General features: G+C 34.8%; 2 protein-coding genes across 2 annotated transcripts; both read left to right on the top strand.

Moving 5' to 3' along the window:
- Nucleotides 1–14,182: 14,182 nt before the first annotated feature.
- LOC149794625 (uncharacterized) lies at nucleotides 14,183–28,688 on the top strand. The gene is made up of 2 exons (XM_089964233.1): nucleotides 14,183–19,347; nucleotides 21,127–28,688. The coding sequence occupies exons 1-2, from the start codon at nucleotides 14,625–14,627 to the stop codon at nucleotides 21,699–21,701; spliced, it is 5,298 nt and encodes a 1,765-aa protein (XP_089820359.1). The 5' UTR covers nucleotides 14,183–14,624; the 3' UTR covers nucleotides 21,702–28,688.
- Nucleotides 28,689–49,828: 21,140 nt separating this feature from the next.
- Nucleotides 49,829–52,681, top strand: LOC149794624 (uncharacterized). The gene has a single exon (XM_089964232.1). It carries the CDS (start codon nucleotides 49,972–49,974, stop codon nucleotides 51,934–51,936), a length of 1,965 nt encoding a protein of 654 aa, XP_089820358.1. The 5' UTR covers nucleotides 49,829–49,971; the 3' UTR covers nucleotides 51,937–52,681.
- Nucleotides 52,682–72,089: the final 19,408 nt, after the last annotated feature.

Here is a 72,089-nt window from a genome sequence, read left to right as displayed (position 1 = left end):
TCTAGGATTTATCATGGGAGTTGTGCAGTCCTTAGATCTAAGATTTACTGTAAATATTTCACGCGTTCTGAACCTGCTAGAATGTCGTTTGGCAATCCAGGGATTTTCACATGGGGGATATTTAAATACTTTTGCTATTTTAAATATATATTTATTATATAATGAAGTATTAAAATATCAATGCTATTATTTCTGCAAGTTAAAAATGGAGAAAACAAACGACAGCATAAAATTATGTGATAAATGAAATCATGAAAAAATTATGTGTGATTTTGAATCAATAGAGAAGCGTAAATTCGAAGTTAGATATACACTACCAGTGGAGTACAAATTCATCAAGCTCATTCAACAAGCTATGTTCGAATCCTTGATTGCAGTCAAAGAAACAGAAGTTGATATATTCATATCACTTTCACGTGGGATCGAAATAATTATATCAGTATTGTCTCACGAATACGAAACAAAAAAATCATGATCACATGTATGAGACAATTAAGAAAAATTATGTCAGAGAATGAAAGTACTTTCAGTAACTGTAGTGATGAATGCTATGGTGTCTGTTGTGGCTAGTGATTGTCAAAGTGAAAGTCAATTTTTATTCAGATTATTTTTTTAAATTCTGATTCAGAATAAATTTGTTATTCTTGACTTTCTTATAAAAATGCGAGATTATAGTGAAACTTAGTCAAAATTCGTCAGGTTTTTTTACTGATTTTATTTGATTGTTCAGTACAAAATTCAGTTAAATTCCAGATTTTCGCATGGTCAAACCCCACGCAGTTCTCTAAATGATTATAGGATTATCGATTAATATTCACAAAACAAAGTCCATAGTAATGTTGTTTTTTTATACTGAATTGTGTCTGACTTTAGATGGTTTTTTCTTTTAGCAGAAAAGGTGATTTTTATCGATAAATCCGAAAATCATTTCAAGAATTGCATGAGGCTTGACCCATGAAGTTAACGAAAAATCAGTTTAAAAAATAATTATGTTATAATATACTTATAAGATACGCTTTTGTCATGGATTAATATTTTTTGGTTCTTCTGTTTTTAATATGATGAGAAATTTATTCAGAATTAGACAATATTTTTTAAGCCGATTAAATTCAATAATAATAACAATAATAATAATAATGAGGACTTTGTATAGAGCCTAATCTTTAGAAGCTCTAAGCGCTGTACAACTTTAGACAACACCTATAAGATAAGAAACATAATAATATTATTACGAAAACAAACAACATGAAATTAGAAAAACATTTAAAAAAATAAAAAACATGCTGGGAATATTTCAGGTAGGAAACATTATTAGGTCTTTAAGTTTGTTCTTGCAGTCGAAATATGTGAGTTTTGAGAGCATTCTTGAATGGGATCACTGTGCCTTTGTGTCTAAGTTCAGTGGGCAATTCATTCCACGTTTCTGGGCCCTGGTATGAAAACGAACGCTGTCCAAATGACTTTGTTTTCATAGTGGAAATAATGAGTATACGATTGTCAGAAGAGGAGCGTAAGTATCTTGCTGGTGTCTACACATGGGTGAGGTCGGATAGGTATGTTGGACTAGAGTCCGACAGTGAAACGTAGCACAGAGGACAAATTTTGTGTTTGATTCTGGATCGAATGGATAGCCAGTGAAGGGTACAGAGCAGCGGGGAGGTGTGCTCTGATCGTGGTACTCTAAGTATGATCCAAGCAGCTGTGTTTTGAACTTTTGAAGTTTCTGGAACAGATATTGAGATGAACCAGACAGAACTGAGTTACAATAGTCCAGTCTTGAAAGTACTAATGAATACACAAGTGTTTTAGTGGCATCAACTGAAAGATATTTGTGAATTGAGATGATGCGTCTCAGCTCAAGATATGCAGCCTTGCATATGTTCATGACATGTTGGTGCAATGTGAGAGTACTGTCCAGAGTAACACCTAGATTTCGTACTGATTGTGTGAATTTAATGTTGGCGTTGCTGATATTTATTGTTTTAGGTAAAGGATGTGAATGAGAAAGTCTTTGTGTTGTGATCAGAATGGCTTCAGTTTTATCATCATTTATCTGCAGCTTGTTACAAGTCATCCATGATTTCACATCAGAAATGCACCTCTCTACACCTTGGATGGTAGCATCAACTTCAGTGCATAATTCTGAATCTGATCTCTATCACTCGTAATCATAATAATATGTTCTCGCTGGAGTTCATTTAATTGTTCCTGCGTTAGCAAAAAAAAATTTCATTACCCTATTCATCAATAATTATATTAACACTGAATTGTTCTGCCTTGACATTTGGGTCTGTGTCGATGTTGTTGTGATGGCATTTTTAAGTACGTCTTTCTCGTGCATAAAAACACTCACATTTTGTTAAATTACATAATATCTCTTGATTAAATGATTATTTTGTAAAACACTCTACACGATAATAAATCGTTATCATATTACATATAAATTTATACTCAGATTTTTATTTCTTAACTCAAGCAAGAGTCCTGATTGATCAGTTATTTTGAAATGTATCCTTGATAATAGCGGATTATGACATCGTAGATAGACCGGATTGATCGGTTCTTGCACATCAACACTCTGGGATGGACTTGAAGAATAAAATATATAAAATATATCCTTGCTGAGCTTGATTTCATTTTTCAAGCGACGTTTGATAACTACAATCGACTGCATCACATATAAGATTAACCGCTATCGTTGAAGTTATATTTACAAGTCCCGGTGAAATTTGCCTACCGCCACCGTACGAATCATTTTTATGTCTGAGAATAGATATCTGTGAATAGCTGCTGGTGGGGCTATTTTTCTCCATGACTCAACGATTTTAAGAAAGTATTCATCGATCAGATCTCTAACTGATTATTTTAGTTCACCAGTTTCAAATTCTGATAATATAAAATTTGGTAATTGTTCTTCCCTGATCTCGTAAAATCTTAGAAACAACTGTTTAAAGGTTGTTCTACGGGGTTTTGCATGGTAATTTATCACCGGGGCGATACATATTCCAAATGATAGTTTTATTCATATACCCAAAATCTGATATAACCTGATTCAGATGTTGTATCGTTTCAATGATATACTCTTTTATGTCATCATTGTTGTGTTGTTTAACGATGGAAAGTAATTTTTTAGTTGGCTAATTGATTGTCTAAACACGGAGTTAATGGGATCGGAAAATGATTTGAGAAATTTTTCATGGGTATATAATTGTTCTGTTAATTTAGGAATCCTTTCGCCGTCAGGATGCCTAAAATAGGAACCTTTTCTCCACTGATAATTTCTTCGATATTCTTTTTCCTTTATAATAATACAAAATTCATTAGTAGAAAATCATCTTGTTTTGGTTCTGGCGGCCCTTGATATTTAGGTGGAATATCAGGCCATCCTAACAAGTTTCTGATCGATGAAGAATAAATATCAACGATGTAATCTGTAGAATTTATTTCTATCGCAGCTGATAACGCCGGTTCGTGGACTGTGATTGCTATTTTTTCATCTCTTTTTGTTATAGATTTTATTCTGCGCTGAAATTCATCATTGATTTGTTCAATTTAATAATTGACTGTTGGTATCCCAACCACTTGCCAATATGCAGTTCCATCGTCCAGATTTATATGCCTAAATGCAAGAGAATTATTTGCCTGTAATCCACCGATTGATTTTGATCTGCTATTTGGCCAAATATGATATACTCGTAAGTGTGCAAGAGCTATTACTTTCACTGGAATTGCACTTGGAAAGTTCTTTGCTGAATTTGATTGAAGCTTTTTAATCTGACTAGGAGTCAGAGGAGTCAGTAACATGATGACATGACATTTATAATATCATGAGCGATTTAATAACATGTTTTCTAATGGAGCATCAATAACTCTCATTCTTCCGACAACACCTTCAAATAACATTGATTTATGACTTAGTATAACAGCGAGAGTGTTCAATAGTCACCAGCGGGTAGTCGAGCTACACGAGCTTGGAAGCGTATATCAACGACAAATTGCCTGAATAAATCTAAATGTTAGAACGAAAAGTAATAGATCGGATACAGTGTTGTGAAATCCCGCTGAGATATCTGCAAATCAGTGTCAACATTTCAATCACTCCCCATAAATGTCATCAATCGATGATATACACGTGCAACATGATTGTGTTCAAAATTTAACAACACTTCTACAGAAGGTTGTTGATGTCCGTTTATCCTCAAAGCAACTTTAGAAACTCCAAGTGAGTAAAAAACTATTGGATTTCTTTCCTGCGAATCTACTCTGGCATTTTCTTGATATGCGATGAATATATGTCGCGGTGCCGCTACTCCCTAGTGTGATGCTATCTGCCATTTGAATAACCCAGCAGCACTACTTTTAATACTATTTGTGGTCATTGTCAACCATGATAATAAAGAGTTCATAAAAGAAAGTAATTTTTGTTCTTCAGGAAGCGATGGAGTCATTACTGGCATCCACAGCGACAGTTTTGTTAGTGGTACTTTACCAACACTAACGGCAGCATCACGCCATATTGCATCATTGTCAGTGGCTTTCCTAACAAGTTCCACGGTGTGTTTAGCGCCAAGTATATCCTTTCTAACATTTCTGCAAACTTGAAAAATATGAGACCGTGGAATTGCACATGAAAACTCTTCATCAGCGTTCGACACTAATCGACCTTAGGCAAATCCTAAGTTGAAATTTTCATTCATTGATGTAACTTCAGTCCCAGCTGTATTTAGTGTCACGTTTTTGTTTTCTGGATGATCAGTTGCATCATTTTAAAACAGCATTGTTGGACCGGACGATCTCTTATAATCGTCACTGCATCTTGCAAGGCCAAGTATTGTTGTGGCATGTATATAGCGCCGTTAAATAACGCCATAATGCCATTGTGAACAAAACCAACACGATCACCAATTCTGTAAGCATCATAATCTACTTTTAAAAGTCTACATTCGACCTCGATAAATGCCTCAGCGGGCAAAAAATATATACTTGTATCCTGAACTTGTAATTCGATTCTTTCACGTGCGTTAGGTACGCGTGCATCATAAGAATAATACCGATAATCACGCACAGACTCATCTTTGAGAATATGTGTGTCCATGTCAAATGGTGGATCAGATACATGTTTGAACATTTTATTATAATTGTTATCGTCTAACACGAAGACCAATTCCTGCTATCAGACTTGCAGTTATATTCTTTTCTTTTTCTTTTTCCGCAAGTGGCACACCAGCCAGCTCTTCTAATTTTTTATTTGCGGCTTGATTTATTATTTTACTGACATTTGTAGGCATAACTTCGGTGCTGGGTAACTTTAATGATTGTGGTTTTCGTCGTATTAATCGTGCTAGTCTATCCTTGATTGCTGAGAATGCTTTACCAGCGACATCACCAACAGCGCTGATAATTTTTTCACGAACAAAATCAATAGATTTCATTCCTAGTTGTTTTGCAATTGGTATTGCTTTTGGGGCTATCCTTCGAAATAGACCCTGAACAACATTGCCGAGCCCATCACCGTAAGTTGCTTTATAAATAGGTAATCGCGAATTATCACCCTGACCATAATAGGTCCAGGTTGAGTATTATGTACGATCATCTAATTTATTATTTATTTATTTAATCACTGTGATAATCATCAACAATTTCATTGATAAGAGACCGATAAACATCGATGTCCATGATACCGCCTGTAAATAATATTCGACATATATCAGCTGCTTCACTAATAATTTCTGGGAAATTATTTCCAGCACGTTTCGATTTCCCTCCAATCAAATTTCTTAGCTAAGTCAGAAAGAACGTTGCTGTGACAGAGGTTATCAGGGTTTTGCACTGCCAGTGACAAGACCTTTTCCGGAATTTTTGTTTAGTTAGTTGTAATGCTGGCTGTGGTTGTTGTAACCGTGCAAGATAGTTATCTATTTCATGGAAAAATGCAAGATATATCGTATCAACTAAGTAGTGTAAACGAAATATCCATTTGTACCAGTTATCACGACTTACAACATCATTAATATATTCGGGTTTCAAAACCCTTTCCCTTCGATCAAAACTTTGCACGGCAAACTCAGATCATTTATCTGTTTTTAGTTTCTTTTATGAAGGTAATACTATTTTCGGTAAATTCATCATTTACATCAATTTTGGCCCTTGCTTGTTCTGGTTATGTTTCCGGTTCTGATTCTGGTATATGATCTTTTATATCACATATTTCAACTCTAGCTTGGTCAATACCTTCAAGTATTTCTCGCATTGGTTGAGCAGCAGCTATTTCACCTGGAAGTTCTCGCAGAATCTTTATATATATATATATATATATATATATATATATATATATATATATATATATATATATATATATATATATATATATATATATATATATAAGTACAACTCTTTCATAATGAACCAATCACAGCTTAACACAAAAGCGCGAAACAATTGGAATGTTTCCATTAGAAAGTTTTCTTTTATGGAAAGATGGTTAAATTCATACCCTCAGCAGCAGAGGAGGTGAACAGACTTTTTGCTGGAGCGTCATTTTTGGAAAAGTAAGGCTTCCTACGAAAATGAAAATACAAGGTAAATAACGCCAAACCAAAGCCTCTAACTAACCGAGAGTTTCTCTAATTGTTTTATTTTATTTTAGGTTACTTTATTGTTGTCGTTAGTGTTTTTTAAAAAGTATGCGTGCGCGTTTACCCACCGGGCGTTTCAATGAGGTCGCACCTCCACTGCTGATGTAATGTGTGAGTGCAATTAAATCAGTAATATATCTAATCGAATCTTACCCAGCTAGATTAGCTCGAGAGCAATTAGAGGCAATAAAAAATATATCCCTGTTCGTGATGCTGTCAAACAGCAACTACAAGCGCGTCAGGAGTCTCAGGTGGAATTTGCAGAGGGTGCAGGACAATTATTTAAACCGGTTACGAGGGCTACCGAAGGAGTTACAGAGGCTACCAAAGGTCTTCTTCCTACGTTGGAGCAAACCGCTAAAGCAACTGGAAAAATAGCAGAAAGAACTATATATATATATATATATATATATATATATATATATATATATATATATATATATATATATATATATATATAGCTGAAATTATGTCTGTTGTGTCTTCTTCCTACGTTGGAGCAAACCGCTAAAGCAACTGGAAAAATAGCAGAAAGAACTATATATATATATATATATATATATATATATATATATATATATATATATATATATATATATATATATATATATATATATAGCTGAAATTATGTCTGTTGTGACTAGATAACTCTTACTCCTGTCTATCTCCAGCATAATTATCTCTCTTAAATGCAATGGAGTACCAGGTTTTGTCCTTGTAAAATGGACAATATAACATTGTTCTCTATGACAGTGTGTGACATGCGTGCTGAGCTAGGATAAAAAGTATACTTATTTCACAAAACATTAGCATTGAGGTATATGGAAAAACAATTGGTACCGTGATACCGTATTTATGCATGATGTCCATTCGGTACTTTTTATAGTTTCGTCAGCAAGTTCGGTAGATCGTACTTGGAATCGTGTAGACCAACAAGTTGTTCTCCACTTTTTTTTTTCTTCTATTTTTTTTTTTTTTTTTTACTGGCGGCTTCAGTCAAACGTGAGAAAAAAGGTGGAGAACAACTTGTTGGTCTAGGAATCGTGATGTTTGATGTACACGCACGTTTACCAGTTGAAAGGTTAACAAAATATCAAAACTGATATTATGTATTTATTTATTTATCCCAATACAATTTTTATTTGCGGAGCTAATTAACATACGGTGCCAAAATTAGCAAATTATTAATTTGAATTTATTTCAGAAATGGCGGCAATCGGACTTTCACAAAATAAATCGTTCTTTTTAAAATTGACAATCATTACTTTTGTAAATTTACTTAATTATGTTCTTAGTGGCGTGTCCATAATTGATTAACTAGCAAAATGAAAACAGTGAACTACATTTTTTACGTTAAGCAGGAATGAAACTCCGTTTCGGTCAAATTCCCATATCAGCCATAGCCTACTCTTTGTCGGAAGTGACGTTATAAGATGGCGCCAATGTTTGTTATATTTCTTTCATTACTGGAAACTCTAATGCATTGATGCACAATTTACAAACTATGAGTGATAATAACAAATGCAATTAACACAATAAACCTTAAGGTTCTACTGACTTGCTCACTAGACCTGACAATTTGCAAAAAAAGGTAATTTTCTTTGCATTTATAGTAACATGCAGAATACTATTATCCCCTACTGGTTGGAGACCAATTATTCCTTCTTTTTTTTAAATCATCCACTACCAACATGAACTTGCTCCTTGGCAGTAGAAGACATAAAAGCAGGGCCTTTAACAATATTTTTCCTCGTGTTAAATGTGAAATCGGCAACAAGAACGATTACGTGGGGACCACAGGTGCTCGTTATAGTCCTACATGTAAGACAGCACATGTTGATTTTGTTTAGGTGCTATGTCTTACTATCCAAATAACGGCCTTGTATAGCGTGTTCCGATGTCGGTGACATCGGAATGAGTAATCAAAGTTTCAGGAACATCTCACACACTTGGCAGCCTATATCGACACAATTCCATTAATTTATGTGTAATTAATATACTTACTGTGCTGTCTTTATCCTGGCGGAATAATAATAATAATAATAATGAGGACTTTGCATAGCGCCTAATGTTTAGAAGCTCTAAGTGCTTTACAACATGAATGAAAATATGATACTAACAAATGGACGCATTTTCACGTTCTGTTGACATACATTTGAATTTATTGCAGTGCGGCAGTATTCGAGACATACCGAAGTAAGTTCAAGTAGGTACATGTTGGGATACGTTTCTTGAACAAAACGAACTGTTGCTTACAGTTCCAATAGGCATACTATATTTTTATTCGTTTTGTTAAAAAGTAGTATTTCAGCTTAACCTGATTTTGGCATTCCTGGCTTTCATCGCATATCCAGCCAATTGAAATGTAGGCCAACAAAACTTGAAAACAGGTCCATTTCTTTTGTGAGAATTTGAATTTATTAGAGAAAAGACATCAGAGTAAGTAAAGTAAGCAATGCTTGGTTTCGTTCAAGAAATACATTTACCCACATGAAGCTACTTGAACATACTTCGGCATACCTCGACTACCATCGCATTTCAACAAATTCATATGTATATCAACAGAACATGGAAATTCGTCCATTCACTAGTGTCAGATTTTGATTCCACCAGGATAAAAACATTAAGTATATTAATTACATAGTTAGTGGAAGAGTGTTGATATGGGCTGCCAAGTGTGTGATATATTCCTCAAACTTTGACTACTCGTTCCAGAGTCAACTGGCATCGGAACATGCTGTTTCTTACATTGTAGGACTTTATTAACCCCCAGAGGAGCATAATAGGCCAAACTCCAGATTTCATCTTAGTTCATAAAAATGGTATATCTGTGATGACCAAAGCTTGCGAAATTAAATATAATCCTTTTTGTGGTTTTTGCTCATTATTCGCTACAATAAAATGTACTAAACCATAGGAGTCTGACGTTTTATCAATAAAGTACCATGAAATATCTGACAACACAAAATCACCTTATCAGTACTTTAAATTAACACTAGGAGTGCAACTATCCACTTGATTCGACTTTTGTCATTTGTCTTTTATTGCTTCATATTCACAAGAAGATCGAAAAGGCTATACATATCCATTCAAAAGACAGTAACATACCAATGCATACAACTCAGACGACCAACACATGAACTTAATCCAGCGAATTAACCTTTATTTTCACCATTATGGTCACATGACTCCATCAGTCGGAAGTAGCCTTACATTATAGGACTATGCAGCCGTATTAAAATTTATTTGTCAGAAGCTAACTGGAGTTGTGAAACTATCTATTTTTTATTTATCCTTTCCAACTTCAATTTCTTTCTGTTAGACTGGCATTTCTGTTACTGATAAGACTGAACAAAAATACAAGAACATGCTCTGAAATTTGTGTTCGATCACACAAGCAGCTAAACTGCTCCAGTGGCCTGGTGGTTAGAGCATCCATCTTGGATGGGGGAGGTCATGGGGTCGATCCCCGGCCGAGTAATACCAAAGACTTACAAAAATGGCACTAACAGCTGCCTTGCTTGGCGCTCAGCATTAAGAAGTTAGTGTTAGGACTGGTTGGCCTGGTGTCAGGATAATTTGACTGGGTGGGACATCATGCTACATGTCTGCTGCATGATGTGCCAGTGCTAGACATCACTATAAACTGTCACACTGCAGACATCATAGCAATATGACTGAAAAATTGTTAAAGCTATGTTAAAAATCCAAATCACACACATACACACACACCTAAGACCAAGTCAGGTAACCAATACCTGTTGACCATTATGTGTGCATTAATAAGGTTTCCAGAGGCAATTCCTCTGAGAAATATTAAAACTTTGATGAAGGCTTTTACTCAGTTTGGCCTTTCCAAATCTATCCAATTGGGTCAAGGATAAAATTTTAGGTCTGGAACTTTCCAGTCTATTATGATTGAATTTGGCATTCAGTAGTTCAAGTCAAAGGTGAAAGGTCGACAAGGTTGAGTTTGGTAATAATTGGGTCATTCTTCAAATTTTTCTTCAGTTTAGAAGAAATGAATGATAATATTAGTGCTCCTGAGATCTAAATAAATTATAGGAGTACCAGTACATTGAAAGAGATAGCCAGGTTAAGCATGCAATTAATTTAGTTATATCTGTCCCACTTACTGAAGATTTAAGTGAAGGAATATCATCAGATTCTACTGATATTGGAATGACAAATCTTCAAAATTCAAAAATCATGAAAGATCTGGACCAGAAATGTTCACATTTGCAAGAGCAAGAAAGATATGAATTTCAACTTTACCAATATAAAGTAATGCCATTTGGGATGGAAGGGTTGCCAAATATATTTCAACATCTCATGAATATGATTACCTCTGGTCTAGAAAATTGTGATGCTTACATCGATGATGTCATCATGTACAACGGCACCTGGAAAGAACATTTAGCAAAAATTCGGAAATTATTTGACAGACTCACAGATGCATGTTTGACAATTTATCTAAAAGTGAGTTCTGCCGTATTAGTGTATCTTTTCTCGGACATATCATAGGACATGGACAAGTTAAACCAATGAATAGATGCTAAGGTCAAGGTTATCTCTGAATTTGCCATGCCTGTGGGACAGTAGCTAAGTGTAAGAAAATGTGTGATGCTTAGCTTAGTGCTTGGAATAAGACATTCTTTGGATTGACAAAATTCACGCTCTGATGGACAGACAAGAGCTATGTCTGTGTTATAAAGAATGTAGAAATTAAACTCTGTGACAACCAATAGTTCTTCTAATTTGCATAGTTTATAGTGAGGGGACTGCAACTTTACTGGTGGGACTCCTATTTTTACCAAAATTGGAGTCCTGGACTCCCTAGTTTTAAAATCCTAGTGATACCTCTGGTATGTTTACATGATCTGGATTTTGACCACCATAACATGAGATTCTTATAGTAATACACTTTCTAAATAAGGCTTGCTATACCATATTTGGATGTTCTATGATACATTATTCAGTGCACACCATATTTACTTACAATCTGTTTGTTTTCAAAGAAGTGTGCAATGTAATATTATGGCAGACAAAAAAAGAGGCTGAAAACATGTTAAATGAACTTAAGTGGACAAGCCAATAGAAGAATGTTCTGTTAGAAGAATAGAAACTCTATTTTACTCATGCTTCTACAATAAAATTATGCAGTGCTAGTATTAAATAATAAGATTTCTTAAATGTGTTCATGTAGTGCAGTGTTATAGCCCATAATATGTTGAAAGAGTTTGCAATAATCCGAAAGTAGTGTTTTAGTCCAAAAATGTCAATGAGCACTTTGTAATTCCAAGAATAATTTAAATAAATAATTCCTGTCAAAATATGCCTGGACACAACTATGAACTCTGGTCATAGATTCCCAAAGACATATTAACAGGAATGAAGACTTTGTTTACAAATTCCAAAATAGCATCAAAAAGTTTTCTTCCAGAAAATACTAAACTTGTTAAACAAAGTTAGGCCTTGAAAACAATTCCAAGTAAACATCTTTGCAAAAGAATGACAAAAGTCAGGTAGACAGATAAATGTCAAGCAAGATAACAATTTTAGAAGGAAAATTTGCTCACAGTAATTTGGAAGTATGCACGCTTGCATATTTATGCATTTTGTAGGTTATGATGGTAATTCTTAATCGAGAATTGTATAGTCAGTGCATCCTTTTTATAAAAGTACTTTTGACAGCAATTTCATTTGAATGAATGCAAATATTGAACAAATGGTCAGTGCAAATAACCATTAAATCTAAAATTCATGGATCATTTACTTTTTCTACATTTCATTTCTACTGGTATGTGAATGTTTTATTATCTTTATTTTTTCTTCCTGCTGATGTACTGAATTATTGATTTCAACATATATCAATTGACGGCAACCAACTGCTGCTTGTTCAAGCATTTATATAATATATCATGCTTTGTCATTCTTTCATATCAAAAACATTTTCAAACACATTTTACGGATAATAATCCAAGCATATAATAGCTGAGCTTTGTCATTTATAAGAATATATATGTTAGAAATGATGGATTGGCAGGAGTATTCTGCATCCTTTGTGGCTCATTTTTTGTATGGTCTTTAAAGTCATGGTTTGAAACAACTTTGAAATTGATGAAAATTGGTACCTTACAGAACAAAAGTCAAAAGTTAAGGAAGGTAGCTGTAGTTTTACACATTAAAGTGTTACGAGTCTGTGCTCTTAAAAAAATAACAGAAAAGAGTTAAGACAACAAGCTTTGTAAATTTTACAAATAATTTATTTCCCTTGACTACAGAAGTGAAAAATTGGAAAGAAAGAACTGAGTTTTATAAATTGAATCCAAAAATAATCCAAGAATTAAAACACAAGTCCTATCAGTGAAAAGTCTTAAGTGAATCACAGTTCAAATCTCAATGAAAATCCAAATTGTAATCCAATGATATCTAATAGTAGCATTGTACTGATGTGTCAACAGTCTCTTGTTGAATCACAGAAAATATTATTCCAGTTTTTGAATTCCATATAAAATCCAATAAATGTCTTTTCCAAGAATTATCAGAGCACTTATTTATTTCCATGGAAAATAATCACTTGAACTTTAATAATTGAATAAACTAAAAACTCAGCCCAAACTAGTCACAACAGAAACAACTTGACATCTCTAGTGCTAAGGCACAACTGATAGAATTCTTATCATAACATCAGTTATAAGACTGGGGCCCTGAGTGGCTGAGTGGTCTAAAGCGCTCTCCATCACGGATCACTGCCATCTCCCCTCTGTCTGTGTGGGTTCGAGTCTCGGGCTAGGCCAATGTGAATATGTGAGAAAGCATGCCAGTAGCTTCTCGTGGGTCGGTGGTTCTTTCCAGGTTTTTACTGGGTTCTTCCTCCACCATTAATACTGGCCACCATGTATAGCCTTATACGTGTGCTGAAAATGGCGTTAAACCCTATAACAGCAACAGTAGTTATAAGACTAACTAAAATGCAAAACAGATTCCAGGATAGGGGTCAAGAGTTCATCCTTTTGGAAAAAATAGAACGTTTGTTACATAAAAAAATATCGGGTATGAAATTGACTCAACTTTATGGTTCTTATTCTGAGAAGGATAGTAAATTATTTTTTATAAGTTGTTTAATAAAACTCACTGATTTTGGAACAAGGTCAGCAACTAGATATAATGTTTCTATTATTAATTGTTTACATTGAAAATATTTTATTTTTTTAAAATCAGGTTAAACAGAACTGAACTCTATTCTGGACAATATCAAATCCAGTAAACAATATTACATTACAATAGCATATAATGGAATACAGTTTTTTTTAAAAACCTAACAAACACTTAAATTAAATATACATAACAAAAGATAAACAACCTAAATGTTAGTAGCAATGAATTTTTTAAATTTTTTTTAAGTACATGTACAGTACTAGTATTTGCCAGAGACACATTGGAAGTGCATGGATATGCCATGTATGTTTTACTTGTCATTATGTTGAATTTAATCAAACTAACATTTTTGTTTTCTATCCATTTCAGACTATTAAGCTATGTGAGGTCAAAGCTATACTTTGGATATATTTGTGATCAGCATAATGGATTATTGCATCTGAAATTTAAGTTGAAGTGAATATAGATGTTTTTTCAAAGGGAACTTTCTGAGGCTGTTGAATATTACATTGCACTGTGATCCAGATATAGGTCACATTGCCTTGAGATGCACTATGAACCAGATTTAGGTCACATTGCCTTGTGATTGTGAGACTACTTTCATTGGATAGAAGTGTACTCTTTAAGGTGATCAAATACGTAATTATACATTTTCCAAATATAATGTTAAAGAGAACATAGAGGTTTGCTGAAGCAGGAGAATATGCCTTAAGTTAGCAAGCATTTGTCCTTGAAAGGCACCTGGGTACAACTTCTGCAAATTGTAGTAAGTAATGTTAATCAGATTCCTGTAGAATTCAGTAGTAATATTCCAAATCTCAGGTTAACATGGATTCTGAAGTACATTATCAGCTTGCTGGCCAAACAGGACTACAGTCTCGGTTACAAACATCGTCCCAGTCATTGATGTCGGATACAATTTCTCCAAAGCAAATCCAGGCATCTCCCACATTACAGGATGCCGGGGTCTCTCCACAGATGAAGAATATTTTGTTTGACTCACAATTGCAAGATTTCAGGACCTTGGTCAGTGGTCTTTCAAATGAGTCACATATGTTGGGGTCAAATGTCCATTCTGAAATCGAGAAGCAACACAAGGGCATGCCTGTGAATGGGACGAATCAGCAACTTCCAGTAACAAGTGGTGCTCTAAAAAGCACATTAAATAGCGAAGATCCCAGAAATGTGGTCAGCGTCACTGATCCCAGCCATCTTCTGGACACTTTAGAAGATGATTTTGGTGATTTATTGAATTCCATGGAGGTAACATACAGTAGTCTTCAGTCAACACCCAAGAAAAATTATGAAGATCAGTTATTTTCTCCAGTGAAGATGGACTCTGGTGTAAGCCTTGACTGCTATGCCTCCTCAGGAGTGAGCACTCAGCATGTGACTACATGTGATTCTGACAGTACACGATTTGTCCCAACTTTAAATGTGAGTAGAAGTAGTCAGACTGTGACACTACCTACAGTGGTGACATCCCATCAGGCATCTTGTTCCTCAATGGAACTTGGAACAATGACATTGTCAACTGCCCAGTCAACTCCAGTTGCATGTCTAAGTGGAAACCAGTTTGTTTACCCCGTGTCCAGTATAACAGTTAAAGATAAAGGTACACTTTTCATGGATAACCAAACAGTTTTCTTGCTGGACAGCCAGTCAGCAAATGCATCAGGCAGCCAGAGTGCAAATCCTATGTTCAGTGTGCCAATTGGAAGCAATCAGTATACACCTCTCATGACCTTCCAGTCAGGGACTCAGGGAAATAATTATAACACAGAACAGGTGACTGAGACTCCAACACTCATGGTTGACCCTATCAGCACAAAGTACTCAGATACAAACCGTATAAAAGAATCACAAGGTGAAATGAAAAATGCATCACAAGTAACTTTGGAAGAAACTGTATATGCTCTTTCTGAAGCTGACCATTGCCAGTGTGATTCAGAAGAAAAAGGAGAAGAGGTGCCAATGGAACAGATCTTCATTCGAGATGGGCAGATGTTTCGCCTTCCAGATGTTGGGACCATTAAAGTTGGCAAATGGGAATTCTGTGGATTTCGCAAACAAGAAAAATGGTACCTTGGATTGGCAGAGGTCATACACAAGGTTGGCCCTATTGTCAAGAAATTATTTGAAGAAGCAGTTTTAAATGCTCGAGAACTAGATGTCCTTGAACTGGATGCCAATGAGTTTGACCTTCTCCTTCAACGGAGTAAAATATGTAGACAGTGGCAGCTGAGAGGCATGATGGAATTGAAATGTTTTCATAGCATTTTTGTCAAACTTTACAATGAAGATAAGGATCCTATGATAAAGGCCATTGCAGAAGGTCCTTATTACAAAAAGACCGATGGATCCCAGGTGAGATGCACTAATTGTGGTTTGAAAATCACAGATCCAAGCAATGGAGAACGGCTTGAATTGCTGTTGAGGAACGATGTAGAAGCTCCTCTATTTAATGAGCATTATACAAAGCCAAGTACCAAATTCCAATCTTCAGTTGGCTTTATTAATATCATAGGACTAAATATTGAGCTTAATGCGTTCAAACTGAAAAGCAATGATTACATCTCTCTTAAAGAAATTGTGTTTAAAAAGATATTCAGCTTGACAACTATGCAAAAACGATTGCTGCATCTACAGGTACGTCCAATTCGTGCTCCTTCTGAGATTGAGTATTATTTCCAGTTACATGGCATTGAAGTTCAGCGGACGCTTTGGGTAGACATTGTGTCTGTACGATGCATGTGCTGCCTTACAGGCATGAAGGAGCTAGACGTTGTCACTCGAGCAATCTCCTGTGGACAGTTCAAGTATAAGGAGATGCTTACACTTATAACAGAAGACACGACAATAGATGATACAGTCTTTACATTAGATGAAGAATCTTTAGAGATCTGCAGATTTAATGAGAAATTAACTTTGTTTGAGACCACAAATTTACAACCGATACACACTGATACATGTACAAGATCACAAAGGACTGGGAGAAAGAAGAAAAATGGAATCTACAGCAATAACAGTCCAGCTATAATGGAGACCTCTGGCTCAGGACAGGCACTGAGCAAGTCGGATGATGGCAAAGCAGTGTATGTTAAAATTGCTATGATGGATAAGAGAGGAAAACCTCGGGCAGTATCACATATTAAGGAGAATATGAAATCAGCCCCTGAAACAGCAATGATTCCACAAGGCAAATTTATAGTAGAAGATTTGGATACATTCTTATATAAACGTTGCGCTGTTACCAAGCCTAGGAATTGTAAAGGTGGGGTTAAAAATGCTGAGAAATCCAAAGTTGTCCCAACTGGGGATGCAAGAAACAAAACTAATTCTGACTCTTGTAACAATGAGGACTTGATTAGCAAAATGAAAGTTGCTGCAGTATCAAGTTCTGTTATGGAAAAAGATTTGCCAAGTATGTTACAGGAAAAAACTCAGACATCCCACTTGGTTAGTGCAAAATCTTCAAACACAGTTTTTCCAAATACAAAGAATTCTTCAACAGTTGGAAATTTTGCAGCTCCTTTTGTCATGTCAGATAATCAGCAGAAATCATCAACAAGTGCAAATCTTGAAGATAAACAAGAAAACCCAACTCAGAATAATGCAGAAGTTTCAAAAGTAGAAGAAAGTAAATCACAGAAAGAATACAGCATGGCTTCAGTGGGCAAGGTACCTCCAGGCAGCATTGCTCCAGGGATGTACATAGTGAAGGACATGGACTCTTTTCTAAAGTCCTTGCAGAAAGAAAAATCAAGTAAAGTCAGCAAGACAGCAAAGACTTTTGGAACCAGTAAAACAGCAAAGTCTAACGAGTCTAAACATTGCCAGAATGTTGAAACTTATGGAACAGAACCTTCAGAACCATCTGTACAGAAGGATCATATCAATGTGGACACGAGAGTTGAAACAAGGAAAGAAATTTGTCCATTTGGTGAAAGTGAGGGATCTTTTGTAAGTAACACATTAGTTGACTGTTGGGAAAAGTTCAAAGTATCTGATACAAACACTTCTCAAATCAAAAACAGAAATAAAAGCATAGAAGATATGGACAATTCATATCATGTTCAAGCAACAGCAGGTGAAACTTTATTGGCCAAGCATTCTTCAGTAGCAACTGTGAAAGATGCCTCCCCAAAGATTTCCAAGCAGAAAGAGGAGATGCTGACCAAGGGTCTTTCTAGTTCAACCTCTGCTGGGTTTAATATAATAGCCATAGATAAAGATACCTTCAACTCCAACACACAAAAGACAGCATCTAGTTTTAGTCCTTTTACAGAGCTTGGTTTGGACAAACCTTTGTCTGACAATGAAAAGATGCAGTCACCAGAGCAGCTGTTTAGTGTCACTGATCAAGTGCTTCAGTCTGTACCATCTTTGGAGACAGTGACTCATACAAGAGCACATACAGCTGAGAATCCTTCTCTAACACCACCACCAAACAGTTTAAAAACTGATTCAAGCACTTCTAAAAGGAAATCAAAAAGCCCTACCAAACTGAAGGTTCGAATGAATTTTTCCAAAGCTCCAGGTACACCAATGGAGCCTAGATGCCAGAGGAATCTGTCTTTCATTTTTGACAAGAGTAACAAAGAAAAATGCTCTGTAGAAAAATCTGATTCTGCTGCATCAAACAAAAGAGAAGTAGAAACATCTTTGGAAGGGAGTGGATCTCTGCAGAAAAGAAATATTGCTATTAATTCCACTGTTCATGGAGGGGATGAAAGTGTCAGAATCCAGGATAGTTCAAAAGAACACCTGCATACTAATCCCAATTTACAAGAGGAAGCTGTGGTAAAATTGAATGAAAGTGAAATCTCTGATGTATCTTGCGCATCCTACTTATCAAATAAATCGTGTTCTGTTTCAGGGCTTTGTGGGGGGCAAAATGAACATGGTGAGGTGATGGAGCCTCAAGAATGTGCTGAGGTCAGTATTGATAAAGACAAAAACATATATTGTAGTGAATCTAGTCTCAGCAAGTCATATACGTCAGAATTATTTGAAAGAGATGTCACTCCTGTCAAAATTACCAGCTCATCCAGCAGGATTTCAAATGACACTGAGGTAGAAGTGTTAGAATTAGGAATTGAAGAAGGAAGGGCAAGCAGTGCCAAATCCCAGATTTCTGAATATCCGATTATTCCTCCATCTCACAATACAGAAGCAGCAAGTGCATCATCTCCTCGCCTTCAGAAACTGTCTACCAAGATTGTTTCAATGCAGCAAGCAAGTGCACCCGGAGATTCCTTACAGATGTTGGCTGCAATAGCTGAGGCAATGAATGATGACTGTGATGTAGATGGTGCAAATATATTGGGTGCGTCTGGTGACAATAAAAATAAGCAACGAAAATTTCCAATCGACATTTCATCCCTAGATACAGAGCAGAGAAAAATTTTTGCAATAAAACTTAAAGAGAAGATGGAGGAAATGTTGACCAATATTAAGAAGTACATAGAAGTGCGAAAGTGTGAAGGAAGTAATGAGATGTTTAAGGTCCGGATGAGGTTCAAGCCTGGCGCAGAGAAAGTTTTTCCTGGTAAGCTATAGGTAGTTTCATATAATTGCTGGCCATTTAATCTTTCAGTTAGCCAGTGTTTATTTAAGCCCTCATGATCAGATATGCAAAATCATGTCATACAGTTAACTGTAGTCTGATGCAGACCCATTAGGCAACTGTTGTGTTTTTCATTGCCAATCCTAGCACTCCCCCCAAACTATTATATATATATATATATATATATATATATATATATATATATATATATATATATATATATATATATATATATATATAAAACCCATTGCAATAGGAAACATTTTTTGCCTGTTATATAGCACCCCACTGGCTGTCTTTCAAAAGTATATACTTGGCACAAATAAATCTAGCTAAAGATTATCTTGAATTACATGTCACATTCAGAAATTATGCAATGTGAATGAGATTTATAATCTTTTTTGTAAAATTCATAATTATGTATCATTTAAAATGACAGTGCTTTGACTACATTGAGAGCAAACAAATTTATTATTATTATTTTTATTATTATTATTTAATAAAGAAAGTTATGTCTGTCGGGACACGGCTAGCTGGTCTGTCACAGTGGCTCATTACAATGAAATTAAGAGTGCCAGTATTGGTCAATGGATAGATGGCTGTGGGGTCCAAACCTATTGCTCACACCTCTCCCCAACATGCATAGTTTAAATGTCAACCTGTAGGAATAAATTAATTTACTTCTTTTTTGGAAAGAATGTTGACAAGTGCTGGCCTCTTGACTGCTGGAAAGTTATCCAGCTACAGCATTCCTCCAAATCAAATAATGCAAATATCCAGGCACAAAAACATGCAGTCAGTTAATAATTACAGCTAAACGTGAATGCAAATCAGCACTGGCAGATCTCTTCAATTCTCAGCAACACCTCTACATCTAGCACAGTTCTGCATCCAGTTTTCAGAAATATGCTACAGTATGGGATTATGTGTTGATCCTGCTTACTTTCCAAAATGCTATATGTGTTTTCGGAAATTTAACATAGCTTTAATAGTTTTAGTCATATCATGACAATGTCTGCAGTGTGGCAGTTTATAATGGTGTCTAGCACTGGGGCATCATGCCGCAGACATTTAACATCCTGCCCTACCGAGTGAGTCATAATGATAGGCTGACCAGTCCTAAAACTAACTCTTAATGCTGATTACCAAGCGAGGCAGCTGCTAGTACCATTTTTGTAAGTCTTTTCTGTGACTTGGTCAGGGTTTGTACATATGACCTCTGCATCTGAGGTGGATTCTCTAACCAAAAAGATCACTGGAGCAGTTCTTTACTTGTCTGTAAAAAAGAAAATTTATTGCAGTTTCCAGAAAACATCTCATTTCTTTTTTTTACCTACCGGTAATGTTTTAACTTTAGTTCTGATGTCATGTAGTCTGATTTTGAAGTAAGTTCAGGACATAGTTTTCTTAGGTTGTGTTCTTACAATGCTAATATGCCTGCTTAGTGAAATAGTCAACTATTAAAATAAGCATTTAAGCATTTGTGCTGGTGTAAGATGAGACTGAATGTTGTAAAGTAGTGCTGACCTCCTACATGCAGCAGGTGGTAACTTCATGGGACATAAATCAAATTTTAGCACCTACTTAGTAAAGTGTATCTCAGTCCTGACTTCACCTCTGAGACCTGGGTATCACACAGTATAGTGGGCTATAAATTAGTTCTGTAGTTTCTAAGCAGACAGTAGAAAATGGTCAATACACTTTGTATGTGTTGTAGATAGATATTTAGAATTTAATTCTAAATTTATTTTTTATTTCTAGCTCTGGTGAAGCCAGGAGCCAAGGAGAAGAGGCAACAGTTTGTCTTGGTACTGTCCCGGATTCTGGCTCGAAAGTTCTGGAGCAGCCAGTTGGCTTCTCAGGAATTGAAAACATCAACCCAGTCAGACATGGCAGCTGATACAAGTACATGGCCAGAAAGTAAGGAGGCTTCAAAAAATATGAATGAAAATAAAGAGCAAAGATTTAAAGGTAGTGTTGGAGGTGCAAGTGATTCTGAAAAATGTGCAGGTAATGAAGTGACTATTCCAGCAAGTGAAAATAAATTGAGTGTCTCAAAAATTGAAGAAGAAATAGATTCAATAGGAGAGAGGTTTAATAATGAGTATAGTCAGGAATTGTCACCAGGCTTGGAGCAAATTATTATAAGTCCCAAGGTTTGTGATAGGACTCGTATCATATTTGGAAGAGACAAAGTTGTGGAGAGCAGTACCAAGGAATTAAATGTAGAAGGTCAAACACTTGTGGGAAAACAAGCAAGGAGAGCGCTTAGATCCAGAAAAAGGCCAGCAGAGGAGAACTGGTATCTCTCCAATTCTAAGATGACCAGAAAATGAAGTATAGATATAGTTGAACATTTGGTTAATGTTTTGAAAAGACTTTCTGTCTTATTAGAAAATTTCTTGTGTGTGTGTATGTGCATGCATTCCTTCTGGAAGTTTATTTGTGTTCATTATAATCTCTGTGATATAGGCTAAGGAAAGGTTATTTCATGATAAAAATGTACAAATTGTTTCTTTCTCTTTTTTTTAATGTTTTCATTGAAAGATCTTAATACTCACTGGAGTGGCCGAGTGGTCTAAAGCGCTATCCATTACGGATCACTGCCATCTCACCTCTATCTGCATGGGTTCGAGTCCAGGATTCGGCCAATGTGGGTATGTGAGAAAGCTTACCAGTAGCTTCTCGTGGGTCGATGGTTCTTCCCGGTGTTTTCCCGGGTTCTTCCTCTACCATTTATACTGGCCACCATTCATAGCCTATCATGTGCTGAAAAATGGCGTTAAAACCCACAACCACAACATACTCACTGGAAATGTTCTTAAGATTATGAAATGACTTAAGGTTTTGAACTGTAGAAGCATTCAAAGCAGGGATATTTTACATTTTTATCTGTCAGGCTGTGTGAAAGTGGATATATTTTCAGATGTAATACACTTTATGATCAAAATCTGTCAGTCAGCATACAGATGGCATGAATTTGGAATCTTAATATTTTGTATGCTACTGCTTTTTCATTGTAAATTATGTCGTAATTTTGAAATGATTTTACCTCAAATTCTAGGAAGTTACTGTATTATAGGGCCTTTGATCTGCAGTTCAAAAAACTTTTTGTTTGATGATTCATTATGTCACATGGTCAGAAGGGATCCAAAATGGAAAATAAATTTGTATTTCTCTTTTCTTTAATAATGTCACAAATTAAAATTACTGATGCCGAAAAATGTGGTAGAAAATTGCAGAAAATTGAATTTATATTATGGAAATATTTGCAGTTTAGTGAGTTGATGTACATAAAATGTGCATGCACACAATTAAATTTTTGTAAACATTTATGTCATCTTATTGATGTCTATAAGACAAAATAATGCATTTTGAAGAAATGCTTTGCTTAACCAATTTGTAATGGTCAGATGCAGAGTAAATCATGTAAAAAAGAATGTAATCATAGTTTGTAATTAAAAAATCTTGTTCCTTGGAATTAAATCTGACAGAATTCCTGAAATTTTCTCCTAAAATCAATCGTTAATGTAGAGCAGTGGTTTCCAAACTTTCTCAAGCCAGCAAAAATCCTCAGTGCTCCTTACCATCCCCCGTAACAAGCATTATTCAGCATTAGTACCCTGCTCAGTAATCCCACATTGGGAACCACTGATGTAGTGTTGTTCAGTTAGCCCTACTGCATTATCTCCCTTAGGCAAGGCTGAATGAATATCTTATGGGGAGGAGTAGTGGAGGAATGTTCATTGTAAATAAAAGCTACATTTTTATGCTGTGTACCTGTTCAGTACTCATGAAAAATGGATTTTTTTTTACAGATGTCTGTAGGATGGAATGTGTACAAATTTTGGATTGGACAATTAACCCTTTGCAAAGCAGTCAAAATTAGCAATTGATGATACTGTACATTATAAATTATTATTGAAATATTTGATCATGCAGTTAATCAGCATATATTAATATGGTAACACTGAAACATAATTATGTTGCAATGATTTTTGAGATATTCTAGAAGATGAACAAGGAAAGAGAACAGAAAAAGTTCTTCAACAGAGGACATACAAAATGTCACCATTGCAGGCTAAGAAAGGGGAGAGATAGCAAAGTGCCAAATGGAAAAGGACAAATGTGAAACAAATGTAAAAAGTGAGAATATGAAAAATTCTGTTTAATTTAATAGAATTTACCTTTTACCATTTTGGTATGATTCAGTTTAATATTAACGATTTTTGTTTAACATTTTAAAAAAATCTAAGTGTTTTAATAACTTATTTTTACTGACTTAAATGATTCTTTAGATGATAAACTTTTAATCTGTGACCGTGCTGTCATCTATATAGATGGGTACGTTTTTGAATATTTGACCTTTTATTGAAGTTTTTTCTTTCTTCAGAAGATATTTGATGATCCTTTTTCCATCATCCATTCCAAGTTGATATGTACTTCTCAAAATCACTCAACCAATTTGCATTTTAATATAGAGAGCACTGGAGCATTGACCCCTTTCAAAACTGAACTGTTTGTCAATTTGTTATCTAATATATCCAGTCTTATTGAAAATGGAAAAACTTTTGAACATCTCTGCAAATCTGCGCAACAGAATTTGATCAAATTTGGCAGAAAGTGCACAGGCAAGAAGATCTTTCAAATGTTTTCAAATGATGTATCCATTGTCCATTTACAGTTGGTATTGACAACCATAACTGTAATCAGTTTGTGCATTATTTCAGTGACATCAAGGACTTTCAGATTTGTTCATTGGATGCTGATCTGTCATGCAGTATGGCCACTGTTGCAAAAAATAGAAGAACCTTTAAAAAACTTTAATTGCTTAACAGACTTTGACCAAATTTGACAAAGCATTGTGGTCTGAAGATCTTTAAGGTTTGTTCAAAAATTTTATTTAAAAAAAAAAATCCCGTCAAAACCCACTGAAGAGAAATTGACCAAATTTAGCAGAAAGTATCAGGTCATGAAAGTATAAAGTTTGTTGTCCATTCACCATTTACGGCTTCATCTTAAAAGACAGCTGTCCATTTTGCGCATGATTTTAAAGAGAGTATTTAGGCATCAGAGATTATTAAATTTTGAATGCCAGTCACCCAGTATGGTCACTATTACTTAAAATAGAAAACTAAATAAGACACATTATCTTGGCATAAAGGTCTTTTAAAATGTTTCGAAATGATGCATCTGTTGTCCATTCACATTCATTATTTATAACTTAGGGCCATTCCAGTGAAGCATAAATGGGGCTCAGGAAGCCACTTTTAATGTAGGATATTCACCCATAGATGCAATATATAATTTTTTTATCATTTTAATGTGAACTCTTTGCATGTATGTTTAAATGGAACAGTGCTTATCAACTTTACCATTTTGCACAAAGTTTTATATGGAACATTTTGACATCAAGGTCCTTGAGATTTGTTGAGTGGATGCCAACTGTCATCCAGTTTGGCCACTGTTACCAAAAACAAAAACATTTCAACAGCTTATTAAAACAAAAAATCTACAATAGAAATTGACAATACATTCTAGCATGGAGAGCTTTCCAATTTGTTCAGCTGATTCCAATCGACCATCAAATATGGCCACAGTTAATGTGATATATTAATACTTTTAGATGTGGTCCTCAGTTAGTAGAGCATCAGACATGCTTTTTATCACACGTCACAATGGTGCTGATGGGAATTGCACATGCCATCTTGAAAATATTGCTACTTCTACTGAATATATTATTTTATGACATGGAATTTTGACTAAAATAACAACTTACATAGTAACTGTTGGTTCAGTATTTATTGATGCTAATTAAACCTCCAACAAGATGGAAACCATGGTCACCATCTTGGAATTTTTAATTTTTGCCTCTTCTGAGTATATGCTCATATTGATATCGCATTTTCACTTCAAGACATGAGATCGGTTTGGTCCTAAATGGAAATGCTGCCAGTCAAGTGTACACACCTGATGGACACAGTGATCTGGAATATGTAATTATGACTTTTCGAAGGACGATCATGTTGACCAGGGATTTCACTGCAACACTAATCAGTGTATGTACTCAGTCCTAATTGAAAATGATAATTATATGACCTCTCAAAATTGCTGCCACAGTGGCCTTTGTGAAATATCAAGTTACAGATACTTGTCCTGAAGGGATCAACATACTGACATAAAAAGACACTTCTTTCTTATAATATGTAGTCATCAGTGTATTGATATTGTTGATCCAGTTTCTAATGGCAGCCTTGATTCTGAATGTAAAAGGTACTCAACATGGCATTAAAAAAAAAATTGTCACTGCTGCTTTTGAATAAATGATCCTTGTAAGGTAAAAGATTTTGAATGAAAAATTGTAGATAATACTAGGAACAAGCCAGTGCTTTTTTGAAGGAGTTTAAAAACCAGACCTATTTGATCATGAGGTCATGTCAGTTGTCGCTGTTGCATTTTTCTTTGTTGCTGAGCACAGTTTCTTTGAACATATAGAAATGAATATAGACCAGATTTTGTATTTAGTTGCCTTCCAGCAAACAAACTGATAGCACTCCGATATAGAGTTTATGGTAAAAAGTTGTGATCCCGGTTTTTTTTCTATATTGGCTTGTGTGCTTGATAAAACAAACAAGTTTTAATCAGTTTTTATAAAACTCGTGTTTGTGGATGTATCAGAAGACCTTGAAAGATGATAGTTCAGTAAGTTGGTTTTTTCCCCCAAAAATCTTAATTCTAGATTTAACCAGTTTTATCATGTGGGTGTAATTTGAGTGTCTTAGACAACTTCATTGATGACTGACTGATCTTTTATTTTCAACGTGTACAACCATTTGGCCATGTACATCAAATGTTCATTATCTTCTTTCTGTGATGTTAGGCTCATGGTCAGAGGTCATAACAATGAAATTGGCTACTGCCCATACTGGTACATGTATTTTTTTTGTTTTAGTGAGCCACAGCAGCTGACAGCTCATAGAGCCTCAGATTCTTAATTCAGGGTTCATTAGCCGAGTACCAGCTTGGTCAGCTTAGGTCAGCCTGAGTCCGCTGTTTTGGTGTGTCCTTCAGAAAGGCACTTAGCTTATTACCTCAACATAATATAGCCAGTGAGGTGTCAAAGTTCAGAAACTTGTATCTTGTGAGCATCAGCTCAAAACTTGAACATTTTGTTACCAAATTTGGCATGTTTGAATTTCTCAAGAATGTCACAGCAGGTTTCAACCTTTTGTAGTTATAAAGATTAAAAGGACAGAATAGATGGACTTAATATGGATTCCTGTCAGTAGAACATCAGTCCCTTCAAGACACTTTAATTAAATGACAAAATAATTTACATAGTCTGTTCTTAATGCTTTAAATAGTGTTTTATATTCCATCCACCAGCTGGAAAGAAACAGAAAGTTATTACTTCTGTCTGCAGTGAATATCTTTTCCCTTTTCCCATAGTATCCTCCCCTTGCAACATTTTTAAGAATACTACAATATCTAATAATAGCTGTTGTTTTTATAACACATAGATATTGATTTTGGTTCGTTGTTACCTAATTTGGTAGATTTCTGTCCATAATTTATGTCCTCTATATAAAAAATAAATAGCTCATTTACTCTGAGTTCAAGGACATGACTTGTGAAGAATTTTTAAAAAAAATACATTTGACAGATTTTTGCAGGTATTGTCAAAGTTTGTGTATGAATTGTTTTGATACAGCAATGAAAAAAATTGCCACCCAGCTCAAGTGAAATTTGTATTATGTCTCAGATACTTCAGATCTTATTGGATGTGATTTGCACCCATCTTCACTAGCAAGTGTTTCAAATTCTTATTGGGTATGATTTGCACCTGTCTTCACTAGTCAAGCGTTTCAGATCTTATTGGGTGTAGTTTGCACCGATCTTCTGTTTCAAATCTTATTGGGTATGATTTGCTCCTTCCTTCACTAGCCAAGTGTTTCAAGTTCTTATTGTTTCTGATTTGCACCTGTCTTCACTAGCCAAGTGTTTTGTGTCAATAATCAGCTGTGTACAAATCATGGTATTCAAAGAGCAAATACCTGTCCATATTGCCAAGCCCGTCAAAGTCATTTTCTTCACCTAATTGATTACAAATTAAATCCATTTAAAAACTTCAGTCAGCAGTTTTTCGTGCATTTGTTCAAAATAACACAATATTCCTGACAATCAAAAGGAAGTGGTGACTAATTTATCCAAAAACTTTATATCTATCAAGCGATTTTATTGGTTACAACACATCATACCATAAATAATGTAGCCACAAAATTATTTGATGATGCTTCAGCAAAGGAATTTGTTCTGTGGATGCCCAGGGTTTACCGGGTACATGAAGGTGATAAGCACCATAGCAAAGGCTAGCGGATATGGAATGCACCCTGTCTTTGAGGGTATTTATACAGTGGAGTCAATGAAATTGAATTGTTGTCTAAGGGAATTACAAGCTAGCTATTGATATTCTTGCTCAGCAAAACCCAGTGTATTGTCCTATTTTGTCCTTTATAAATGGGTTTCAGTGTATTCAACAGGGAGCAATTAAGAAATAAATTTACAATTTGATGCAAAAGAACTGGAGAATGTTGTACACCCTTCCAACAAGGGATGTTTTATTTCACATTTTTACATGACATTTATTTGGATTCATTTTTATCATTTTAATGTTTTAGTTTCCATACTTTTTCCCTACATGCAGTAAGGAGCCGTTCTGTTTTACACATTTTAGCAGCAAATTTTATCCTAGCGAAACGATTATGTCATTTATTAATCAATTTGGTCCATCTAATATTCAATACCATCAACTCGTCTCGTCTCGTAAATGGTACTGAAGATGTGTAAAAAGGAAATGATAAGTTTCATTTAAATGTGTAAATAAGAAAGAGTTGAGTATTCGGAGTCAGTCTTACTATTGTTGTTGGAATGGTAATTTTTTGTTAAATTATGACTATGGCACTTCAGTGATAAATCTGTTTGGTGTTTGAATTATTTTAAGAAATATCATTATGAAAAAGTGTTTCTGCTATAGATTTCAAATTGGTATTCCATTTTGGAGTATTTGCACTTAGCGTGATTAAAATGCACATCTTTGACAATTCTGTAATAGGGCATGCAATTTGCAAATTTTCTGAAGCTTAGAAATCATTGCTATCACTTGATCAATGTTAATATAAGCAGAAAGACAAATTGTGTACATTTGTATATATTAAGATACCTTATGTAGATATTTCAGGTCATGAAGTTTTCTGCTTTTTTACGATACATTAATATTATATTCTTTTATTCTTGTTTCAATAACACAACAGTATGTAAACATATTTTGTGTTTTTGTTATTGCTTACTGCTTGTGTCATCTTCCTTTAAAACGGGGTCCATAGAACTTGAAAGTCCTGCTTGGCCAGCTTGCTCTCTCTCTCTCTCTCTCTCTCTCTCTCTCTCTGAAATTCTAATTGCTCTTATTCGACAATTTTTCTAAAAATTTAATATGGCACCCATGTATTTGTGACATGTTCTATACTGTAAAAACACCCAAAGGAGATAAAACAAGCTGTGACAAACAAGAAAACTTGTATGTACTGGAAAGTGTGTCATCCATTTTGAGATTTGCTGCTGCTTTTAAGTAGTGTTATCCCTCCATCATTAACTAGTTTCCATTGAAAGTAATTGTAATAACATCATTTTTTTCTTTCAGAAACTGTACTGTATAATTTCACTCAACATTATTTGATCCCATTCTCCTGTTTTTAAAAATTATTTATTGACAACAAAGTGAGATACTACCTCAAAATAAGTGTGTGTGTGTGTGTGTGTATGTGTGTATATATATATATATATATATATATATATATATATATATATATATATATATATATATATGTATGTATGTGCTGTATCAGTGATATACCACGAGATGTATATATTTTTCATTAAAAGGAAATGAGGCTTGCCATGTTTCCTTTTAATGAAACATTTATACAATAGTGGCATATCATTGATACAGCGTACATACCATACATATATTTTATTTATGTCAGGTACAAATACACATATTTGCCCTTTGAATGGAGTTACCATATGCTCTGGGCAAATGTGTATTGACCGATTGAATGAATTCACATCTCTGCAAGTGTGTCCGCTATAAAATGTAGTTCTACAACTTTCACATATGCAAATTGATAAGTTGATTAGTTTCTTTTTGAGTTTCTATTTTTATTCACATTTATTAAATCAATATAAGACACACTCATGATTTAAACATGAAATATGGTTTTTATGAAGAAAGTAGTGTACTACAAACACAGCTACTTGTACACTGAACCTGAACTGTAAGGCATTCATGTATTGGCATATGGAAATTAGCGTGGAATAGAAACTAAGTGAAATGATGAACCAGCAAGAGATAATTAAAATATTTTAATATATTGACAGTTCATCTAAGTGATTATTCTGCTTTAATTAATATTTCTAAAGACTATAAAATTCTCTCTCTCTCTTTCTCTCTCCCCCCTTTGGATGGTTTGACTAAACTTTATCATCATTCGTAGATCCAAAGACATCATTGTATGACACAAGTGAAAATCCCCATTGCTCATATTTTTATGGATTTTCGCCCATATATAGCTACAATAATCCAAAGGCGGGGGGGCAACCATTTTGATATTGTTATATGTAATAATTAATAATCAATTTTTATAACATTTGTATAGGTTTAAGAAACAACAAAAACAACAACAAAGCATTAAATACACTACAATATGTGTGCCTGGTAACCAACAAATTTAACATAATAGGCCTATTGTCGACTGGCTATTGCAGCTATGTATCATTGAAATTATGAACACTAGATACTTCCCAATAAAGCATAAACGTGCTGTTACAATGAACCAGCTTACTGTAGGTTACTTGGTACAAGTTTAGTTTTAATGTTTTCATCCTCTCTCACTCCAGATGTTTGCTTATTTTGTCCCTAACACACAAGAGGGAAATGGAAAAAAGAAAGAATTCCGATGAAATTGTGTACCATGTTAGTTTCATTTAGTAAACAGACTATTAATACTTTTTATTGTTATTTTGATATGTCATTTATAATTAATAGATGAGTAGAAACTCAATATTGATCTATCGGCCTGCAGTTGAGAGTATGTATGTATGTATGTATATATATATATATATATATATATATATATATATATATATATATATATATATATATATATATATATAATTTTGTTGTTGTTGTTGTAGGGTTTAACCCATTTTTCAGCACATGATAGGCTATACATGGCGGCCAGTATTAATGGTGGAGGAAGAACCCGGGAAAACCCTGGAAAGAACCACCGACCCTCGAGAAGCTACTGGCAAGCTTTCTCACACATCTACATTGGCCAAATCCGAGACTCGAACCTACGCAGACAGGGGTGAGATGGCAGTGATCCGTAACGGAGAGCGCTTTAGACCACTCAGCCACTCGGGGCCCATATATATATTATTGCACCATGGGCGGATTACAATTTGATATACCAATAGTATTGGTATATCAATTTGCTTTATACCAACACTTTATATACATGTATATTACTGGCATTTTAGGTATTAAGGTAGGATGGTGAAGTTTTATTTGAACAAGTTTCCAAATAAGCCTTTTAGGTTGATACTAAAAGTTAGTTGTTGCTCTGAAGTTATCCTTGGCTGACATTCTCTGCTGCAAACTACATTGTGTGATGGACAGATATAATATCTTGTAAAAGACACCCTGCGGCAACTGCATAACTATAGGACTTGTGACATGTCCAGGAGATATGATTTCACACCTCATTTGTCTTGTTTTGAGGATATAGTATTTACACTATTGGAAAACATTGTCACCAAACAAGTTTAATTGGTGACTCAATTATCTAGGCCTAATGATGACCAAATTTCACCCTGGTTTTGATGTTTATTTGGCAGTATCAAAGATGAGTTGGTATGGTATTTGAAAACTAAACCAGTGTCTGGCTGCTCACAGTACCTTTAACCTACTGGACATTGTGTGTGTGTGTGTGTCTGTGTGTGTGTCTTTATCAATATATTCACCAGGATTTGTAAGAGACCATATCTTGTGTCACTACTTTGTAACCATGGGACATTAACAGGTTCTTGTCATTAGGATGTAAGATCAGCTGTCAATAAAGAATTTACAGTTGGCTTTTTCTTGCATTAGTTGGCTTTTGCTGTTAAGAAACAAAACTCTTATGACAATTGAAGAATAAGTGCACGCTAGGAGGCATAGTGTCAGCTGTAAATGTAGTATTTTCAGTGTGTAGAATTTTTACTTTCTATGCAAAAGAGAATGCAGTAAAATTACACGATTTCTTTATGTATTCCATCTTACACCAATAGTGAGTTAATGCATATAGCATACCTTGATAAAATATGAAGAGTTTGTTCTGTAACATTGTGGAAAGACATGGTAATCCACTACACTCCTTTATCACCTGTTCTAAAGGTTTCTCATTTCTCATGAATATGCATGAGTCTGCTTAACCAATCACTGAGCATAAGTAAAATTTTCTTTCGATTGTGACCAGACATGACCTTTCTTGTTGTTTAAATGAGCCAATCAGATTTTATATTTCAAGCACAGTTACATATTGCTCAATAAATCAGACAATTTCACTTATTGTTACATTGTGTTGTTGATGTATTTTTTGTTTATACATACTCATGAAAAAAGACTAAATCTTGGTCCAGGCAGCCATGTGTGGTAAAGGAGTGTAAAAGATTCATGCCTGTGGCTTGAAACAGTGGTACTTAATAGGTTATGATATTTCATAATTAGGATGTACCAGTAGTTTAAATTGCATTACTGACACTGGAAAATGTATAGTTAACTTTAGAATTTATTGTACAAAATATTGTGTTTCACAGTTGGATTGATGTCAGACTACTGTACAAGTATTTGTGCATGACTGATTGGTTGATTTTAGATTTTGTTGTACAAAATATTTGTTTCACAGATGGGTTGATGTCAGACTATTGTACAAATATTTGTGACTGAGGGGTTGACTTTAGACTTGTACAAGTATTTGTGTATGACTGATGGGTTGACTTCAGACTTAATGAAACATATATTTTTTCCACAAATGGGTTGATCTCAGACTATTGTACCAGTATTTGTGTATGGCTGATGGTTTGACTTTAGACTTGTACAAGTATTTGTGTACGATTGATGGGTTGACTTTTTACTTCATTTTACAAGTATTTTATATGACTGATGATTTGATTTCAAACTTTATTGTACAAGTATCTGTGTATGACTGATGGGTTGACTTTAGACTTCGTTGTACAAGTATCTGTGTATGATTAGTGGGTTGACTTCAGACTTTATTCTACACGTATTTGTTTATGGCTGATTGGTTGACTTCTATCAGTGTTGCTACATTTCAAATTTGGATACATTGTTGGTTGTGATATATAATGACCTTTAGTCTGATTGAAATGATCTGGTCAGTTTTTGACCGAACACAAGTGGTCACCGTCAATTCTGAATATATGATGCTGTGATATATAGTGAATTTCCTTACAAAATACTTGCTCTGATTCTGACTGATATTTCTTTATACAATATATATAAAATACTGTGCTCCATGATAATCTGTGATGCAAAACATTAGTATAGGAAACAGTTTACTTTCTTCTCTGCTATGTGAGTTAATGGACTTGACCTAATTGTACATTCCAGTGAAAGGTAAATTGCTATTTTGAATGTTAAGCTAACCTGATAATAACAGCATGAAAAAGTAGTGCACATATCATATGGAAGTTGTAAAACATATTCTGCTAAATGGATACTGCTTCGGTGGCCTAGTGGTTAGAGCGTCCACCTCAGATGCTGGGGATCGTGGGTTAAGAGGTTAACCCCAGTGCTAGACATCACTATAAACTGCTACACTGCAGACATCATAGCAATATGACTGACAAATTGTTAAAGCTACATAAACAAAAATCAAAATCACACACACACACACACACTGCTAAATGGAGATGGAAAGAAAATCACAGACCTAATTATCAGATCAGCATCAAGAATTTGGTTGATTGAGGGGCCTAAGGTACTCACTTTTGTAGATCACCGACATCTCAACTATGTCAATGTAGGATCAAGTCATGGCTCAGTCAACATGGGTGTATAAGAGAGCTTGCTAGTAGTTTCTGGAGTTCGGTGCTTGTCATGGGGTTTTCCCCATGTTTGTCCTTCACTAAATATACTCGCTGCCATGTTTAGCCTATCATGTACTGTATAATGGTGTAAGACCAAACAAATCCTAACCAGACAATGATATAAACAACATGGCAAAATTTAATCAAGTATATAATGTTTAAAGCTTATGCCCATTTTTGTGTTGTTTGCTCGATTCTTTGATGATTGGTTGATACATGAGAGAAAATAACCATGAAATGTTTGCTGTCTGTGATTTTCCTTTTTTTAAAAATATGTATAAACTTCTTTTGGCTATAACTACTGTACCTATCTAATGACTGGGAAAGGTTTTCTCTATTGACACTGAGCTTCATACTTGTTTCTTAAAAACATTTACAAATAGCATGTGCATTAGGAATAATTTGAAATCATATGGTAAGGGTATGAATTCTCTGAAACAAGACTAGCATTGATAAGTTGGTTCTTTCCCATGATTCCCTGCCCAATGTATACATGACTACTAATAAGATGCCAATGAAGAAAATGACTCCATCATGGTATCTTTCTCATGTATTATTTTGACTGTGGTCTTAATAGAAGAGTGAGCACTAACACGTTTTGTAAAATTTAACAAATAACTTAAAAATTAAATTTTTTAAGAAATTACAGTATTGTAAATTAAATCCCAAATTGTACTAACAGTCTTCCAATTAATCACAGTAATATAATCCAAGATGTCTTTGTCTGAATTCACTGTAATTCAAATTAATTTTTCTGTCCAAGAATATTATTTTAAGAGTTTGTATTTCCAGTGAATAAATAATTTCAATAAATTCTACCCAAATGAAATACTGAACACAACAGACTGATTTCTTCTTTAGATATTATTGCAGGAATGAATCATTTCTCAGGTTACCAAGATTATAAACCCCCTCTACCGGATCTGTGTCACAATTAACATTTTCTCGAAATACTATGTATGTTTAGTGGAATTTTCCATTCTAGAACACTGGGTTATTTGCAAGATCAAAGTTTTTACTAAAATTATAGAACATGGTAAACATAATATCCTTGACATGGTAAACATAATGTCCTTGACATGGTAAACATAATGTCCTTGACACGGTAAACATAATGTCCTTGACCCTGTAAACATAATGTCATTGACTCAGACCAGCATAATGATCTTAATATTTAACAAACACTCTTGTAAAAAAAAAATGACCAAAATACAATATTTTTAAGGAGAAAAAAAACTAAAAAGCAAACAAATTAAATGTAAATAACATCTCTCTCATAAATATGAAAGATTTAAACACGAAAACTTCCTTCTAACTATTGGTGAAATATACATGTGATTACAAAGTACACAGGGGCCCCGAGTGGCTGAGTGGTCTAAAGCGCTCTCCGTTTCGGATCACTGCCATCTCACCTCTGTCTGCGGCGGTTCAGCCAATGTGGGTACGTGAGAAAGCTTGCCAGTAGCATCTCGTGGGTCGATGGATCTTTCCGGGGTTTTCCCGGGTTCTTCCTCCACCATTAATACTGGCTGCCATATATAGCCTATCCTGTGCTGAAAAATGGCGTTAAACCCAACAACAAAGTACACAAGTTGAAGTTTTATGAATGATCTAATTAATATACATGAAGCAATATAATAATTCTATACACATGAAGGTGCATTTGCAATTACATTATTTTTCCTCTTTATGTGCCTTATATCAATATCATATTCCTGCAAGATCAAACTCTACCTTAATAATCTCTGATTTTTGTTCTTCATCCAGTGAAAGTAAGGGGGATGTGATCACTGAATACAAGAATTGGAGAGTGAGCTGAACTAATGTACACTTCAAATGTTTTAAAGTTAGTATCAAAAACAATATATTGAATAAAGTTGGAAATTATTTTATTTTTCAGAATTTGCAATTTTTCAATTTCCAATAACCAATTTTACAGATAGTACAAGTTTCGTACTGTATTTATAGGTTACTACATTTATATGGGAAAATATGAATGAGTTTTTTGGATGTAAATACTACATGACCTTGGGAGTGCAGTATATCTATCCAACAAAACGAGTTCATATTTTCCCATAGATATGCAGTAACCATTTTATTATATGGTATCACGGTACCAATTGTTTTTCCATATACCTCAATGCTAATGTTTTGTGAAATAAATATACTTTCTATCCTACTTGGGCATGCATGTCACACACTGTCATATAGAACAATGCTAGATTGTCAATTTGACAATGACAAAACCAGGTACTCCATTGCATTTAAGAGAGATAACTCTACTGGAACTAGACAGGGTTAAGAGTTATCTAGTCACAACAAGCACATTTTCAGCCATGCCTACCATATTTTAAAAAAATCATAAAAAATACAAAATATGATCTAGATAGAAATTAACACAAACTCACATGTTTCCAAGAGGCTCAACATTTTTTTAAGCCAAACAGAAAGTACAATTCTTACATAATGCACCAATCACAGCTAGTGTTGTTCTTTAATTCTGAATACAATGTTCCATGCACCTTAAGCTCCGCCCACCTGGACTTGCGCAGTTGGTACCGTTATACCATATGCTTATTTTCTTATTCTACCTAATGCTTAATTATATTAACAAAATCGTTTACAAGAAACAAAGTAACTGAATGTATGCCATATTCCAAGCCATATTCCAAACTAAATACACAAGCGCAGATTCATCATTACACAACAACATTATTATTGTGCACCTAACTCCGCCCAGATAAATTTTAAATTAGTCGCGTGCTCGACATAACTTTCCAAAGAAAATGAAGTGTCTAGTTAAAATTGAAATTTGGAGTCATATTGTAAATGTATGTGCATTGTAACAACTTTTCCATTTGATATGGAATGAATAGATTTTAGTATTTATTTTTTCTTTTCGATTCTACGAAATTTTGTGATTATGGACTGGATTTATATGTGACAAGGGAGAAGCGTGTTTACATCTGCAAATGTGTTTCTGTTTCTGTCATTGAATGTTTGAATTCATAATGTGGGGAAAAAATGAAGTTTTTCAATTTCAATTATCAAAAGACGCTATGGAATTTAATGCTTATTTCATTTTGAGTGCAGCAAGGAGGATGTAATTGTACTTATATTCGAAATTACAGTACAATTTTGAAATGTGTAATCAAGATTGAGAACCTAAAAACATGGCTCATGTAAATCGGATATGCAGAACTAAGAAAGTACATTTTTGAGGAAATTCAGGATGTAAAACTGTAAGGATATTTTTTGGCATTCTTATTACTAGTGAAAGAAGACAGTTTATCCCTTGTCACTTGTATGCTATTTGTAAGGACCCTTTCTGGCATCAACTGTATAGCTAACCTAAATCCTAAACATTCCATCAAAAAAGTTAATGCGGAATGTGCCAAAGCAGCTGGAATGTGGTAGTCCACGAAACGACTGCTTTACTTCATTCAGAAACAAATTTAATCAACCAAAACGTAAAGCGCCTACTACGTGAGTGTACATGATTTGTTTACAAATTAAAAGTGCCGTGTCTGCATCGTGTTTGTTTACAATAGAAAGTAGTTCCTTTATAAATGTGAATTCAATATGAAGGTGTGCAATAATGTAAAATATCGAACGATTCTGACATAATAAGTTATAATGAGATATCCAAACCTTATTCTAATACAAGGTAAAATGCTGAAGGATTATATTTTAATAATATTGTTTCTATGCTTATGTTTTAATAGGTTAATATACACTATGCTTATACTTGTATAACATGATACTATCTAACCTTATCTTGGTAAAAGTTAAGACACTATATGTTTATTCTGTTATAGAATAAGACACCATGATATTACAGTAAAACCTGTCTTGAAAGACCACTGCTATGTGAGACCGCCTGTTTTGAGAGATCACACTCTCAGTGCACAAATTTATTGATTATATAGCCTTGTGACCTGTTATGAGAGACCACCTATTTTAAGAGACCACACTTTTTTTGGCAAAAGAGGTGGTCTTTCAAGACAGGTTCTACTGTACACTTATATAACATTCTACTATATAACCTTATTCTGGTATTCTTATGTCATTTGTTTAGGCTCCAATAAACAGTAACAGAAAGAGTGAAAACAACAAGCTTTTAAAAATACAATAATTTATTTCCCTGGGAAAATTCTTGAAAAATGAAAAATTAATGAACTTACGGTTTTATAGAATCAAATCCAAAAATGATCCAAAAATAATCTGAGAATAAAATTTTAAGTAGTCATAATAACAAAATGTTCTACTGATTTCACGTTCGAATGAAGAATCCAAGGTGGAAGACGATGACGTATGCTACAATTTGTAGTGTTGAAGTCTACTGTTCCTTGTAGAAATAAGAATTGTCACTCTGGCTTATGATAGCTGAATAATTTTAAAAAATAAAATAAATGTCCTTGTTCCACAATATTACATGAGCACACGTATTTTCCAGAAGAAAAAAAATAACAGAATTAATCCTTTTGAATCCAAGTAATTTGAAATAACTCCAAACAGCACTACATACAACTAATAGTTTAACAGCCTAACTTCTACTGAAATTAATTCTCCCAAACATGGGTTATTTGGGCTTTCTAAAACGTAAACAAGGGTTACGTGATCATCTTCTGGAAATGTATAGAAGCAAGTACTTGTTACAGCTCACGTTTACCCGGTGTGACCCTGACGCAAACCAATCATTTTTACTCCAAGAAATAAAAAAAAAATTATAAAAATTCTTTACATCTTAAAAACAAAAGTCCCATCATGACCTCGGAAACAACCAATCATTTTAAAATAAAATATAACTTGTTTACGATGGTTGCTACAAATTCTGAAAAAGGTCAGGATTTAGATCAATACTTGGTGCTTATAAACTAACAGTCAAGATCAAACTATTTTCTATAAAAAGAAATCTCTAGTGAGTAAATTTACATTACAATATCATGTAATGAAAAATAATTTTTTTTTAAAACTGACAAAAATTAAATTGAAATCAATACATACTAAATCAGATATAATTAAATCAAATATACATAACACTTCCTCCCATAAAGAAAAAAGATTTATACATAAAGCTTTCTTTTTACCGCCGACTAATTATGCATGAGGTTTAAAAGAATTGATATAAATTACACAGTGTACAAAAAATAATATATTGCAAAACACGAGAATGTGTGTCTGCTATTAAATTATCTTTTCCCTTGATGTGCCTGATGTTAAGATTATATTCCTGAAACAACAAATTCTACTTTAGTAGTTTTTTATTTTTCATCTTGCCGATGAAAGTAAGGTGGTTGTGGTCACTAAATACAATAATCGAAGAAGGAGCTGAACTAAGGTAAACCTCAAAATGTTGTAATGCCAATATCAAAGCCAAACATCCCTTCTCGATTGTTGAATAATTCCTTTGGTGCTTATTTAATTTCTGGAAAAATAGCACAATGGATGATCAATGCCACTTTCATCTCCTTGAATCAAAAATGCTCCAACCCCAACATCACTTTCATCAACAGACAGTTTAAAAGACTGGCTGAAATTTGGAGCTGTAAGAACTGCCGCACTTTTAAGTATGGCTTTCAACTTGTGAAAAGCCTCCTGACATTTTTCAGTCCAAAGGAACTTGTCTAGATCCCAGGTAATCATATTCATGAGAAGCTGAAATGTACTTAGCGACTCTTTCATCCCAAAAGGCATTACTCTATATTGGTAAAGTCCATCTGGAGTCACGAACGCTGAAATTTCCTTTGCTCTTTCCGTTAGTGGAATTTGCCAAACTCCTTTCAGAAGATCAATTTTGGTGACATACTTGGCATTCCCGATCTTATAAATAGAGTCATCGATTCTTGGTAATGGGAATGAATATATTGTTGTCACACTATTCACCTTCCTATAATCAGTACACATACACAAAGTTTTATCTGGCTTTGGAAGAAGTATGCATGGTGAACTCCAATCACTTTTCTTGTGCTCTATAAAATCATTCTCCAGCAAATATTGAATTTCCTTTTTCAAGTATTCCTGTTTGAGAGGGTTCATCATATACGGGTGTTGTTTGACAGGTTTGGAATTTACAATTGCAACGTCATGGAAAACTTTGGTTGTCCTTGTATGAACATCTGGAAATAATTGATCATATTCAAATAATAATTGTTTAAGTTCATTTTTCTCTCTTGCTCTGGAAAATGTGAAAGTTTCTGGTCCAGATCTTTCATAATTTCTGAATTCCGAAGATTTATCACTCCATTATCAGTAGAATCCGATGATATTCCTTCACTTAAATCTTCACTGAGTGGGACAGGTACAACTAAATTAATTGCATGTTTAACCTGGCTATGTCTTTCAATATACTCTTTTAGCATGTTACTGTGACAGAGTTGTTTTTGTAGAGTATTTATAATGTAATTTAAATCATTTATTTTCCTGTCAACTGTGTATCGACCATAATACCTGGCCTGAAGAAGATTTTATGGCATTGGCAAGAGAGCCAGGATTCTATCAACAGGCTGAAAGCTCTTATCCTTCGAGTTTTTATCATATCTTGACTTTATTTTGGTCGTAATCCTTTAGTCCGAAAATTCCTGAGAGAGGAAAAGTTTAGCTCCGAGGAAGCCTAAAAAGAATAGTGCTTTCCTTGTTAAACAAGAAAAGGGGACAGGTGGTTGTCTTGTAAGAAAAGACAGGTTTCAGTGCTAGGACGCACAATTTCTGAAAGAGAAACGCATTAAGGAAACATTTCTGGGAGAGATGGGACAGTCTAAAGAAGGAAGTAAGGAAAGAGATGCCATGTTCAGAATAAAGGACTAGAAAGTCCAGAAAGACATGACGCGTTCAGAATAGGAATACTAGAGAGAAGAAGAATACATGTGATACACAGGTCATGGGAGGAAGTTGTAATGCAATCAGTCGTGGGCATTGCGCTTTTTTCACCACTCGTATTATCGTGAAATAAATCCAAATTAGACACTGCTATTAAATTCTGTTAACATAACTTAGGTTTAATTGGAGTTGCCGCTATTAATTGCTATTGATTTACTTTTGTTATTTTTCTTCTCTAAGGGGGCTCGTATTACTCAGTTTCCTATTGATGTTCTATCTATCCACTGACACCGGGCCATAAAATCGAGGGAGGTCATCCACTAGATAATGCCAGCCAAATCCAATTAACCACCGCTCTTAGTAAGAGGGCGACGTTACAAAGTGGGGTCTATCATCTGGGATATTTTGAACGGTGTGAGTTACAGAAGCTGTGTAGGATATTGAATAGAAAGTACCATAGCAGTGATGAAATTGGTTATTGTTTAAGCAAGGAATTACGAGAGTGAATTAAGTTAATATCTATTCATTATATAGTTAATGGATGTCATTGATTGATATTTCTTTAATATATGTTATGACATTGTAAGAAAATAAGATCCCGTGCCTGAACTGATTTTATAGCGTGGTCGTTGTCTAAATTCAAGTAATTCAGAAAGAAATATTGCCTTTAGTTACTGTTGCTAGAAGAGATAATTAAGGAAGTCCATATGGAGTAGTTGCACATTGTTTGTGCGAGCAAGCTGAATTTGAAGAGAAAAATTCAGAATTTTGTACTGCCAAACGATGTTAGGTTGATTTAGAGTGATTTAAGTAAGTCCGTAGGTTAAGACTTTTTTGGACTAGAATACGGGTAAGTATTCTTAAGGAAGCTGTTTCCTGTAAGGCAGTAAGAGTTAATAAATACTTAAGCTATGTAAATTAGCTGGTGATACAGTCGAGTAGACTAGAATGGCAACTGAGAGGCAGTTGTCAAAGAGTTTAAGTCTATTGGTAAAGACGGATTAAGTTATGAAGGGACCAATTAGCGGAATTTGTAGAGCGGAGTCTCAGGGAAGACAGAGAACAGCAGTCAGCAGAGAAAGAAAGAATCAGACAAGCAAAGGAAAAAGAAAGAGAAAAATAAAGTGTGTTTGCATGATCGCAGGCCGAAGAAAGAGCCGGGGAGCAAGAACATATGTTAGCCATGGAGAGATTAAGGAATGAAGCGGAATCTAGGAGGAGCGAAGAACTGAATCAACATTCAGGATCTACAAGGAAAAGATTAGAGGATAGACGTACCGTCCAGATAACAATTCTGATGTTTAAGAATAGAGATGAAATCATTGATTTTGAAAAGTTAGCTTTAATCCATCATATACCCAAAGATTCGTGGGCCATTAATATAACTGCATTTTTGCAAGGAGCTGCCAAGGATGTCAATCATAATATGACACCGACTGAAGTAGATGATTAAGACGCTCTCAAGAAAGTCCTGTTAAGGCAATACGAGTTGTCGGCTGAAAGTTTTCGCAAACTTTTCAGAGAGTCGTCTAAGCGAACAACGGAGACACATGCACAATTTCATACTCGGGTACGCGTGCTTTTCGAGAAATGGATTAAAATGACAGGCACCGTACTCACTTATGAAGGCATACGGGAAGAGATCTTGAAAGAATATGTCCTTAGTACGTATGGGAAAGACATGATCATATTTTTAGCGAAGCGTGATTTCGCATCCTTAGAAGATATCAGTGTGATGGCTGAGCGGTATGAGAGTTCACACTCTCGTCCAACCACCTGGGGTGGCAGGGATCAACCCAGCGTCACTGACTTTAGAAATGCTAACAGTTTGGCACCTCATAGGCGGAATGGTCAAAATGATGGGAAGCTAGGGGCTGATAATCCAAGCCGTGATCAGTTCCATGGCACAGGAAAGACCAACAACACCAATACCTTAATCACGAACAACGTCAATAGCTTTCATTCCCAGTTGCTTTGCAATCGTAATTGCTTTTGGGGCTGTCCTTCTAAATAAACCCTGAACATCATCACCGAGTCCATCTCCGTAGGTAACTTTAAATATTGGTAATCGCGAATTGATGACCCTGACCATTACAGGTCCACGTTCAGCATTATGTATAATCATCTTATTTTCTGGTCACTGATCTAATTGTTTACTCTCCATCACTGTGATAATCATCAACGATTTCATCAATAAGAGACCGATAAACATCAATGCCCATGATACCGCCTGTAAATAATCGTTGACAAATATCAGCTGCTTCATTAATTTCTGGGGAATTATTACCGGCTCGTTTTCAGCCAATCAGAATTTCTAGTCTTTCAACATCGTGAAGAACGTTGCTAGGACATGGAGTAATAAGACCACTTCCTCGAGTAGCAAGACCACTTCCGGTTGTTTTTTTTCTGCTTCTTTCGTACTTGGTGAAGAATAAAATTTCTTCCATCGTCTAATTTTTTCACATTCCAAAATCTTCTTTTTGTTTCCCTGCTCGTTCAACCTCCTTCAGTTTCGACTTCATTTCTTTTTTCTTTGTGTCCTTTCTGCGTTTGCTTTTTCAAGATGCTGCTTCATTTCTCTATCCCTTTGTATCCTTTCTTGTCCTACTTGTTCAATATGCTCATCTACTTTCTGGTTTTAAAAAAAATAGTAAAATTATTAATATCTTCCTTAGATCTGATCTGCGAAGTATCTGTAGCGATGCGATATACATCCTTCTCCAATCAACAGCTGTTAGAGTTTTAACATATTCGGATTTTACTTACTTATCTCTATCATGATATCCATACGCGGCAATATTAAGTATTTTGTCTTCGTCCTTGATATCGGCAATATCTTCAGGCGTAAATTTTTATATGATCTTTATTCTGACTCTTGACAGAGGTTGTGGTAGAAATTCAGGTTGTGGTTGATGAGGTTTCTGTGGTGGTGGTTGAGCTACTTGAAGACAGCCAACAATATTAACAATATCAACAGGTAATGCTTCAAGACTTTTTTGAACCGCCTCAGTTGCTATAACAATTTTCTTTGTTGGTTCGACTACCTGTTATGTGCCTTCTGCAAATTCCAGCTGAGACTCCTAACGCACTTGTAGTTGCTGCTTGACAGCATCATGAACAGGGATATATTTCTTAATTGCCTCTAGTTGGTCTCGAGCTAATCTAGCTGTGCGAGATTCCATTATTGATAAAATAGTGATTTAATTACTCACACATTACAGCAGCAGGGAGGGAGCGACCAAAAATGAGTGTCAGAAAGGTAAACAAAAACACGCATAAAATGTGAAAATACGAACGACAAAGATGAAGTAATAAAATGAGCGAACCCAATTGGAGAAACTCTCGGTTTTTAGAGGCTTCGGTTTGACGTTTTTGACCTTGTATTGTTTTAAAAATGCTTTGTATTTGTCATAAATGGACTTTCAAGCAAATGGTCTGTTCACCCTCCCTGCTGCTGACTACGGTGTCTTACCATATACTAGAATAAAGTAGGAAGTTCAAATCGTATACATATTTAAGCATAGTTTGTCTTACTTTATCCCAGAATAAGGTTTAAAAAAAGTCAAATCTTATACATGTATAAGCATATAGTGTCTTACTATATACCAAAATCATGTTAGAAAGTCTGATCTTATAAAAATAGCTTACCGTATACCAGACTAAGGTTAGAAAGTTTCAGTGTAACGTTATCCTCTCAATAAGAGGGGTGGTTAATTGGATTTGGCTGGCGTTATCTATGGGATGACTTTTCTCGATTTTATGGCCCGGTGTGAGTGGATAGAACATCAATAGAGGACTGAGCAAGACTATTGGGAGGAAATAATGTAATACGAGCCCTCTTAGAAAGGAAAATAACAAAATTTAATCAAAAACAATTAATAGCGGCAACTTAAATTCAACCGAAGTTCGGTGAACAAAATTGAATAGCAGTGTCTAATTTGGATTTATTTCATCATAATAACGAGTGGTGTAAATAGCCCAATGTCCAAGACTGATTGCATCACCTTCATATCTAGAATCGAATATTTGTATAATGACTTGATAGCAATGTTTTAATCTGGACTAAATATGATTAATAAGTTCGAGTTATAGTTAGCTTTTGAAAAATATATTATTTAGAAATAAAGTTTCTTAAACCGCTGTATAAATTTCAGTTATTCATTGTTACATCAGACCCTCAAGTTTGACAAAATTTATTTGGTTTCTGATTCTTCTAAATTTTAATCCGGATTCGTTAATAGTATTCAGAATCTTTTTAATGGTGACTTAAAATTGGTTAAACTAGATTTAAAATATCAAGAGTTTCTCTACTATACATATTTATAAATTTTAAAGTCTGCAGTATTCGCAACATTCCTTACTTCATTTTAATGCTGTTTGAAACTATTGTCACAGCTAATCTGTAATTGTTAGTCAATAAAAACGTTAATTTGCGATCTAATATTGTTAGATTGATACGGCGATTACTAAGCATCTGTCACCAAGTTATTGATAATAATCTCTGTAGCAGATATTTTTCTTCAAGTTTTATCAAAAGAGTGAAAGCTTTAGTTTAGTTGTCGGTGAATGGCGAAAATAGAGAAATACTTTTTCCGACTGCCTCAACAATTGCTGTGTAATGTTGAATATATATATATATATATATATATATATATATATATATATATATATATATATATATATATATATATATATATATATATATATATATATATTCTGAAGGATAAACTGGAACATACAACATACTAATAAATGTATAAAAATATACAAAACAATCTGAGTCCTAATTAAGTGAATTATCAAAAACAAATTCAAGAACCAAGACTGATGTGTTTTCAAATAATGATCACATAATAATACAGATAATGCATATTCCCTTCCATTACGAACATCATATACATATGTTTATTATTGTTTACTTTCTTTTTTTAATCAATGTAGGACAGCTAAAAATATCAGCACTTTATTTACCATGTGATAAATTCCAGGTGCAAACAAATTGTTTTTGTTGGAAAAATATGTCAAATATAAATGGAGGAATAATCCAACACTATTTATTTATATGTTTCCAAAACAGATAAATTTGGAAGATAAATCCTGTTCCTTATCTTACTTGAATAGACAGAAAAGAAATGAGAAAGTAAGAGGGCAGTACACACTTAATGTAAAAGTTTACTGATTAAACCTTTTCTTGCTAAAAGCTGACTTTATAACAGCAACTCGTGGATATACGGTAGAAAAGACCTGCAAATTTGGTATTTACATCAGAGATAAGATTTATGTTAAGACAGAGATTGGGGTGATAATGTATAATCCACAAAGGCAAAAGTGAATACAAAAACTAATTCAAATTTCGAAACTTTAATTCCGTTTTCTTCTGGTCATGTATGACCACTTTTTAGGCATATCTGAGGCTGAAGGTCAGGTGTGTAAATTTTGTTTTTTGTTTGGGGGTTCGGGTGGTGGAAGTTGATTTTTAATTTTTACATACAAACTCCATTCATTATCGCCAGCAAATGTACATGTTAGCTAATCAATATGTGGAAGATTAAAATAAAAAAAAGCTCAGATGCCTCCGAGTGTACTTACTTTGTCTTCTTTTGATATCCGATACCGGTCCATACTTATACAATAGATGAAAAGCAAAAACAGGTACGTAAATACGTCTAGGGTACTCTTGAAAATTCTAAGTTTCAACATACTGTGAAAAAGGTGAAATGATGAATATATGAACTTGTTTTCATTTAACACCATTTTTCAGCGCAAGATGTGCCATACATGGCGGCCAGTAAGAACCAATAACCCAAAGAAGCTTCTGTCAGCTTTCTCATATACCCACACTGGACGAATCTGAGACTCGAACCCATGCAGACAGAGGTGGAACTGCAGTGGTAGGTAAAGGTGAACAATTAAAACCACTCGGCCAACGTGGCCCCAACAAAATATTACTTATACTGAAAACTACCAGATCAATGGAATAATAAATCTATGATTTTAATTTCCATTACCTTACTATAAATATAACAAATGTTCGGTTAAAATAGTCAACACTCATTAATCTTTCGTGTTTGCGTTTCATTTTTAATTTTATATCCATATATTATAATTATTAGTCTAGAGCTAATAATGCAATATATAAATGCGGAATTCCTTTGGAAGCGTTTGCTGTCACGATCGCTAATTGTTTCATTTGTTTAGAATATGGAAATCCCGTTCTTATCATTAGCAAAATGTTTTTTGACATGCAAGTAATTCCTTGTTGTACAGATGAAACGTATGAAATGTTAGGTTGTCTTCTCTTTTTCTCAATTATTTCAAAACTCGATGGTGCGCTAAAATGATGTCTAACAAGAGACTCTTATACGGGTTTCTCTTCCAATGGCCAACAACGGAACAATGGAGTATTGCCATCCTTATTTCTTATTATTTATGATACTATTTTCAAATATTTCCTTGAGTGGCGCTTCTCAAGAGTGGCGCCATGACCAGATGTGAAAATTATCATATTACTAAGCAGCCTATTTAATGACTATTCTTATAACATTTTGTGATAATAACATGGAGATTTTGGTCTATAATTTGGATAATGACCCTCCTAGGGAGGTCAGATAAAAAAAGGTTCTGCTGTAATATATGTAATGGCTTGCTGACACTGATAGATAAACTAATAGTGTTCCCATTGTTAACACCATTAGTATTATAGTTATTTTCAAACTGCATACCAAGTTGTTGCTGTGTGAGTGAGCTTTGTCTTAATAATTTGTTTTGGAATAGCTTCTACAGCAGTGAACATCATAATTTTCATCTTGGCTCTGCTTTAGAATACTAAAGTCTGCTAACACCAGTCTGAATTTGATCACAGTCACATTTTGGTGACGTCACTGACTATTGTGTACTATGCAATCCAGATTCCGTTCTTAAATGTTAAGTCATCACATATGTCTCGACCAGAAAGTTGTAAATATTTAGAGGGAGTATGAAGTTTGTGTTAGTTATCGTGGTAATGAATGTGCAAAATCAATGTACGGTACAATTCTACGTCACTGTATAAGTATGACATTTAGTATGCATACACTTGATTGGGTGATTACGTTTCATGTTGAATCGGCATGAAGTTTGAATCATGTCATCAATACATGCATACAAATATGCCCTCCCGATTTTATTGTGATGCTAATAGAGTTCGCGGGACAGACTGACTTACAGGTTCGTACATACGGACGAAAGACAGGGTGTGATTTCTCTTAAAAACAAAATTAGATGAACCTTTCACCAGCTTCCCTCGTAGAACAATTATATTCGTTATTAGTGCTCCCTAAGGCAATAATTAATAGATCTATGCAGAGTTTGCGTGGATGCCTGCATAGCTACTACTGTACATGAACTTTTCACCAACTTGTCTCGGAAAACAATTTCATATCATATTTTTATTACAGGTACAAGAAATAAGTGGGATTGCTTTTATATATTACACAGTTAAAAGTTGCCAAGCAGTTTTTATGGAGTTAACATAATTGATTGATAATTCTCACCTAGTTCCCAAAAGAAAATTGCTAAACAAATTATCGTCTTTTCTAGAAATATTTAAACGCCTTTTCATGTAGTTTTAGTTCTCTTTAGAAACATATATTGAGGTAAACGAAATTAACGAAGTTTTACAGTCTTACATTTTTTCTTTGAATAATTATCTCCAGTATCAAAAATCCAAACTACATATAGCTTTTTCCAGAGGGGAAAATAAGATAAAATATTATTGTTAAATAGTCTCACCTACAGGGTATAGGAATAACATCAAGAAAATCATTAAAATATATTAAAACGCCCTTAAAAACAGACCAAAAAAATTCATCAAGCAAGAACTGACAGTACACAGCACTCTCGAGATTGAGGTCCTCGGTCCTTTACGTAGTACTTTCTTTGAGACGGAGGTCCTCGGTTCTTTACGTAGTACTTTCTTCGAGACCGAGGTCCGAGGTCCTTTACGTAGTATATTCCTCGAGACGGAGGTCCTCGGTCCTTTAGGCAATACATTCCATATCAATCAGGAGATGGTATTTTTCAAATAAAGAAAATGTTAACTGATAGAAAAATGGATTGCAAAGATTCCCATAAGCATTTATTCTTAGGAGGTTATACAAATTTTAAATAATATCCTTAAACAAGTCTTAGTGTTAGGATATCAATGTGGTAAATAGGATATGAAATAACACAGCAGTTGTTGACAAGGGCGACCGCATAAAGATTGTTGGAGGGGGCAAGTATGAAGTGGTCAAGCATTAAGTTTTACAGATGTAGGCCAAAACAAGAATAGAGGTGAGATGGAGGTGGGGGCAGGTCCAAGCGTTTTCCCCCATGCCTATATGTGCGATCACCCATGGTTGTATATTCTTGGTGCACATCTTACCAGGACCGGCGCTACCATATAGGCAAACTAGGCAGCCGCCTAGGGCGCTGATTTGGGGGGGGGGCGCATTTTTTAATTTTTTGTATTGTTTATAAATTTTGAACTTGATATTTTCGGGGATTGGGGGGGGCGCCAGAATCTAACCTTGCCTAGGGCGCCAGATGGTCTGGCAGGGTCTGGCGCCGGCCCTGCATCTTACTAGTAACACAGGGGAAATATGACAAGTGCGATTCCACCTGATAGATACTCACCTATTCCGTCTTCCTCAGTCTCAAAATCCGCCTTTTTTCCTGCTAAATTGCAATTAAGAAAAGTTACGTGCTTTTAGAAATAGTTCTTTGCCCGGACATACAGTCGGAAATTTGTTAATGGCAAAACACAATGTTCGATGTTTGGTTTGGAACTTATACTAGCTCCAGGCAAGAAAAATTATAATAAAGGGTAATTTCTCTCCACATCGTCTAATAGTCTGCCATACTATGTATAAACTGAAAAATTCTAAACATGTCCACATTCACTTTCATACTACCTTGGAACCTACGAGATCACGTGTGATAGATCATGATTAGTACATTTAATACAAGATAATTTGTATTATTACATCGATTAGAAAATGTATTCCCTTTGCACCAAAGTTTACGGTCTGCGACCCAAACGGTTTAGGAAAAGCTACATTCCTTCCGAAATGTACGTTATTAAATACGCCCGGATGGGCAAATATAATATATGTATAGTGTATTCAAATATTCGGATGAAGCATTTGTGTACCATTTGTAACTGAAAAACGAGCGACAACTGAACCAAATGAACAAATTATTGATCTCACCCCGTCTTGATTACTTTTCCAATCATCTTCGGTAACAAAGGTTCCTATATATTAACCTATCTAGAAAGGACAATATATCGAAATCTTGACTAGCGAAGATTTCTTCAATCAAAAGTCGCTATGTAATGACATAACTTGTTTGAAAAATGTTCTAAATGAGTTGTAGGAGAGACCGGAGTAATATCGATTTTGAACCAGTCTACCTCGACAAGATTAAACATCCTTTCGCACTCGAACCAGGACGATATAATGCCAAGTCGGTGACCTAGAATGTACATCGACGTTGCTCCAGTTCGATGATTTAAACAAGGTATAGTCATTTTCCTTTTATATACCTGTGAAAGCTACAATAATGGCAACCACTGATCTAGTTACCAGTGTTGATAACAGCCCGAGCTGTCCTATTTGTCTCGGAACGTTTATTATACCACGACAGTTAACTTGCATGCACTGTTTCTGTGACAACTGTCTCAGGACGTACATTAAATCCAAGGCTCCAAAAGTAGAGAATGTAGACAAAATCGAGTGCCCAGTGTGTCAAACTGTTGTTCATCGTCCACATAGAGGAACATCTGTAGAAAGTTGGACCTCTCTCCTCCCAATAAATACGGTCCTACTTTCAATTTCGTCAGAATCGAAAGTGAATGTAATTAGACCATGCGACGCTTGTCAGTCAAGGGATCTCGTGAAATCTGCCGATGGCTACTGTGTGGATTGCGAAGAAGCGATGTGCGTCGAATGTAAGGTGGTCCACCAGCATCAAAAAGCGACTAAAACACACTCCATAATTTCTATCGAGGAGCTCACTAAAAGCCCAGAAAATGCTTTGAAGTATGCTGCCGCATTCAACTGCCCTGAACATGAAGGCGAAATTATAAAATTCTACTGTACAAATCACAAACTCGCCTGCTGTGTAGTTTGCTGTGGTACGAGTCACAGAAATTGTGATAGTGTTTTAGATCTGAAGGCCAAAGCATCAACACTATTGAAAAAAGAAGATCCCGAATTCATTATCGAAAGTTTGAAAACACTTGAAAATCACCTGAACAAGTTCACCGAGATCAATAACGAAAACATAACCAAACTGGAATGTCAGATGAATGTCGTAACTGCAGCGATACGAGATCTGAGAAAGAAATTAAATGATGCGCTTGACGAATTTGAGCGGAGAATAAAAATGGATGGAAATATAATTTACAAAGGAGAGATGATACAAAAGCAAGAAGAAAGCCATGCATGTCTATCATTAATGAATGCTATTCGAAATTCCCGTGCCATGCTAGAGGCTGTTAACCGAAACGGTACCGACATTCAGAAATTCCTGATTAATGACAAGACAAAATCACAACTGACATCCTACAGTCAGCAGATCCATGAAAAGTTCGAGAAGATCGATAAGATGACATTGCAGTTAGAAGTTGATCCTCTGCTACAGTCTGTGATAGAGGGTAAAATCGCAAAACTTGTGACAAAGTCGGAAAGTCTGGATTTTTCTATGACAAGAGTCAATAAGACCAAAAAGCACTGCCCATTAGAAGTATCTGGAGTCTTCGATGTCAAAGGTCCAGATGATAAGTTTCCATACTATATAGACTTAGTATGCCTACCAGAAGATCAAGTTATGATAGTAGATAACTACAATAATAGATGCTGTCTGCTGGATTCGTTAATGTGCATCATATCGAGCTACTCACTGCCAGGCAAGCCACGGAGCGTCAGAATGTTTAATGATCAGGAAGTGGCAGTATCCTTACGGGATCAAAATCAAATTCAGTTATTAGCGGTCAAAGACAACACAATTAGACCTACCCGGATGATTAAAACCAGACTGCCATGCCGGGGTCTTGCTGTTGCTGGAAAGGGAATTATCGTTGTGTCAGGGCCTAACTATGACAGAAGTAAATGTTACTGGAGTATCATCAATGACAGAGGAGAGGAGACGTCTTACCATGAATATTGGGACAGAGTATGGAATGACAGCTACCTGGCTCTAAATACGTCCAAAACACGCGTCTACGTCTCAACATGGGGCACCAATTCACTATTCTGCTTTGACATGGCAGGAAGACGTCTCTTTGTCTACAGCCCTGATAACCTGATGGGTTCCTATGGTATCACTCTAGACATGGATGATAATGTATATGTTGTGGGAAATAAGTCTAAGAATATTCATCAATTATCACCAGATGGCGCTGTTCTTCAGATACTTACAGCTGGTTTACCACACGACCTAGCTGCAATCACATACAACAGGAGCAAAAAACAATTACTCTTAACAAATGACTCCACGAAATTGTATGCAATCAAACTCGGCTAATTTGTCACATAGATGCCCTAAGGTTGAAGGTATATTCAGCAAAGGTTTTTGTTGTATACCTGTATTTTTTTGTATGTCATCATTATACATTTTTGAATAAGTAAATATATACGTTAAAGAAGCGGAATATACATGTATTATATTCCATACTATGCTGCTCTAATGCTTTAAGAATTAGATATTTGCATAATGACGTGATAGCAGGTGTCTTAAAATGGACATTATGGATTAATAAGGTCGAGTTATTTTTAAAATTTGAAAAATATCTCATTTAGAAATAAAATCTCTAAAATTGTTTATTTTTTATTACTTATTTTCACTTAGTATTATATCAGACCCTTGGACTACGCTTATGTGGTTTCTGATTCCGTTACATTTTGATAATGTTCAGTGACCATTTTAATGATGACTTAAATTTGGTTAGAGTTAAAATATATGATTTTCTCTTGTACATATATAGTATACTTTCCTTTTAAAGTGCAGTATTTGCAATGTTTCTTAATACCTTTTAATACTGTTTGAAACTTCTGTCACAGCTAAGCTGTAACTTTCGGTCGAGAAATATTTGAATTTGTTATCTCATATTGTTAAATAGATACGGTCATTGTTAAGCAGCCATCAAAATAAATATTGATAATAATCTATGTAGCATACATTTGCTTGTAATTTTAGTCCATGAATAAATGTTCTAGTTGTCTTGCCTGTGAATGAAGATATAGATAAATAAACTTTCGGACTGCCTCAACGATTGTTGTGTTAAAGCTTCTGAACGTGAACTAATACCTTAATATAATAATCCTACATGACTGAGGTTATTACCCTGATAATGAATGGATGCCTGTCTTGCTATACGTATTCAATAAGACATTTAGCGTTGAAATATCACATTCCGAGAAACCCGTCTAAATACTATGTTCCGATGAACTCTAAATACCACATTCCTTGGAACCCGTCTAAATACTATGTTCCGATGAACTCCTCTAAATACCACATTCCTTGGAACCCTTTGTAATATACCTTCATTTTACATAATATAAGTAAGAACCGCTTTGAAAACCTAGTGGTGCCAGTTTTCAAAAGATGGCAAAAGTGTTGCAGTAGTGAAAGTAATATGTCGTGTTCTTGTGCTTGTATTATTTTAACCGCTTGCAGATATTAAACTCTGCTGATACCAGTCTATATATGGTCATTATATTGAAAATTTGGTGACAGTTAGCGTGATTGTGTAATGTGCAATCCAGATTAATTTCTTAAAAGATGCCAAAGTCATCACACATGTCCGGACCAAGAATTAGCAAATATTTATAGGGAGATTGGGTGGTGGTTTAGGGAATTAGGGTTAAAATACGTGTCTTTGTATAGTCAGACGTGCAATATAAAATGAATTGCACGTTTTGCTATAGCTTGTGAGATCTAGTAGACAGGTACTACGTGAGACGAAATCTACTCGGTGTGATATAAAGTACACCACCACGCATCACCTCCAGTAAATATTTATATTTCCCATATCTCAGTCTCGCATTCTATGACAGAAACATGAAGAACATTTGAGGTTTTTTGACAGTGACTTTATGTGTGTGTGTGTGTGATTTGACAGTTTATTGTGATGTCTAGCACTGGGGCATCATGTCGCAGACATGTAGCATCATGTCTCACCCAGTCGTGACACCAGGTCGACCAGTCCTAACACTTACCTCTTAATGCTGAGAGTATAGCCAGGCAGCTGTTAGCACCATTTTATTAGTCTTAATATGACTCGGTGGGGATTCGAACCCGCAACCTGTCGCATCCGAAGCGGACGCTCTAACCACTAGGCTACCGGAGTGGTCACCAATGACAGCGGTTGGTTGAAGTATTTTTAAGAAATCGGAGCCGCTGAGGCACAAAAAAAAAACAGTCGAGATGTGTATCTTCTGCTTCAGTGTCTTTCGTGCACAACGCGCTTTTTGCGAAAAATAGTTTTTAGTAAACTTACATGCAAAATCCTGTTTTGAATCGCACGTCGCCATCTTACAAAACAAGTTCGATTATAATTGGGCTTTTTTTTTTAAAGGGCAATGTTTTGATAAAACGATGTAGCGCACTGAAGACAAAAGTAGGCTGGTTCTCTTGTCTGAAGGGTTTTTGCATTCTTGAAACACATGGACCAACTATTTCCATTGGCTGCGACATAAAGTCACTGCTATAAAGCTCGAAAAATTAAGCATGTTGGTGACGTAAATGGTGAGATTCCATCCACTAGGTTGGTACATGCATGTATATGTATCTGCAGTCGGTCCTGTTAGCTGAAGGGGAGAGTGCGGTAATTAAGCCTCAGCAGTGTTCAAGTCATGGGAGATCAAAAGAGTGCGGTAATTAAACCTCAGCAGTGTTCAGGTCATAAGCGCATTAGAAAATAAACGGCAGGAAATGGCGACCTACACATTTTTCTCACATGGCTGTGGTGACCCTGATATAAATATTCATCATTTACATTGAGCTAAATTTGATGTTTCATAAGCATGCATGTCACCGCCTATTAGAGATAAAAAAGGGCAAGTAAAAATTAAAAGTATTTTTTTTATAAAGACGAAGAAATAAAATACTCTGCTGGCACGAAGTTCTTATCACGTCATCTACATATGCATACAAATATTCTATTCATATTTTATTTGTTTACGTCTTGTTTTTTTGTTGTTTTTTTTTCTTGTAAAATCATGCCGACAGAATTCATGGGACGGACGGACGGACGGGCGTGTTAATATATGGACGGAAGAACAGAGTCAATTCTCATACGGAAATACTTCATACAAGTTTTCACCAGCTTTGGTCTGGAACGAATGTTATATTCTCTGTCGTTGCTGTTCCTTTTGGTAAAAAAAAAATAGATTTCTGCATATTTTGAGTGGACATCTGCACATGTATTGCTTTCTATGAAACTTCACCAAGTTTCCTCGGGAAACAATTTCATATAATAGTTTCATTACAGGAAATTTTAAGTAGGATTCCTTTTATATATGTGTCTTCCATTTAGCAAGTTAATTCAGGGAGCATTTTAAGAATCTGTTCTTCATTGCCATTTCTGCAAGAAATAAGAGTTTTTTTTTTTTACTATTTTCCATAAATGGTAAAATAACTGCATGGATGATGTTTTACATTCGGTTATCAATGAGTTTCCATAAGGAACGTTTTTGTACACACTTCATTCCTGTTCCCTTATACTTGACCAAAGATTAATAAATTTTAACTACATAAATTAAAAAATAAACATAAAAAAAACAAAAACGAACAGGCTGAATCTTTCATCGTCGAAGGTGATGTCGTGATGGACACGATGAAACAAACTTGTAAGCAAAGTACACAATGACATCCATCTGAAGTACAATTAATACATATTCATATTTTATTTGATCGTCAGAAGGCTGGTATGGATCGTTAGATTTTGACTATTTTTCTTCTTTTATTTAAAATGTATAACAAAATTTGTACCGTTTTGGAAATCTACCACGGCCAGTTTACAAAACAGAAATCACATGAAAAATTTGTTATACATTTTAAATAAAAATGAATATATATTATTATTAATGGTTTGTCGGAACGCAGTATATCGCCTCTAAACGGTTTAATGAAGACAATGCTTTGTGCTTAGTTAGGATAATGTACTGATTGAATACGACAACAGCATAGTCTACTCAACATTTAAATATAAAATCGTAAAGGAATTTCGAAAATACTACAACCTCTAAAATCGACAGCGTAATAAATGTCACTAAATTTCAACAATTTTAAGGCATAACTAAAAAGTCTCTGAACACTATTAACGAATACGCATGCACGATAGAACGGAATCCGAAACCACCTAAGGTGAGTCCAATATGAGCGTTAATGCAGCACTAAGTAAGTTAGTAATCCATTTTTAGAGACAATTTATAAATTAGATATTCCTGAAATGGTAGAAATAATCCAAATTTATTAATCTTTGGTCAAGTATAACACACCTGCTATCACGTGATTTTAAAATTATCTGATTCTTAAAGCATTAGATCAGCAAGGTATGGAATATTGTTTGTTCCAGTTGTTGAAAGATGTACATTTGCTTATTCAGAAAAAGTATAGTGTTGCTGTTGGAAACTTAATTGTTCAGGTTTCTTCCTTCAGTGATATTTTATCCATGTGGTATATTTTGTCTAAAGCGTTGTTTTAAATTATTTGCATACATCAATTACACCATGATATACTTTATTTCGATGTCTCTTCCTATTCGTAAAGGAGTTTACATAAATATTTAGGATTGTTACGTATATCTGATTAAATACATATTTATTTTAATTTTATTGTTTGTTTGTCAGCTTTAAAAAAATTATTTTTATTGTACATGCTATTGTAATATAATCGTGTTTACGTGATTTGGAATTTTTTTTCAGAAAATAGTTTGACCTTGACTTATTCATTTGTAAACACCTAAGGCTGACCTGGTTCCCGGCCTTAATTTATAATTAATAACAGATAGGTGAACAAGTTTTCGTAAAATTTATTTTACATTGTGGGAATAATAAGGATGAGATCGAGGCTGTATTGATTACTTGACCATAGGCTTGTAAATAGTTTTGTTGAAGTAAACAACTTTTTTTTATTCATAGAGTACAATGATTGGTTTTCGTCAGGGCCATGTTTTGAGTACGTGATGTAAGCATGATCATGTGATACTCATACGGGCATTCATCCTGCGGATCAAAATTGCTGTATAACTATTGTTTTAGAGAAGTAATATCAGTCTGGACTTAAAACACTTGGTGTCACAGTGTTCTTTTGTTGTGCCTGTTTGGAGCTATTTTAATGTTTATTCTAATTATTTGGATTCAAAAGGATTGTCTTTTTTTTCCTGGAAATATATGTGTATTCATACAGAATTCTTGAACAAAGAAATTTCATTAATTCAAAGACCGGATTATTTCTTGTGTTTCTACAAGGAACTGTAGACAAAAACATTGAACAGGATACAGCATACGTCATCGCATTCCATCTTGGATTCTTCTTCGGGACTAGAACTTGAATTCATTAAAACATTTCATTATTAGGACTTCTACAATTTTATTCGTGGATTATTCATAGATTTTTTTGGATTTGATTCTTAAAACCGTAAGTTCTTATTTTTTTCATTTTTACATAATTTGTTAATTGTTTTCAAAGCTTGTTGTTTTCATTCTTTCTTGTGTTACTGTTTATTCGAGCCTAAACACGTGATATGATACAGGAAATATATACTGAAGCAGTGCATTATATAACACCGTTTCGGCAGCAATCATGCGTATTGCAATGCCGTGTTGATGTAACTGCTAGAGGAACATTTTGTACTTTGCAGATGAAGAATAACACAAATACGGTAGAAATATTGAGTTCTGTAATGAAATGATTCAGCCCTTTTAAGTATCAAGTCGCGAAGAAAATGGACTTAGTTCAATTTATTACATTGTAAAAACATTAAAAAAAGGATTCCATCCTTACATTACATTTCTTACGTTAACTAGAGACAGGAAAAATGCTAAATGTTAACATGAGTAGAGTCATATATGACAGTTTGTGCGAGTTGATTAATGTTTAACGTAGCTTTAACAATTTGAGTCATATCGCTTCGATGTCTGCAGTGTGGCACTTTATAGTGATGTCTAGCACAGGGGCATTGTGCCACAGACAGGTAGAATCATCTCCCACCTGGTCATATTATCATGCCACCAGGCAGACCAGTACTGACATTAATATCTTAATGATGAGCGCTAAGCGAGGCAGCTGCTAGTACCATTTTTAAAAGTCTTTATTAGGATGACTCGGCCGGGGTTCGAATCCACGACCTCCTCTTGGCCACCGAAACGGTCATGTATGATATAATATGCATGAGGGTTAATATATATATATATATATATATATATATATATATATATATATATATATATATATATATATATATATATATATATATATATATATCTTATGCCTACATTGGCTTTTTATTGTTATTTATATAGCAGTTTTAACTAATTGTAATAATTGCATTGTGTGACTTATATTTTGAGTACATGTTTTATATAGTGATGAAAATATTACAGTAACGAAAATTCAGATAAAGGTGTTTATTGAATGTACACTTATTTTGTTTGATTATTCAGTCATTCACCAGTCCCTTGTCAAAGTCCATCCATCCAAGAATCGAAATGTCACTCCAACCCCTTATCATCCATCCATTAATCCAGCATTCGGATCTATCTGGAATATCAGTGTCTATCATCATACAGAATGATACTCAAAACGTTATGTTAGCTTAAACATCTAAGAGAAACTGTATACATTTTAGTAACTTAAGTGTTCACTTTAAGATGAGAATAATCGCTACACCATAAAGTTATCTTCATAAAATGACGTAGCTAAACTGTATCATACAGAATTCTCTCTCTCTCTCTCTCTCCTAAACAACTTCTGAAGAAACCTTGCATAAAAAAGTGTCATGTCAGCTAATGGATTATTAATTTTCTACTTGGAGACATGGAAAGGTCACATTTCATCCGATATTTCTTATATGCGATCTCATATGGAGCATATCCATAATTTTTCAGCTGTGAATTAAATACTAATAACGCCATAAAAGCCCTAACAATATAAAGACAAAAGAAATTCAGTTCATTCTCAAATGTGTGGATCACATTTAGTGATTTATCAATGGTTTTGTTCGTATTAAATTATTAAACTACAGATATTTGAATAAATTATTCGAAACTTTCGAGCACGAAATCTGCTATCCTACAATATTTCTGCATGGTGTTAAATGTCACTATCAAAATCCTAGGTAACGGAGATTCATAATCTTTAAAATGATGCACAACTGCTGATCTCTTGGACTATTTCAAAGTAATTAGCCAAATGAAACCAGTGTAAAGAATCTGCATTTTTGTAAACAAAACAAGATAGTAGTATTTTCGGACTAATGGACGGGTCATCAAACAAAATTTCGTTTAGCAAACATTTTGGTGATTTTATTTGGTTTTAAAGTGAGTTTCAAGGTGTTGCACGATACACTTTTCCCTCGTCCGATATATTGGCTACCAGAGACCATAGTATTTTCATGGTGTCACCCTCGCAGATCTAGAATGAGTTAGATTACACCCTAATTCGACCACATACTACATGAATAGATAACTAAATTCTTTCTTTATAGGTCGTCGCTGAGCAAAACTATCTGGAAAATAAAGACCATAGTAGTATTCCGAATACAGCTGATGGTTCTTGAGTTCCTGGTTCGAGTTACTTCCGGCCTTTCTGACCCCTTGTTTGATATTTGAAAATTTATCAATGGCTTAAAGGTTTATGAACCTGTCCATTGAAAGGTAGGAATTCGCCCAAATCGCACGATATTATTCTGAGATAGTTATGTGTGCAGTTTCTTCAAGAGTGTCCAGCTTCAGCCTCCAGTAAAATAAAATGCGTTTGGTGTAACAATGATGATGATAATTAAAATAGGAGATCTATTCAGTTATAATCTGTAGTCTTAAAATATCATTATAGCAAGATCCACGTGCTTCTTAAGTGGACCTTGACGTTCTCCTATTCTGGAAGACGAAAGATCAAATCCTTAACATTGTAAGGTCCCTGGTTCTTCCTTGTGTTCTTTTTGGCGACCGACAGCCAAATATGATTTCTTCTGCTGGGTGACTTGAAGGGACGTCTTCACACCACTTCACACCACACTATAGGACTAACGGTACTAATTCAGCTCCTTAGTAAACCTATGTAAGCGTCACGATATTACAATTTTAGTAACTTTAAATTTCTGGATGCTCATGATTAAATATATAGGCATCAGTATAGACCCATCCTTGATGCAAACTTGTGTATGGAGAAAGCCATACATCCGGCGGCATTTTCTTGATTTACGTGTGTTTGAAACATGTGTTTTCAATTCAGTACGAAAGAAACACGTGCTAATTTCAGTAATGAGATTTACAAACTTAAGTCTGTAATAGAACTGACACTCCATCAATAAAACAATGCCCCTAATTTTTTTCAGTTACAACTAGAATAAGATCTAAAAAGATTACTTTTACTATAATATTACTATCAATCACATCCAATAATGCCTAGCCAAATAATTTATACTCTGTTTTGTTTTCGCCCATTTCTAGACTAGTTCCTTTTGTTCCATACAATTAGTACCGTAAGTTCTTTTACAGACGAGTTTGGAAAACGCATTACTGACGTTAGCACCTGACGCTTTGGTGCGGAATTAAAAGTACATGTTTGAAACACATGTCGATCCAGAAATGCCACGGCTCATATGGCTTTCTCAACAAAGAAGCTATCAGCAAGGATGTGTCTATAATGATAAATATAGGTTTGATCATGAGTTATCCGAAATTTAAAGTTATTGAATTTTTTATATCGAGGTGTGTGCATGGGTTTACTATGCAAGCTGTATCAGCAACGTGAGTTCTACACTACCATCGCATCATTCATTCATTCATTCATTCATTCATTGGGTTTACGTCATATATCGCTTATTGGCATGCACGGCTCGTTAGTATGCACGCTTTGCGTGCTATTTAATTTCTGCGATTTACCGCCATTACCATGCCACCAGAGCCAACGAAAATTACTGTCCATGTATTTCTCATTACACTACTATTTTCTGTCAGCCATGTTTCGTGGGTCACCAGGAAACCACATCGTATTTGTTTTCATCATACCAAAAGAAGCATATATATGTGACTAGAGTTATCATGCGTGTAGTTTGCAAAATTTTCTGTTTGAGAATAAATCTAAAAATCGTACAATATTTACTTTGTTCAACTCAGTAGACACCCAAATTACACTCAACAATGAAATGACAACTCAAAACACCTTTAAGTTATTCTACATCTACTCAACATAAATATCTGCCTAAACAGATCACGTGACCCACTTCTTCTTCCCCTTGCATCAGACTTTCTTTCCAAAGCATACAGTGAATTGACAATAGCGGAGCTCTGAACCTTGTTAGAATGTAAATACTTGTTATCTCTTTAAATTGATGACATTCACGTAAACGTGATCGTGAGGACCTGATTAAATTATTTGCTTTAGAAAATATATTTTTTTTACCTCAGGTTGTAAAAAAGGTGATATTCTACTCACAATTTATGATATAACAAATCTATTAAATCCTAAAATTGATAAATTAGTTTTAAATACAGCTCTGAATATAGGATTTGACACACTACTGTGGGAAGATTTATGCGCTTTTCCGCGTTCTTCGCTTTGCTTCTGGTTACTCGAGATCCATTAAATTTATGGCGCAACAATGCCAAATAAATTAAAATTACCGGGCGGTAAGGGATGACATGATACTTCATAAACAAATATTTTCAGAAAATGTACACATATAATGAATATTGCTTTGCTCGAAAATAATAGGTATGGGGTGATGTACAACATATCGTCACTGTATCGTACAACTGGAAGCTTTCCCTGGTTTCGTCATATTTGACGGTCACCGAGTTCATATATTATTTAGATAATTGGTAACAAAGATATGTGGCTTTATTGTTATGTATGTCTAATTTGCATTGTTAGTTTTTTTCCTCGATTATATTTTTTATATAATTGCTTTTTGGACTTGACCTTGTAAACAAATAATACAAAGTTAATATTTCTCCAGGAGTGTGGGTTAAATATTAGGATCATATTCAAAAAAGGTAAACGTTTTTATTTTAGTCTGGGTCTAGGATATTGGAATTTTCCCATGACGAACCTGTTATACCTGATGCTTCTCGCATTCTTAGTAACAGATTTTATCTTTTTACAACACAGAATCTTCTATAACTGAACTTTGGACCTACATCCTGGCCCTACGTTTGTGTCTTAGTCTTTAACATAATCTTGTTTACTTAAAAATTATTCATTCTTACGATAACATCAGAAGCAGAATTATTTGTATTGTTGTGTTTATTTTTTCCAATTTTTATTCTCTGGAATTATAATGTGCTCAACAATAATCTTGAAAAGAAACATTATTTTTTTAATTAAAGTGAGTTCCGGCAAGGCTACTGGTACATCAGTACATTCAAGACTACATGCACATCAACACCTTCAGCACTGAATCTTATTTCGAACACAAATTTAATTTAATTACAACTTTATTCATTAGGACTGGTGATAGAACGTTTTGAACTCTCTATCATTTAATTCGCAATACTGTACGATCTTTTTAAATTTTCACTTTGTTTTCCATGCAAATAAATTCTTTGTTGAATTTTACAAAACTTGTTGGTTTTCGCTCTTTTCTGTTAATTACTTTAAGACCATAGTCGTAACAATATAAATATGTATACAAAAAAATCAGTTATGAAATTGAATGCCTACCTCACATACCCAATTTGACTGGTTTGGTTTGTAGGGTTTAGCGCCATTGTTCAGCACATGATAGGGTATACATGGTGACCAGTATATTTGGTGGAGAAAAAACCCAGGAATAACTAGCAACCCATGTGGAGACGTGGACTCACGCGAATAGAGATGACATGCATGAGTGATCTATGAAAGCGAGTGGCTTAGACAAGAATAAATTGTTTCAAAAAATGATTTAAACTAAATAAACTGATAATTGCATGTGAAAAACAATTTTATATTTAATCCACAACTGTACAGATGTTTATAGAAAAGGCTGTCATTGATCCCATGAAATAGGCTCTTTGCCATAATAATGTTGTTATACGTGTACCTGCTGATAATAAGCGGTGGGCTAGGGCAAGACTATGTATGATATCTCTTTTGCACCCAACCATATTTTTACAAATACATAAATATTTTTCTGATATTGTCTTTTATTTATGTAATAGCTGTTACTGCCTCTGGTGATGATATGTGCTGCTTATATTCTTAGCGGGATGGCCCATCATAGATATGTGTGTCACATCTGATTTTATTCCTCACCCACACTCACCCCCGCCTAAAAATTGTTGTAGTATATATGCATGTTTTTCTTCAATCTGTTACGGTTAATTATGAAACTGTAATAGTCCAAATATTATGAATTTGATGTGTGTTTCATTGACAGATTAGTGCTACATCATATCGACATCAAGGTACCATGCAGCATGCACAGGAAAATGTTTCAGGAAAAAAAAATGACGAAATTAATTTTGTAAATATATTCCGACCCACCCACCCGATTTGGATCCACCCCTGAAAACTAATGTAAAATATTAAGTTGTTTCATTGCTGTTAAATCCAGATTCTTAAGATCACAATGGTATTTTTACAACATGGAGCAACATCAGGTAATTGATTTTGGATTTTTAACCAAATCGTATTAATAAACATAAATTAGAGCTGATACCGGTCAGATACGTGGTATTGTTGTTTCTTACCATGTGTCATTTCATCACGGTATGGTGAGGTATTCTCCAACAACGCAGTTTTAAATAATGCAGTAAATAAATATATATTATTAACGTGAGTAAGGTACATTTCTTTACATGAGGTAAACGAAATTTATTATATGTTATTCTATATTACTAATCATTGAGTACATATGAAATTGCTGCCAAAAGATTACGAGATTATATGTATAGTAATTACTACGTACGAAATGATCACTCGGTCCCGCACGAAATGGAATCATCTCCCAATTTACAATATTGTTTCCAAGGAAATGATACATATTTAAAAACATGAGACAGAAGACGGCATATAGCAACAGTTTTACACGAAGATTTCAACAAGAAACTATTTAATATACAATTTTTATCATTGATTGTTTCTTTTTCCTTGCGATAGGGTAACAGTTTCCTAACTTGAGTGAGATGATTACACAGTAACAGTTTTTTTAGCATTTTTACGGCATTATTATAAGTGATTGTTTGCTAGTTGCACAGCAAAGGAAACGATTTAATAAATGACCATCTTCGTTGCAAATATTTAAGTGGCTTTTAATGAAGTCTTAGTTCCCCTGGAAAATATTGTCCAGGTACGCAAAACCAAACATGAGGCTTTACAGCCATAAATTATCTTCGTTAAAGACTTCAATCCACTGACTAAAATTGCAACCTACATATTGCTTTTTCTAAAGGGAAATACGATATCTAGTATTTAAACAACCCAAACTTACAGTCAATAAGAGTGATATCACGAAAGTACTCACATATATTAAAGGCCCATTACAATAAAAGACAAAAAATTAATTACGCAAGAATTGGCAAAGTACCACTCTCGATATAAAGCCCGTGGTCCCTTACTCAATGCTTTCCTCGAGAGGGAGGTCCGCTGGCAATCAAGCAATACTTTCCATATAAATCAGCAGATGCTATTTTTCAAATAAAGAAAAGGTAAACTGATAGGAAATTGAATTGCAAAGATTCTTATCAGCATGTCTAATAAGACGATTATAAAATAAATCAAATGATATCCTTAAACAAATCTTGGTATAAGATTTCTACCAGGTAAAAACCATGCGAAACAACATAGCAATTGAAGATTATTACTAGCAACACAGGAGATATGTGACAAGTGCGATACAACTGATATATATTCACCTACACCGTTTTCCGCCGTCTCGAAATCCGTCTTTCTTTCCTGCGAGATTGCAAATACAAAAAGTAATGTGCTTTTAGTATTAGTAGTATTCAGTGAGATACAGTCAGCATTTTGTTAATGGCAAAACACAGTGCCCGTTGTTTGGCTTGGAATTTTTACGAGCTCCCAGACAAAAAAGAGATTATAATAAAGGATACTTTCTCTCTACATCGATTCTTTTTCTGCTATATTATGTATCAGCTGAAAATTTCTAGACACATCTGAATTCATTTTTATACTTCCATTGGAACTAACAATATCACGTGTGAGAAGTCATACTAGACATCGTGTATTATTACATCGATTAGAAAATGTATTCCATTTACACCAAAGTTTATCGTCTTCAATCCAAAAAGACGAGGAAAGGCTACATTAATTTCAAAAAGTACGTCCATAAATCCCCCCGGACGGGAGAATATAATACATTTATACTGCATCCTATATTGGGATGAAGCAATTGTTTACCATATGGAACTGAAAAAAAAGTGACATGTGAACAAATTATGGATCTCACCTCATCTTGATTACTGTTTCAATCATCTTCGCTAGCCAGGTTTCTAATATGTTAACCTAACTTGATAGGTCAACATATCGGAAACTTGGCTGGATGAGCTCCAATAAAAAGCCGCTATGTGATGAAATAACTTGTTTAGACAAACATTCTAAATGAGATTTAGTAGCGACCGGATTACTTTTCATCATGAACCAGTCTGCCTAGATAAGATTTAACGTCCTTTTCAACTCGAACATGGAAAAAAAAAACGCCGAGACGGTGACCTAGAATGTACATAGACGTCGAGGCTTTAAACCGGGTATAGTCATTTTCCCGTTATATATCTGTGAAAGCTACAACAATGACAACTTTTGATCTAGTTACCTGTGTTAATGACAGCCCAAGCTGTCCTATTTGTCTCGGAGCGTTTAGTATGTCACGACAGTAAACTTGCATGCACTGTTTAATGATGATTAAAACCAAACTGCCATGCCGATGTCTTACTATATCTGGAGAGGGAAGTATTGTTGTGGCATGACCTAACTATACCAGAAGTGAATGTTAATGGTGTGTGATCAATGGCAGAGGAGAAAAGACGTGTGACCATGAGTATTGTGACAGTTCATGGAACGTCAGCTTCGTTGCTTGTAATGCGTCTACATCTCAAGATGGGGTACAAATTCATTGTCTTGCTTTGTCATCGCAGGAAGAAGTCTCTTTGTCTACAGCCCTGATAATCTGATGGGTTCCTATGGTATCACTCTAGACATGGATGATAATGTATATGTTGTGGGAAATAAGTCTAAGAATGTTCATCAAGTATCACCAGATGGCGCTGTTCTTAAGATCCTTACTGCTGAGCTTCCACAGTAAACAGCTGCAGTCACATACAACAGGACCAAAAACCAATTACTCTTAACAAATTTCTCCAGTCAAAAGAAAATTCATGCAATCAAACTCGGCTCACAAGATTGGAGGTATATTCAACAAGGGATTTGTCTATACATGTATGTATTTTGTGTCGCGGCCTTATACATTTTTGAATACATAAATACATACCTTAAGGAACCGGTACATACTTTTACAGTATTCCATAAGATGCTGTTCTAATGCTTTAAAAATTGGATAGTTGTATAATCACGCGATAGCAGTTGTCGTAATCTGGACTAAAGGGGGATTATTAAGTTAAAGTTATTGATACCATTTGAAAATTATCTCATTTAGAAATAAAGTTTCTAAAATGTTTTAGTAATATCACTTTGTCAGTGTTTCAACAGACCCTCAAGTTGAACTAAGCTCATCTGATTCACTAGAATGGTTAAATACCTATTCGTCAAGAGTTTTCAGAGACTTTTTAATGGTGAGATCATTTTGGTTAAACTATATTTAAAATATATGCAGGATTTTTTAAATTATACATATGTTTTCTATTATTTAATTTAGTATACTGTCTATTTTAATGATTCCAGCATGTACAACATTCCTTACTACATTTTAATTTTCTGATCTAATATTCCAAGATTGATACTATGATCATTAAGGTCACAATGTTTTGATAATCATCTCTGTAGCAGATATTTATTGGGATTTTAATTCAACAATAAATGGTTTAGTTGTCTTGCCTGTGAATGATGAGATACATAAATACTTTTTCGGACTGCCTCAACAATTATTGTGTTAAGCTACTGAACGCCAGCTAATGCTTTAATACTGAATGACTGAATATCTTGCCTAAAAAAGCATAAGCTAATACATTTTTATTACGCCATTTAGAAACGAAATACCTCTATTCGAGGAACGCGTCTAAAAACACAATTAGATGACCCTTCCTTGCAATATACTTTCGTTTTACTTGAATAATATTGCAGATATCCCTGTAGCTTTTTAAAAGCGACACCACATGATATAGATGATGCTACAGAGAAAATAGTTTGTTATGTTCTTGTGATCAGTGATATTTTACTCCTTATCTATGTGCGTACATCTTTGTTTTAAAGCATTTGCATACAGCAACTTATACTATGATATACTTTATTGCGATGTTTCATGCTATTCGTCAAAGTAAACCAGTTTAAAACAATATTCAAGATACGGCGAAAATATAGTGAAACATTACAGCATAAAAAAGTAAGCTGCACAAAACACAGTCGTGTACAGTGCAATGCTGTGTCGATAAAAGTATGATAAGAGCCTTTGAGTAATGCAGTAGTGGGATCTAAAATACAGTTGAAACATCGAGTTTTCAAATGAGTCACGAAAACTCTTGTCACATATATAGTTGTAAACATCTAAACGGGACATGCATGACACCATTTCTGTCGCAATCACTCATGCATAGTGCAGTGCCGATTCAGTAAGTCGATAAAATAGAGGAACCTATCGATCTAAAGAGGGGTTTTACCATACAATTGATTCTCTCCCTGAGCATGTAGACGAAAATATAAAATTCTACTGTACAAATCACAAACTTGCGTGCTGTGTAGTTTGCTGTGGTACGAGTCACAAAAATTGTGATAGTGTTTTAGATTTGAAGGCCAAAGCATCGGCACTATTGAAAGAAGAAGATCCCGGATTAATTATAGAAAGCTTGAAAACACTTGAAAATCACCTGAACAAGTTCACCGAGATCAATAACGAAAACATAACCAAACTGGAATGTCAAATGAATGTCGTAACTGCAGCGGTACGAGATCTGAGAAAGAAATTAAATGATGCGCTTGACGAATTTGAGCGGAGAATAAAAATGGATGGAAACCTAATTTACAAAAGAGATATGATACAAAAACAAGAAGAAAACCATGCATGTCTATCATTAAGGAATCCTATACGAAATTCTCGTGCCGTGTTAGAGGTTGTTAACCGAAACAGCATCGATATTCAGAAATTCCTGATTAATGACAAGACAAAATCACAGCTGAGGTCCTACAGTCAGCAGATCCAGACAAGACAAAATCACAGCTGAGGTCGTGCTATGAGCAGATCCATGAGAAGTTTAAGAAGATCGATAAAATCACACTGCAGTTAGAAGTTGACCCTCTACTACAGCCTGTGATGGAAGGTAAAATCGCAATATTAGTGAAACAGTCAAAAACTTGGGTTTTCCCTTTGACAAGAATGAAAAAGTACACAAAGCAATGCCCATTAAAGGTAGCTGGCGTCTTCAAGATCAAAGGTCCAGGTGATACGAATCCACGCTACACAGACTTGGTGTGTCTACCAGAAGATCAAGTTATGCTGATAGATATCTACATTAGTAGATGGTGTCTGCTGGATTCGTTATTTCGCAATATATCGAGCTACTCACTGCCAGAAAAGCCATGGAGCGTCAGAATCTTTGGTCGTCAGGAAGTGGCAGTGTCCCTATGGGATAAGAATCAAATTCAGTTTTTGGCGGTCAAAGACAACAAAATCAGACCTGTCAGGATAATTAAAACCATACTACCATGCTTTGGTATTCCTAATTCTGGGAAGGGAAGAATTGTTGTGTCAGGACCTAGCTTGGCCACAAATACATGTTAATGGAGTGTCATCAATGACGGGAGGAGAGGAGACGCGTTAGCATGAGTATTTGGACAAAGCATTGATCAGCTTCCTTGCTATAAATGGGTGCAAGACACGCGTCTACATCACGATATGGGCCACCAGTTCACTGTTCTGCTTTGACGTCGCAGGAAGAAGTCTCTTTGTCGACAGCCCAGATAATATGAAGGGTTCTTATGATATCACTCAAGACATGGATGATGATGTATATGTTGTAGGAAAAAGTCAAAGAATATTCATCAGTTATCACCAGATGGCTCTGTTCTTAAGATACGTACAACGGGGCTGCCACAAGACCTAGCTGCAATCACATACAACGGGACTGTTACGTGTTTAGGATCTAATAAACAGTAACAAAAGAAAAAGTGAAAACAACAAGCCTTGAAAACTTTAACAAATAATTTATTTCCCTGGAAAACAATGTAAAAAAAGTGAAAACCTAAGAACTTAACGGTTTTAAGAATCAAATTTAAAAATAATCCAAAAACTAAATTTTAGAAGTCCTAGTAATAAAATGTTCTAATGAAATTTAAGTTCGAGTCCCGAGAAAAAATCCAAAATGGAAGACGATGACGTAAACTGCATATATTATAGTGCTGTTGTGTCTACAGTTCTTTGTTATTCCAATAAAATAATATTCCGGCGTTTGAATTCCGAATAAGATTTAAAGAAATGTATTTGTCCAAGAATTCTGTATGATCACTCAAATATTTCCAGGAAAAAGAATTAACCTTTTAGAATCTAAATAATTTGAATAAAAATTAAAATCTAACTCCAAGCTGGTCACAAACAAACACTTTCCAGTGTAAAGTAAAAGCCCAGCTAAGATTATTTCTCTATAGACAAAGGTTATACAGTCAAATTATGCGCAAAACCGATGCCCGTATGAGGGTCACATGATCACATTCCAGAACAGCTTAGAAGGTATTCACATGTACAGCCTCGATTTCACTATTATCATTCACACATTAAGAACGAATATTTAAAAAAAGAAGTCGTTTACTTGATTCTGAATCAAGGCTAGGGACTAGGTCAGCAACATATACAAAATTCGGTGTTTACGACTAACCAGGCCAAACTAATTTCTGGAAAATATCAAATTTCTAGTAAACAAAATTACATTACTTTGACATAAAACGAAATTAAAAATAAAAGATTTTAAAACTTACAAACAATTAAATTAAATTCAAATATAAATTATATCAAATATAAATTAAATCAAATATACATAACAGGGACCAAAAACCAATTACTATAAACAAATTTCTCCAGTCAAAAGAAAATTCATGCAATCAACGTCGGCTTGTTTGTTTAATATGTATTCGTTAATAGTTTTCAGAGACTTTTTTATGACACACCATTCTGGTTAAACTAGACTTAAAATGTAGGATTTGTTTCTATTATACATATATTTTCGATCATACAGATTTAGTGCATATGCATTTTAAAGATTGCAGTATTTGTAACATTCCTTACTACATTATAATTGGTGATCTGATATTCTAGGTTTGATGCTGTAATAAGCCAGCATCTGTTACCAAATTATTGATATTAATCGCTGTAACTGATATTTCATTGTAATTTTAATTAAAAAATAAATGGTCTATTTGTCTTACACGTGAATGATGACCAACATACGTTTTTGCAGACCGCCTCACCAATTGTTGTGTTATAACTTCTGAACGTCATCTAATGCTTTAATATACCTGTGTTTGATGTGTGAAGCATAATATTTATTGAATGTGTATCTTGGCTAAGAAAGCGTTTGGCTAATGCGTTTTCATTAAGCAGTTTAGAGATGAAATACCACAATTCGCGGAACATGTCTAAAAAGTTTATCAACGGATCCTTCTTTGTTGTATACCTTCATTCTACTTAAAATATATTGCATATATCCGCACAGCGTTTTAAAAGAGAAACCACGTGATATAGATGATGCAATGTGTGTGTGTGTGTGTGTGTGTGTGTGTGTGTGTGTGTTTGTGTGTGTGATTTGGATTTTTAACGCAGCTTTAACAAATTTTCAGTCATATCGCTACGATGTATGCAGTGTAACAGTTTATAGTGATGTCTAGCACTGGGGCATCATGCCGCAGACATGTAGCATATGTCCCACCCAGTCACATTATCCTGACACCAGGCCGACCATTTTTGTAAGTCTTTGGTATGACTCGGCCTGGGATCGAACCCACGACTTCCCGCATCCAAGGCGGACGCTCTAACCACTAGGCCACCGGAGCGGTCGATGCAGTAGGAAAGGTAATATCTCGTGTTCTTCTGCAAACAAATATTTCAGATTTCAAAACATTAAATCCGTTTTCGTCTGGCAATTTACGAACGATTTTAGGCGTTTCTGGAGCTGAAGGTCAAGTTTGTAATTATTTGTTTGGAAGGGGTGGAGGTATCCACAGTTAAGTCAGTTTGCTTTCTTTCATAACAAACTCCTTATCATTGGTGCCACCACGCGTACATCATCGCTATTTTTAAAAAGAAAATTTTATTGATATCCGAAACGGGCCCAGACTTACACAACTGATTACTAACATAAAAATTGGCAACTAAATTCGTCACGTGTATTTTCAAACAGATCTGATTGCATCATGCTCCTGATAAGGTGAAACTGATGACTATACTTGCAAGTTATCGTTTGCAAAATGTTACTTATATTGACTGTGAAGGGGCAAATTTCTGGTGATCTATGAAGAACACATTAGCTGAGACCAGAGAACAATTAATTAGATTTATGGGGACAGGCGCGTATGAAATCGCCACACTGCCATGATCGGTAATGTCTTTTCGAGGGGAGAATTTCATTCGTAATTAAGCATTCGTTTATTTAGCCCACAGAAGACTGGTGGAAACAAAAGCTAACTTCGATAACATAGTGTAAATGTCAGGATTGAAAGATTGCAGAACTCTGTTACTCAAACTACAAGGTCAAGCTGACCCAGAATTTAACGCCTCTGGACAGAGGCGGCAAATATATTTAATTCTGATTGGTTACGATAAATACGGGGCGTGTTTGCCACACTAAATTTCCTAGTTTTAATATCGCCAGATCGAAAATTTTAATCAGTCTAAGCTTTTCTTCAAGAGAAAACAAGTGTAGAATACCACGAGAGTAATTTGGGAAGAATTCTCTCGGAAAACTGTTGTCGAGAAAAATTGACAAAAAAATTTAGCGGTAGAAGCGAGGAACGCTTAAAGCTCAAAAGTATTTGTGACAATTCCATGTAATTTGCTGATGCCATATATAATGTTTTGCTGAATTTATTTACTTATATTTGCATGAATTTAATTTGTACATTCGTATATCAATTTGCTTTATGAAGTGTAATTGTGTTGAGTTAATGCATAGGAAGTCGTACATTAACCTTCTTTAGATAAGTTTGACGAATTGTTTTAATTTGTCGTCTTATTTGCATAAGAATTAGGTTCTAAGAATTTCATGCATTACATTAGTTAATATGATTACGAGAATCCGCGTGAATTCACCGAATTTAGAAGATTTCACGTATGATTAATGGAGAGTGAGTATTGACTG

This window comes from Sinohyriopsis cumingii, chromosome 7 (assembly GCF_028554795.1).
Source record: "Sinohyriopsis cumingii isolate HCF-2022 chromosome 7, ASM2855479v2, whole genome shotgun sequence".
Lineage (NCBI taxonomy): Eukaryota > Metazoa > Mollusca > Bivalvia > Unionida > Unionidae > Sinohyriopsis > Sinohyriopsis cumingii.
The sequence above is the reverse complement of the archived record's forward strand: the minus strand, read 5'-3'. Positions and strand labels throughout refer to the sequence as shown.

Excerpts from the sequence above, each read along its gene's own strand:
- LOC149794625 (XM_089964233.1), top strand. The coding sequence starts at position 14,625 with ATGGATTCTGAAGTACATTATCAGCTTGCTGGCCAAACAGGACTACAG. Across the intron at positions 19,348-21,126 it reads CGCAGAGAAAGTTTTTCCTG|CTCTGGTGAAGCCAGGAGCC; the intron begins GTAAGCTATAGG and ends TTTTATTTCTAG.
- LOC149794624 (XM_089964232.1), top strand. The coding sequence starts at position 49,972 with ATGGCAACCACTGATCTAGTTACCAGTGTTGATAACAGCCCGAGCTGT.